The sequence below is a fragment of the Trachypithecus francoisi genome, unplaced genomic scaffold, assembly GCF_009764315.1.
Source record: "Trachypithecus francoisi isolate TF-2019V2 unplaced genomic scaffold, Tfra_2.0 Lachesis_group4, whole genome shotgun sequence".
NCBI lineage: Eukaryota > Metazoa > Chordata > Mammalia > Primates > Cercopithecidae > Trachypithecus > Trachypithecus francoisi.
Window position 1 is genome coordinate 8,652,578 of NW_022681469.1, and position 71,348 is coordinate 8,723,925.

General features: G+C 41.5%; 2 protein-coding genes, 1 long non-coding RNA gene and 2 pseudogenes across 4 annotated transcripts; 2 read left to right on the forward strand and 3 right to left on the reverse strand.

The window, feature by feature from the left end:
* Window positions 1-13,218: 13,218 nt before the first annotated feature.
* LOC117073168 lies at window positions 13,219-16,283 on the forward strand. Its single transcript, XR_004433142.1, has 3 exons — window positions 13,219-13,387; window positions 15,204-15,392; window positions 15,624-16,283. It is a non-coding gene; the product is annotated as an uncharacterized LOC117073168 (long non-coding RNA).
* Window positions 16,284-18,533: 2,250 nt separating this feature from the next.
* Window positions 18,534-21,658, reverse strand: LOC117073167 (annotated as a pseudogene).
* A 965-nt stretch (window positions 21,659-22,623) lies between these two features.
* LOC117073386 lies at window positions 22,624-24,269 on the forward strand (annotated as a pseudogene).
* Window positions 24,270-27,334: 3,065 nt separating this feature from the next.
* Window positions 27,335-34,056, reverse strand: LOC117073165 (GTPase IMAP family member 5). 2 transcript variants are annotated; one of them, XM_033193717.1, is made up of 4 exons: window positions 33,975-34,056; window positions 33,387-33,592; window positions 30,086-30,134; window positions 27,335-28,806 (listed from the first exon to the last, which is right to left on the reverse strand). In XM_033193717.1, the coding sequence occupies exons 2-4, from the start codon at window positions 33,426-33,428 to the stop codon at window positions 27,926-27,928; spliced, it is 972 nt and encodes a 323-aa protein (XP_033049608.1). In that variant the 5' UTR covers window positions 33,429-33,592; window positions 33,975-34,056; the 3' UTR covers window positions 27,335-27,925. The 2 variants fall into 2 exon arrangements, with proteins under 2 accessions (XP_033049608.1, XP_033049607.1); XM_033193716.1 differs by lacking the exon at window positions 33,975-34,056 and having other exon boundaries at window positions 33,387-33,744.
* Window positions 34,057-45,407: 11,351 nt separating this feature from the next.
* On the reverse strand, window positions 45,408-53,436 carry GIMAP1 (GTPase, IMAP family member 1). Its single transcript, XM_033193719.1, has 4 exons — window positions 53,294-53,436; window positions 50,919-50,967; window positions 49,064-49,964; window positions 45,408-48,752 (listed from the first exon to the last, which is right to left on the reverse strand). Exons 2-3 carry the CDS (start codon window positions 50,959-50,961, stop codon window positions 49,087-49,089), a joined length of 921 nt encoding a protein of 306 aa, XP_033049610.1. The 5' UTR covers window positions 50,962-50,967; window positions 53,294-53,436; the 3' UTR covers window positions 45,408-48,752; window positions 49,064-49,086.
* Between the last annotated feature and the right edge of the window lie 17,912 nt (window positions 53,437-71,348).

Genomic DNA, 71,348 nt, shown 5'->3' on the forward strand with positions numbered 1-71,348 from the left:
CAGCAATGCATTAAAGCGTCTTTTGCCTTTCTTCCCATCCTCACCACTAATTTTTATTTTATTTATTTATTTGAGATGGAGTTTCACTCTTGTTGCCTAGGCTGGAGTGCAATGGCACCATCTCGGCTCACCGCAACCTCCACCTCCCGAATTCAAGCGATTCTCCTGCCTCAGCCTCTGGAGTAGCTGGGATTACAGGCATCCACCACCAAGTCCGACATTTTGTATTTTTAGTAGAGACAGGGTTTCTCCATGTTGGTCAGGCTGATCTCGAACTCCAGACCTCAGCTCACCACTAATTTTTGTCAATAGTATATAACTTTTTACAATGCTTTCAAGTTGTTTTGATTTTCATTTCCTTGATTATGAAGTTGAACATTTTTTCACGCATATTGGCCATTGATTGTTCATCTGTGAACAGTCTAAGGATGTTGTGCATTTTTATTTTTGTGAGCTTTTTTGGTAACATATATTTTAAAACTTCATCTTGAATTTTTTTTTTCCCTTAGAGATGGGGTCTCACTCTGCTGCCCAAGCTGGATTTCAGTGGTGCAATCAGATCTCACTGCAGGCTACAACCCCTGGCCTCAAGAGAAATTTTTTTTTTAATCTTTAAATTTGCTTATGTCATCTTTGCCATATTAAATACTTTAAAGCCATCTTTTCTTTTATAACTTCTGGCTTCATATCTTGGGTAAGAAAGTACATCCAACTCTTGGCTTGTACATGTAATTTCCTGTATTTTATCTTAATATTTTCATGTTCTTATTTTTTTTACAGACACAAATTCAATCCTTCTTGGATTTTATTTTATTTTATTTTTTATTTTTTTTAGATGGAGTCTTGCTCTGTTGCCAAGCTGGAGTCCAGTGGCGCGATCTCGGCTCACTGCAACCTCCACCTCCCGGGTTCAAGCGATTCTCCTCACTCAGCCTCCTGAGTAACTGGGACTACAGGCGGGCACCACAACAGTCAGCTAATTTTTGTGTTTTTAGTAGAGATGGGGTTTCACCATGTTGGCCAGGATGGTCTCGATCTCTTGACCTCGTGATCTATCTGCCTCAGCCTCCCAAAGTGTTGGGATTACAGGTGTGAGCCACCATACCCGGCCTCTTGGATTTTTATGTAGTGTGAGGTAGCAGCCCAGCTTTACTTTCTTCTAATTGGAATGCTGTTTTGTTCTCACCACTTAACTAAATAACCCATTTTCCGCTGCTTTGTCATACGTTTATTCCCATTATCAACCAGGATTCATTATGTACTATGTATATTGTCCTACTGATTTATTTGTGTGTTTTATGCCAATGCTAGACTAAGTTATGTTCAGGTGTTTTTTTTTTATTTCCCCACAAGGAAGACTTAAGAAAGCATATCTAATTCCACACACAAAAAGAACAGATTTCAATTGGAATCTAATTATGTATATATCCATTTTGGAAGAATGTATATTTTCATAGTGGTAAGTATTTTCATACAAGAACGTGGTATGTTTTCCTGTTTGTTCAGATCTTGTTTCATGTTTTTCAATATGGTTGAGTTATATTTATAGTTACGTATATCATAAATATATATAAGAGTATATGTACAACATAAAGCTCAATAAAACCATACCCAGTTTAAGAAGTAGAGCGTTGCCCTTCGAAGCTTCTCATCTCACCTCCATGAGTTCCTCTCCCTCTCACCAGGGTATTATTACTATCCACTCCTTTGTGTTAATCATTCACTTTCTTTTTCTTTTTTTTGAGATAGGGTGTTGCTCCATTGCCTAGGCTAGCGTGCAGTGGTGCAATCATAGCTCACTGCAACCTTGACCTCCTGGGCTCAAGTGATCCTCCCACTTTGGACTCTTGAGTAGCAAGATCACCTTGTGCACCAACCCACCTGGCTATTTTTTTTTTTCTTTTTCTTTTTTTTGTAGAGACAGGGCCTCACTGTTTTGCCCAGGCAGGTCTCGAACTCCTGTCCTCAGGAATCCTCATACTCTGGCCTCTCAAAGGGTTGGAATTACAGGCGTGAGTCACCATGCCTAACCCTCCCTTGCTTTTCTTTATAGTTTCTTATCACCTATGTCTGTTGCTCTAAACAATATATAGTTTTAGTTTTTTTCCATGGCTAACCTTGTCAAAAATGGAATCAGATTCTGTATTCTTCTGGGAAAAGAACGGTTCTTCCTTGGTTAAACGTGCATATGATATTTATTCATGTTGATGCAGGTAATTATATTTTGTTCATTTTTCCTGCTGAATATCATTCCACTGTGTGGGTATTCTATAGTTTGCTTATTCAATGCACTATTGATGAATATTTGGGTTGTTTCTAGCTTTTTACTGTCATGAGTCTTCTTACAAAAATATCCTTATGCATTCGTGTAACGTTTTCTTTAAGGCAATGGTCTTCAAACATTTTTTACTTCTGTATTCACTAAAGGAATTTTTTAAAAATCTGGATCTTCTCTTGAGGATTTTAAGTTGAACTTGTAAAATTTTTTCCTCATGAATATTTGCAAAAGATGTAATTTCTAGCACATTGTAGATATTAACATTTTTACATGAAATTACTTCTTTTAAAATTATTTTAGATATAATACAAATAAGATAGCAATTAGACACCAATCTTCAGCTATTTAAAAAACACATGAGCAAGTCTTTTTCTAACAGTCAGAAATTTTACCTGTTGCTTTTTCTCCTTGGCTGTCCATTTACTTCCCCACAGAATTGTATCTTGTGATCGATTTTTATGCTTCAGAAATCTTGGTCACCCTAGCATCTTTTTCTATCACAAAAATAAATATGGAACTTGAAAAAAATTCTATGGCCACAGATATTTAATGTGAAAAATTTCTTTCATATTTAGTTATTATTAAAGCGGGGGGGTCAGTAAAAAATAAAATAAAATAAATTATCAGTACACAATTGATCAAAGTACGTAAATACATCACAACATTTGTAAAATAATTTATCACTACCTTTTTAATTTTGAAAATGCATCTCTCAATGGGATGGATGAGGCTTCTTTTCATTTATTTCATGCATGCACTATGACGTCACTCTTTGCCAGAATGAGACAATGTTTAGCATCAATTCTATTCCTATTTTTTGTTTTCATCAGTGCAAAAATTGAGAAGCCTTGTTCATATAAGTGAATCAATAGAAATGTAATCAATTTTGTTATGATAATGCCACTCAGTTCTTTGTACTCCTTCCAAAATAAATGCTGAAACCACATAGTGGTTCCTCATTAATTTTTAATTGTCTATTGATGGATATATCTGCCTTCCTTTTTGTTGAAAACAAAATAGGGGAAACTGCTTGACTTGCAAAAGGATTTAATGGCCAGTCATTAGAATCACTCAATTTCTCAATATCTGGGAAGAATACCAAAAAAGCTTTATCAAGACATATCGAATGACTATAAATTGTATGTCTTACTCTTTCACTGAAAGGTTGAAAAGTATCCCATTTAACACATTATATCTAAAATATTTGGAAAAATTGAAATATTATTAACTTTGATAAACCTTTGTCAATCTATTTAGAAAAACTTTTTAAGTGGAAAATTCTAAATACAAAGAAGTAGAAAAAATAGTGCACTGAACTCAACATATCCATCATTAGGCATCAACAGTTATACATGGGCAATCTTGTTTCTTCTAAACCCCTATCCTTTCTACTCCTAGTTTTTATTATTGTTTTTATTTTTCGAAATAGGGTCTCACTCTCTTACTCAGGTTATGATGCAGTGGCATGATCACAGCTCACTGCGCCTTGACCCCCGGGCTCAATGGATCCTCCTACCTCAGCCTCCTGAGTAGCTGGTGCTGCCATCACCTTCCGCTGGTTTTTAAAAAAATATTTTGTAGAGATAGGTCTGTGTTGCCCAGGCTGGTCTTAACTCCTGGGCTCAAGCCATCCTCCTGCCTTGGCCTCCCAAAATGTGGAGATTATAGGTGTGAGCCACCATACTCAGCCCCTTTTGAAGTTTTTGACAAACTTCCTAAGATTAATTTCTAAATTAAGCCTTTTTTTGTTGATCTTGAACTAACTTTGGGATTTTTGAGATGGACTCCTGGAAAATGTCAAAGAATTTATCTCTCACCTTGTAAAATAGGGACATTAAACTAACTAGCTTATTTGATATATTAAATTATGTGGGAAGCATTGTCAAGTAAAAGTGATGTTTAGCTTTCTTTATATTATATTTATATGGGCACATGTTACTAATAAGAGTGTTTCAGAAATTAGACAAAATTTGTTAAAATTTGTCAGTACCCTAGATATTCATGATATGTCTGATATAATGTTATCAATCAGAATTCTACATCTTATTTTACAATGTTGTATGTCACAGAAACACCAAATTTCCTTGTCAATTAGATTGTAAGAAACTCTCATTAGATATTTAAATGTGACAACTTAAAAATCTTTTATCATTTACATGTTATTTTACTTTGATGTTTTCTTAAAAGCTTTTGCAAGCAACTATGGTCAAAATTTGTCTTCAAAGAGATTCATGGAAAAGACTCCAACAAGTACAGATTTCTGATAACTTTAAGATCACACCATTGGCCTGGGTAAGAATTTCCAGAACTCTAATGAAGAAACTGATTGGCTTGTATAATTGTTAACCCGATGTAGGGCAAAACGAAAATTAATTGGATGGAACTAAATGAACTGATGAAGAAAAATGATGCTTTAAAAAATTACCTTTTTTCAAAACATTGCTCGTTCTTTAGTATTTTGTTTTCCAGTTCTGAGGAAATGTTTTCTCTTTTCTCCTAAGCTATCTATAGTTGACCACAATCTGGTAGATTATGCATTTGTAAACAGAAATAAAGCATTTCATTTTTTCCCTACCTAATCCCTCCAGAATTTGAAAATGATCAGTGAGTATTCTTATATTCATGACAATAGTTGTTTGTATAGGTCCAATAAGAGTCTATTCTGTTTGTATCAGGACACAGTGGAAAACATTGGTTATGCTACCAAAGCTTTGGAATGTCACTTTTAGGATGTTATAGAATCAGAAATGACCACACAGTTTTAAGAAACTAAGGTTGACTTTGTGGGGCCAATAATGCTCCTTAAAAAAACCCCAGCCTGATACCTTGTTCACAAAATCCCTAGCCCTACAATTGAGTCAAGAAGGTAACTTTCTCGCAGACCCAAGAGCCTTAAAAATATTTTGGAGACCTTGAGAAGAGAGGAACTCATCCAAGTCTAGAGGTGTTACAGGCGAAATCTAATGACAAGCTCTTGGCTTGGCTTCCTAGACTTGAGAGGCTTTTAGATTTCTTATTAACAGTTCCAGCAAAGCAGACTCAAAAACAGCCTATACGATCAATCACTATTCTTGCTGCATTATGTGAATAATCAAGACAAGTTTAAGTGACTAGATTTATTTTATAAAAAAAATTAGTCTTACTATGATTACGTTTGGTAAAAATGGGAGTGACTGTGGAGAGAAAAATTACATTAAAAAAACTATAGTATACCCGTTATTGGATTCTAGTACTGTTCATTGTCTTTGCGGTTTTGTTATCTATTTGTAGAATGGATTAGATATTAAACTCTAATTTCCTCCCATATCTGGCAACAAATCTTCAAGCTAATGTTTCATGTTTTTCTCCTACTCTCTTGACTTGACATCACTGAAAACTGAAGCTGCCCTTTTCCTGAAACTTTGCAAGCTGAAACTGGATGACTTGATATAAACTTCAGAGAAATCACTACCACAGCTCATGTATAAGCAACCTTTGTGCCCGTTGCTGTGTAGGCCATTCAGAAAGTCCACTGGAACACCCAACGACCTCACCAGAGACATTCAAACTGCAAATCAGGAAACTGATCAGAATTACCACTGCTTATCTTCACTGTCTATCTAAAGATGCTTTGAGCCCAATCAATAGTACCTTCACCAACTGATTGCCCTCTGGACTCAAAAGCCGGGCTTATAACTTGCTCTAAACATTAACCTTTATTTTTCTTTTGTTTCCATATAAATGCCTCTTATCGTTTACACGGTGAAGTCTCAACTTGGATGGGAGCCCATCTGCAACATGGCCTCCTAAAATGAGACGCAACTGTTCAACTGAACTGAACTATTTTCAGGACTAAAAGGCTGTGTCAATAAGATATGGGGAATATTTGTTCTTCTGTGTGTTCCAATCCGTGTTTTTCTTTCCCTTCACTGATATCTTGTTTTACAACTTCCAACCCAAATCTGCTCACAGCTACTAACTTGGCTTTTAACATATGAAACTTTCTAAAAGTAAAGTTTCAAATGGGAAATGAAGAGGCTCAGAATACACTACCCCAAAATACGTCACTCAGAACACATCATCCCCAAATATGCCACTTTGGCATCAGAATTATTTTAAACTAAAGGTACATAAAAACAGGAGGTGCAAGATCACTCTGACCTTCGCCGTTCTGTAAAAGCCAGAGATGAAATTCCTATGTGAAAGATGTCCTCCCTAAACCAAGAAGAAAGTGGCATTCTTATCACCAAGGATGGGAAGTTGAGGCTGATAGGAATCTGTACAAGCATCCCTTATCTTCCTAATTACTTATCTACCCAGTTATTTACCCTAGCACAAGCCCCTTTGCTTTGTTATATTTTCACACTTCAAGGCATAAATGTTTGACTCTAGCTGCTGCTTTGTGTCTTCACTTCCTTATGAAGGCTCTCTTGTCATAAAAGACTTGCATTAAGTAATTTATATGCTTTTCTTCTGTTGATTTGTCTTATGTCGATTTAATTCTCCAGGCACAGGCAAAAAACAAACAAAGAAAAAACAAAAACAAAACAAAAAACCCCCAACAACAACAACAAAACCCTAAGAGAGGAGGGGTAAATTTTTGCCTCCTCTTCTGCACTTTTCAAATGCTCTATCCTGTTTTCACTTCTTTACTTTCTGGCACTATAAGGTGTTCCAGGCTCATCCTGTATTTATTTTCCCTGTCCTAGCCCTGGAATCAGCCACTTCTACACTTCTTTAAGGAATCCTGGTTCCTTTCATTGGGGAATGGCATTTCGAAAGCAAGATCTGAGTGCCGGCTGTGCTCATTGCTACTGGTGTCACTGCTTGTAGTCTCCTCTCTCTCAGTGGGCGGAGCTAAGCAATCCATGTATGTATAACTGACCCATATGTGCACACATATTATATTTTTGCATCTACTAAAAATAAATCAACCATGAGTTCATGCTGATATTTCTAACTCCAGTCCAGCACCAAGAGTTATTCTAGCATTATCTCTGCTTATTTGTAACTTCTTTCTGACAATGAGAAAAGTGGATCCCATAGCTTACAATATTCTTAATTATTTCTGAGCCCAAGTATACCATAGGTTTAGGGTTGCTTGTGAAAAACGAATTTACCAAGGAGAGTATGTTGCTTCTGTACCATTCTTTTTGTCTTTGGCCTGACACTCTCCAGTCAAAACATTGCTTTACAAAGTCACTTAGGTCAGCTCCTTTCTTCCCCGCTAACTTCTGTATGGTTATTTTTTTTTTTATTTGCAATACAGTTAGATTCATTTTAGCAGTCTGCTTTTCATCCTGGATTTCCCCAAGATCTTGGTTGATTTTTTAAAAACTTGCATACAGCAAAGTTCACCCTTTGTGGTGTATAGGTTTATGGGATAGAGAAAGGCATAGAGTCACGTGTACAACAGTACAGTTTAACTCAGAACAATTGGATCCCCCAAAAGTTTCCTAATAAGGCCCTAAAGTGGGGCATCATTTCATATAACTCTCCCAACTCCAGGCAACCATGGATTTGTTTTCTATTTTGATAATTTTGCCTTTTCCAGAATCCCATATAAATAGAATCATTCAATATATAACATTTTGGATTTTCTCTCATTGAGCAAAAAGAATTTCAGGTTCATTCATGTGTTGTGGGTTGATACTTTTCATTGCTGAATAGTATTCCATTGTCTGGATATACACCAATTTACTTACCCTTTCATCTGTGAAAGACAGCTGAGATGTTTCTAGCTTTTGGTTATGAATAAAGCTGCTATAAACAGTCAGGGCCGGGCACGGTGGCTTACGCCTGTAATCCCAGTACTTTGGGAGGCTAAGGCAGGCGGATCACCTGAGGTCAGGTGTTCGAGACCAGCCTGGCCAACATGGCAAAATCCTTTCTTTACTAAACATACAAAAATTAGACAGGAGTGGTGGTGCATGCCCATAATCCCAGCTACTCAGGAGGCTGAGGCAGGAGAATCATTTGAGCCCAGGAGGCAGAGGTTGCAGTGAGCTGAAATTGTGCCACTGCACTCCAGCCTGTGAGACTCCATCTCAAAAAAAAAAAAAAAAGTCAGGTACAGATTTTTCTGTCGGTGTACGATTTCAGTTAGCTTAGGTCAATACCTTGGAGTGGGACTGTGGGGTCACATGATAAGTGCATGTTTATCTCTATAAGAAATTGCAAAACTAGTTTCCATTTATAAGAAACTGCTATACTATTTTCTGTTCCCACTGGTGATGAATGGGAATTCCATTTGCTTTCTCACCCTTGTCAACACTTTAGCCATTCTAACAGGCGAGTAGCAGCATTTCACTGTTTTAATTTGCACTCTCTAATGACTAGTGTGGTTGAGCATTTTTTTTTCAATTGTGGTAAAATAGATATACCTAACATTTACTATTTTAACTATTTTAAAGTATACAGTTCAGCGACAGTAAGTACTTTCACATTGTCGTATAACCATCACCACCTTCTGTCTTCAGAACTTTTTCATCTTCTCAAACTGAAGTTCTATATCCATTAAACACCAGCTCCTCATTTTCCCCTCCCTCCATCCTCTCTCAACCGCCATTCTAGTTTTTGTCTCCGTAAATGTAACTACATTAGAAACCTCAGATAAGTGCAGTCATGTAATATATACATTGTAAAATATATTATAATATATATAATATACTATATACTATATTATATATTAAATATATAATATATAAAATTATATATTATATAATATATATAAAATATATATTATATAATATATAGTCATGTAATATATATATATTTTTGTGACTGGCTTATTTTGCTTAACATAATGTCCTCAAGGTTCATCCATGTTGTATTAGGTTGGTGCAAAAGTAATCGGGGTTTTTCCCGTTAAAAGTGATAGCATGAGTCAGAATTTCCTCATTTTTAAAGGCTGAATAATATTCCATTGTATGAATATATCATGTTTGTTTATTCATTCATGTGTCAGTGGACACTTGGGTTGCTCCCGCCTTTTGGCTATTGTGAATAATGCCGCTAAGGACACAGTGCACAAATATGTGTTCGAGTCTCTGCTTTCACTTCCTTTTTTTTTTTTTTTTTGAGACGGAGTCTCACTCTTGTCGCCCAGGCTGGAGTGCAGTGGCGCGATCTCGGCTCACTGCAAACTCCGTCTCATGGGTTCACGCCATTCTCCTGCCTCAGCCTCCGGAGTAGCTGGGACTACAGGCGCCCGCCACCTCGCCCGGCTAGTTTTTTGTATTTTTTAATAGAGACGGGGTTTCACCGTGTTAGCCAGGATGGTCTCGATCTCCTGACCTCGTGATCCGCCCGCCTCGGCCTCCCAAAGTGCTGGGATTACAGGCTTGAGCCACCGCGCCCGGCCTTTTTTTTTTTTTTTTAACATGAGTATAGCTATTCCAGCTTTCTTTTGGATATTGTTTGATGGTATACATTTTTAACGTTCTTTTATTTATAACATATTTGTGCCTTTATTTTTAAAGTGAGTTTTTCTTAAGGCAGCATATACATAGGTCTTGATTTTTAATCATATCTGAAAATTTCTGTCTTTTAATTGGTATATTTTGATCATTCACCTTTAGTGTGGTTATTATATAACTGAATTAAAATCTACCATTTTCTTAGTATTTAATCCATCTGTCCTTTATTTTTTCCTGCCTTCTCTTGAGGTAATTGAGCACTTACTGGAATTATGATTCTATTTCATCTCCTTTATTGACTTATTATTTGTTCACCCCTTTAAAAAGTTTAATCCTTGGTACAGGAGTTATATGTTTTTAATTAATTAGAGTGTATCATTAAATAATATTGTATGTATTCACAGATAGTTTAAGGCCTCAAATTATCATAGTCCCACTTCTCTGCTATTACATATATTATACATATTACATATAATTATTAGCCTACATATCTCTATATTATTAGATACTATATATATATTCTATCTCTCTCTCTCTCTCTCTCTCTCTATCCGTCCATCTTGGGAATTCACTGAGAGATATAGATAAGCCAAAGGCAGGCTTAAAACAAAGCAAGGGCCGGGTAAGGTGGCTCATGTCTGCAATCCCAGCACTTTGGGAAGCTGAGGTGGGCAGATCACGAGGTCAGGAGATCGAGATCATCCGGGTCAACATGGTGAAATCCCGTCTCTACTAAAATTACAAAAATTAGCCAGGTGTGGTGGCACCTACCTGTAATCCCAGCTACTTGGGAGGCTGAGGCAGGAGAATCGCTTGAACCTGGGAGGCGGAGGTTGCAGTGAGCCGAGATCGTGCCACTGCACTCCAGCCTAGTGACAGAGCCAGATTCCGTCTCAAAAACAAATCAACAAACAAACAAGCAAACAAAAAGTAGCTAGATAAAGAAAACATTTTTAGGTGAATCATGAAAAATAAAAGCATTTATTATGAACTATAAAAGTCATACAGAGTAGCAGCATAAAAGATGATCTACATCTTATGTTAACATAAGGCTTTTATTTTTATATAAGACTCACTTCACACCTTCATATTATTCATATAATTTTAATCTAATGACAACTTAGTTATCTTGGCTGTCTCTCCAATGTATTGTATAATAAGTTCTTATAGGGTAGGGAGTTTACCGTATGCAAGTGACTCTTGTTCTTCTCTCCTACCCCTTTCCTCCCTGTTCTCCTCTTCCCCTCTTTCCCACTCTCTTCTCTTTTTATCGCTTCTCACCTCCTTTCTCCCTATCCTACATTCTCTCACTCCCTCTTTCCTCATCTTATCTTTTTAAATCTCCCCGTTTTTAAAATTATTAGGTTTTATTTTAAAGAGCAGTTTTAAGTTTACAGAAAAATGGGAATGATAAATACTGGGAGTTCCCCTATACTCCTCACCATCTGCCCCAACAATTCCCCCTATTAGTAACATCTTGCCTTAGTGTGGTACATTTGTTGTAATTGATGAGCCAATATTGATAAATTATTATTAATTAAAGTCCATAGTTTACATTAAAATTCAGCCTTGGTGTTGTATATTCTATGGGCTTTGATGAATGTGTAGTGACATGTATCCACCATTACAGTATCATACAGAAAAATTTCACTACCCTAAAAATTCCCTATATTCCACCTATCCATCTCTCCCTCCATCCCCTGGAACTGCCAGCAACCACTGATTGGTTTACTGTCTCCGTCATTTTGTCTCTTACAGAATGCCATATAGCTGGAATCATACAGTATATAGCCTTTTCAGATTGACTTAGTTCACTTAGCAATATGCATTTAAGTTTTCTTTATGCTTTCTCATGACTTGTTAGCTCAGTTGCTTTTTGATTGAATAAGATTCCATGGTCTAGATGTGCCACACTTTATCCATACACCTATTGAAAGACATCTTGGTTGTTTCTAAGTTTTCACAATTATGAATAAAGCTGCTATAAACCTTAGCGGGCAGATTTTTGTGTGGACATAAGTAATGCATTTTTAAATAATGGGATGAGAAAGGAGAGCTTTCTAAGAATGACAGTACCATAAAGAAAACATTTGTTTAAATTTCCAAACAGCAAGAAACTCACATTGCAAACAAGAGACAAACAGCAGGGGGTGGTATTTGCAAAATATGTGACCATAGTTGACAGTTCTATTTCACTCAGTACACTGTGAACTTAAAGGAGAGAAGATTCTCAAACTCTTTGACCATTTTATTATATTTTATTTTATTACCTGCATGTCTGTGGTAGGAGAGAGACATATCAGTGATTCTCTTTAGATTTGTCCAAAACATCTTATAAGAATTTAGACCTGTTAGGAATTACTAGATTTCTATTTACATCTCACTGTTAGGAAAACACATTTTGAAATGAAACCACCATAATTCTACAGACTTTTAGAGAGGAAAAGTTATAACTATTATTATATGAAAAGTTAACTTTACAATATTAATATGAGAGAATATTTTGGAAGTCAAATGCAGCTTTCATTGCAAAGTGCGAATTGTATATGTTATCTGCGTTAGAACCACCCTCCTCTCCAAACCAAATCAAAGAATCAAGAGTTACCCGTATCTCACACTCTCACTTATGATTTCTTTAAAAACTGAATCCATCTAAATGCAAATGTGCAAGTAACTGATCAAGCTCTGCTTCATTCACCTGAGAAAGTTCCCAGAGAGGAGCTCCATGCCCTCCTGCTCCCACCACCACAACACAGAAGCTCCCAGCATGACCAGGGCCACCCTCTTCCCTTCTCCCAAGCCCCTTGTTAAGTGCTTGTCACTTTGGCTAAATCACATCATGAATGGGGTTAGATGTCTTCCTGGTCCCTGTGGAAATGAAATCCTCCTGGGTGGGGAAATCTCCCAAGCCTGGCCCCCCGCGTCAGGTCAGAGCACAGGTAACATGAGGGCAGGGCATTTGGTGGAAGTAAGAGGGAGCCATAGAATGTTTCAGGCAAGATGCCTGCTCCTTGTGCAGTGGAACACGGGGAGTGCCCTTGGGTTCAGTCCTCACTGCCATCTAGAATTCAATATAGAAAACTCTCTTGGCCAGGCTCACGCCTGTAATTCCAGCACTTTGGGAGGCTGAAGCAGGTGTATCACTTGAGCTCAGGAGTTCAAGACTAGCTTGGGCAACATAGGGAGACCCCATTTCTTAAAAAAATAAACAAAAATAAGAAATTGTCTTTATGGCGCACTGCAGATGGTGACTGGGAGATGTGTATATGTTCAGCCTGGGCCAGTAACAGGCAACTGTTGGCCAGCCCTGGGATGCAGCCATACCCAGATGTTTAGTGGCTTTTCTGGGTATCAGTGCTCCTGCTAATTCTGGTAAAAAGTTTGTTTTGCATAAAAGCATCACAGAGGTGTGGTGGGAAAAGGAAGTAGAGCTGTTTTACGAACAGCTTCTTACCCTGGCTGTCTCTCAGGGCTTTGAGTCACCCACTGAGGGCGGCTTTGTACGGAAACCCACACACATTGTTATTTTCCTGTTCTCAGGGACATGATCCCTTTCTCTCTAGCAGACCAAATTTGTGGCCAGGTTTATCATGTCTCATTGCTCTTGTATTTTTATAAAGGGCCTGTAAGCCAATGAGAGAGACTGCCTAGGAGAGGGAGGGTTGCTCCGAGGCCATCTGTAGACCTTGTAAGAAATTCCAGGACCTGGAAGGTAACAAGACTTGTTTTGTTTTCTTTCATTTTCTCTTCTCTCCCCCACCCCCACCCTCAGTTCTACTAGTAACAGTCTGTGCCAGCCTGGACAAGACACTTGATCTTTCTAAACCTCAGTTTCTTCATTCCTGATTTAGGAGAAAAAATCATATACCCTAAAGTCCCAGATATGTGCCAACTGAAAATATGACTGATGCTATATTTTTAAGAACCTAAAATCTGGAATAGAATGAGCTCAGATGGTACCCTATGGTGACACTAATGAGCTTATTTCTTGTGTTTGTGAAAGAGCATTTTCATACATGCACATAGTGGCTGCTGCACCCCCTATGTGGATACACATATGGCTTCCCCACAAATTGCAGGACAAGGAAAGGTCACCTGAACATCCTTCCCCCACCCTGGTCTTCCCCAGAAGTTATGGGATAGTCTTTGAAGAACAGGCTGAAAATTCACCTTCTGATTTTAATCTTATTTTATTCCCATCGCCTTTTGTTGTTGATTATACCACTCAGCTTGATGGAAGTATTTTCCATTTTAAAGACTGGAGAAAGATTTCAGGAATAAGACTCAAGATGATCTGCAGTTATATATAGATATATAAAACTGTGTGTGTGTATATATATATACAGTTACATTTATGCATATATTTTTCAAAGCAGTTTCAGGTTTACAGAACAATAGGAACGAAAAACACTGAGAGTTCCCCTATACTCCTCACCATTTGCCCCAATAATTTCCCCTATTACTAACATCTTGCCTTAATGAGGTATTTTATATATATATATTATATATATATATATATATATATATGAAGAATTAGTTAAAACCCCTCTGTTAGCAAGAATGAAGTCATAGATGGCAAGAGCTTCATTACTAGGCAGTTACCCTGACTCATAACCCTCTAACTGGCAGATCCTCACAACTACACGTTATGTTTTTCTAATCAGCATGCCATTTATCTTTTGGAAACTCCAGTGAGGGAAATAGAGAGAATATTATTGCTACTTTTGGCAAATGAGAGTAGGATAATCTGTCCAAGGTCAACCACTAGTTTCAGAGCATTTCACCGGTTTTCCAGTGGGCATCTCCACCTTCCCCTTCTCCACCATGCCCCTTACAGTGGAGGGAACCATTCTTTACTCTCATTAGCTCAGAGATGATGCTCTTTCCCAGTCTGAGGCACGAGCTGTTTCTTTCTTTCCTTCTTTTCCTCCTCCCTCCCTCCCTCCCTTCTTTCCTTCCTTCCTTCCTTCCTTTCTTCCTTCCTTTCTTTTTCTTTCTTTCTTTTCGAGACAGGGTCTTGCTCTGTCACCCAGGCTGGAGTGCAGTGGTGCGAGCTCGGCTCACTGCAAACTCCACCTCCTGGGTTCACGCTGGGACTACAGGCGCCCGCCACAACGCCCAGCTAATTTTTTTTTTTTTTTGTATTTTTAGTAGAGACGGGGTTTCACCGTATTAGCCAAGATGGTCTCAATCTCCTGACCTCAAGCGATCAGCCTGCCTTGGCCTCCCAGGGCATTTTTGTTTTTGTTAAAAGAATAAAAGGTCTTATCCAAAATCAAGTATCATAACCATTAAGCACAGATGTATCTTTCTAACATTCCCTAAATTCTCAATGTTAATCACGTGATAGGGAAAAATGACCAAAAAAAAAATGCTCAATTTCTGCAATAATGTCACCTATATGGCTCACTGCAACCTTGGCCTCCTGGGCTCAAGTGATCCTCCTATGTCAGCCTCCTGAGTAGCTGAGACTATAGGCATGCACCACTGTGCCAGGTTAATTTTTGTTTTGTTTTATGCTTTGGTAGAGATGGGATTTTGCCATGTGGCCCAGGTGATCCTCCGGTCTCGGCCTCCTTCCCAAAGTGGTGGGATTACAGGCATTAGCCACCGTGCCTGAACAGGTTAAACTGGTAAAACCATATTCCATGGGTGAGGCATTTAATACCATTTTAAAATGAATTAATGGAAGGATTGATGGATATAAGATGAGTGAGGTGAGTTGATGTCCAACCCAGAATAGGCATTTTTTTTTTGGAGGGGGGCAATGATAGTGCCATCCAGAGGGCTGGTGTGGCACTTGGGTGGGGTTCTCTGTAGTGGTGGTTTGGGCTAGAGGGACAGCACTGTGACTGGAGAGGAAAAACTCCTCAATAAAATAATTGAGGAAAATGAGAACAATCCTGATGCTTCTGAGAAGCCCCCTTTTCACTTCTCTTTCTGTTCAGGCTGGATTCTGAGACAGCAGCAATTTCAAGTTCTCGTTCTTGGAGGAAATGGCCCGCCACCAACCTCTTGGCCAAACACAGCACATGAATAGCCCTGCTGCACACAGTCCTGGAGGGCTGACCCCTCTCAGCGCACAGGGGCAGCCGCAGGCACTACAGGCACTCAGTTTGCCTGCAGGCAAACGTGAAAAACCTGCCTCTCCCTTTGATATCCTTTCACCCCCTCAGTCTCGGGTGCAGACTTGGCCTCATGTCACTGCTGCTTTAGGAAATTCTGGAAATCTTAGTTTCCTGGTGGTTAAAAGGGGTAGATGGTATTACAAGATCGCCAGGTCCCTGGCCTCCCCAAGTGTAGGAATATCCGCTTCCAAGTCCACCCGCCCCTCTGCGGCTCTTTCAGCGTTGCCTTATCTTCCCCTCGCACACCTCGCCAGGCACCTACCTGGTACCACCGGTTTTCCTCTGATGCTCAGGAGCCCCTCCTTACCGGCCCTCTGTGGAGACCCACATTCAAGACCATCCAGAGAATCATCCAAGCACATGAGAAAACAGAGAGTCTTGAGTTCAAAACCGTCAGCATTGCAAACAAGATGGCTTAAAAAAATTGTTGGTTTTCCCATTTGCTATCCCCCTTATGCAATCACATCTTTTTTTTTTTGATAGTACCAATTTTATTAAATATTATTCATCAAAACTGAGAAGTTTTCTACCATTACTTTTCAAGATATTTTGTCCCTTCTCTTTGTCCTCCTCTTCTGGGATTCCTATTTGATATATGTTGGTACACTTGATGTTCTCCCACAGGTCTCTGAGATTCTATATATTTATTTTAATCCTTTTTTCCTTTTAAAAAATTTTCTTTTATTTATTTATTTTCTTTATAAGTGGTAGTTTATTTACAAGTTTTAAAAATACTTTATGTTCTAGGGTACATGTGCACAATATTTGTTACATATGTATACATGTGCCATGTTGGTGTGCTGAACCCACTAACTCGTCATTTACATCAGGCATATCTCTTAATGCTATGTCTCCCCCCTCCCCCCACCCCACAACAGGTGTGTGATGTTCTCCTTCCTGTGTCCAAGTGATCTCATTGTTCAATTCCCACCTATGAGTAAGAATATGTGGTGTTTGGTTTTCTGTTCTTGTGAAAGTTTGCTGAGAATGATGGTTTCCAGCTGCATCCATGTCCCTACAAAGGACACGAACTCATCCTTTTTTATAGCTGCATAGTATTCCATGGTGTATATGTGCCACATTTTCTTAATCCAGTCTGTCACTGATGGACATTTGGGTTGATTCCAAGTCTTTGCTATTGTGAATAGTGCCGCAATAAACATACGTGTGCACGTGTCTTTATAGCAGCATGATTTATAATCCTTTGGGTATATACCCAGTAATGGGATGGCTGGGTCAAATGGTATTTCTAGTTCTGGATCCTTGAGGAATTGCCACACTGTCTTCCACAATGGTTGAACTAGTTTACAGTCCCACCAACAGTGTAAAAGTGTTCCTATTTCTCCACATCCTCTCCAGCACCTGCTGCTACCTGGCTTTTTAATGATTGCCATTCTAACTGGTGTGAGATGGTATCTCATTGTAGTTTTGATTTGCATTCCTCTGATGACTAGTGCTGATGAGCATTTTTTCATGTGTCTGTTGTCTGCATAAATGTCTTCTTTTGAGAAGTGTCTGTTTATATCCTTTGCTCACTTTTTGATGGGGTTGTTTGTTTTTTTCATGTAAATTTGATTGAGTTCTTCGTAGGTTCTGGATATTAACCCTCTGTCAGATGAGTAGATTGCAAAAATTTTCTCCCATTCTGTAGGTTGCCTGTTGACTCTGATGGTAGTTTCTTTTGCTGTGCAGAAGCTCTTTAGTTTACTTAGATCCCATTTGTCAATTTTGGCTTTTGTTGCCATTGCTTTTGGTGTTTTAGACATGAAGTCCTTGCCCATGCCTATATCCTGAATGGTATTTCCTAGGTTTTCTTCTAGGGTTTTTATGGTTTTAGGTCTAACATTTAAGTCTCTAATCCATCTTGAATTAATTTTTGTATAAGTAGTAAGGATGGGATCCAGTTTCAGGTTTTTATTTATGGCTAGCCAGTTTTCCCAGCACCATTTATTAAATAGGGAATCCTTTCCCCATTTCTTGTTTTTGTCAAGTTTGTCAAAGATGAGATGGTTGTAGATGTGTGGTGTTATTTCTGAGGGCTCTTTTCTGTTCCATTGGTCTATATCTCTGTTTTGGTCCCAGTACCATGCTGTTGTGGTTACTGTAGCCTTGTAGTGTAGTTTGCAGTCAGGTAGCGTGATGCCTCCAGCTTCATTCTTTTGGCTTAGGATTGTCTTGGCAATGCGGGGTCTTTTTTGGTTCCATATGAACTTTAAAGTAGCTTTTCCAATTCTGTGAAGAAAGACATTGGTAGCTTAACAGGGATGATATTGAATCTATAAATTACCTTGGGCAGTATGGCCATTTTCACGATATTGATTTTCCTATCCATGAGCATGGAATGTTCTTCCATTTGTTTGTGTCCTCTTTTATTTCATTGAGTAGTGGTTTGTAGTTCTCCTTGAAGAGGCCCTCACATCCCTTGTAAGTTGCAAGCACATCTTTTGAAAAGGTCCACCCAAATATCATTCTTGAAAAGAAAATAATCTTCCTTGGAAAGATGAGGTTTTTGGTTTTTTTTTTTTTTTTGAGACAGAGTCTCACTCTGTCACCCAGTCTGGAGTGCAGTATTGCAATCTCGGCTCACTGCAACCTCCACTTCCTGGGTTCAAGCAATTCTCCCACCTCTGCCTCCTGAGTAGCTGGGATTATAGGCATGGACCACCACGCCTGGGTAATTTTTGTTATTTTTAGTAGAGAAAGCGTTTCACCATGTTGGCCAGGCTGGTCTTGAACTTGTGGTCTCAGGTGATCCATCTGCCTCAGCCTCTCAAAATGCTGGGATTACAGGGATGAGCCACCACGCCCAGCCAAAAAGATAGATTTATGTTCAGGTTTGCTCTTTCTCTGAGTATCAGTAGAAATAATCAGCTTTGGCTATCGGTCAGGTTTCTCCAGAGAAACAGAAACAACAGGATATATCTAGTAAGAGATTTATTTCTAGAAATTGGCTCATGTGATTTCGGCGGCTGGCATGTCCAAAATCTGTGGTACAGGTGGGTAGGCTGGACACTCAGCCAGGAGTAGACACTGCAGTCTTGAGGTGGAATTCCTTCTCTGGGAAATCGGTTATTGCCTTAAGACTTTCAACTGCCTGGGTGATTTCCCTCTATGTTACGGAAGGTAATCCTTACTTCGCATTAACCACATCTGCAAAATACTCTCATAGCAGCAACACCTGGATTAGTGTTTGGTTAGACCATTGGGTACTATGGCCTCGCCAAGTGACACATAAGAATGACCATACACTCAGTTTGAAGGGCCCTCTCACAGATTGCAGGATGACAGAAAGTGCTTTGGTTTCTATCCAAAACATCAGCACTTGCTTGGATGTAAAGGCAAGGCTTGAGTTGTGTCATCAGAGCTGTGCGTGGATAACTCTTATTTGAATTGTGTGTACCGTGGGATAGACTTTGCAACCAGATTAGATTAGCTTCCATGGGACCTGGCTAAAGAATAGAGAGATTCCAGGAGGCAGTACTGGTGTTAAAAATACCCTCAGGCTCAATCACAAAGAAATTACTAGGGAATTACCTCATAGAAAGTGAGTTTTGACATTTAGTACTTCCGTGAAAATGATTCCAAAATTATTTATTTATTAATTTATTTTCCCTGGTAAAGTAATCACTGGCCAATTTAACTGTGTCTGTGTTGGGGGGCAAGGAGCTAGATACCATCATATGTGGCATGATCCCAAGGAACATTAGAAAATCGATTTATTCCAAAAAGCGTTTTTTATTTATAAAAACATTCTATTTGAAAATTTATTTTTGGAACCTATAAACGGTTAAATTCCAAAATAGTAGTAATACAGAATTTTTAACAATATTTTAATATTTCTTTTTACTCGAGTCCACCTTTGTGTTTTTCTTTCCATAAGCAAATACACTGGATTAAAGCAACAGTACTCTTATCTTCAAGCTCAGTGCCTGAGTTTCTTGAATACTATTTCCACTTAGAGTTTAGTAATTACTTAACTTCACATTATTCTGTCACAAATGATAATCTATATATAATCCTACCTATATAGTAAAAATCATAAAACTATTATAAGCCAAGTCAACAGAATTTATAAAGTTAATATAAAACCATAACTATACGGATACACATGTGCATTGGTCCCTATTAGAACTATGCCAACATGACAAGCATTATTTAAAGAATGAGTTTTTTGGGCATAGAGAAGTGAGGGGTCACTATCATCAAAAATTATTAGGAAGATTATAGGTAAAAAGAAATCAGCCTATGATTTTAACTAACTAAAGGAGGAAAAGGGAGCACGTCATCACAGCTGATGCAGTTAGGAAAATTCAGTTACCATTCTATCACAAACTGGTTGACTACTTCTAGAGCTCACAGTCAGGCTCTTCAGGCATTCTGTTACTCTCTCACTAAAAGTTTCCTTACACGGGACATAAAGCTACTTTTATGATAACAGAATATTACAATGCTGTTTAATCTGACAGTTAGCAAGCAATAGAAAAACAACTTGGAAATTGGGGGAGCCACACAGTCTCATTACCCCTGAAGACAGGGGCCAAAATGAGTCATTAAGAGACGGTATTTGATCAACTCAAATGCTGATCAATGATAGATTGGAGAAAGAAAACGTGGTACGTATACACCATGGATTGCTATGCAGTCATAAAAAGGAATTAGATTATGTCCTTTGCAGGTATATGGATGAAGCTGGAAGCCATTATCCTCAGCAAACTAATGCAGGAACAGAAAACCAAACACCACATGTTCTCACTTACAAGTGGGAGCTGAATAATGAGAACACACAGACACAGGGAGGGAACTAACACACACTGGTGTCTGTCGGGGAGGGTGGGGTGGGAGGAGGAAGAGCATCAGGAAAAATAGCTAACGTATGCCAGGCTATTAGGTGGCATAGTGATGGGTTGATAGGTGAAGCAAACCACCATGGCACACATTTGCCCATGTAACAAACCTGCACATCCTGCACATGTAACCCAGAACTTAAAATAAAAAAAAAGAAAAAGAAAAAACAGATAATATTCAAAGAGCACTGTATTATCTAATGTGATTTATAAAACAAGAAATGTGCAGCAATTTTCAATGGAAAATGCCATAGTGTTTGAAAACTAGGAATGTTTTGGTGCTGATTTTCATCACAGAGGTACACCAAGTCATTAAATTGGAACAAATTCCAAATTCACAATTACTTGCATCACCTCAGTTTACTAATCCAATAAATGAAAAAAAAAAGACAAATAAATAAAACAGCATTGTAGAGCCCAGCAGCTTAGTTTTTGGCTCCCTATGGATAAAATCTCCAGTTTGCCCATAGTTTTACCTAGAAATCCAGTTGTAGAATCAAATTGTGAATCCATTTCAGCTAATAATTTATTTTGGGTTTTAACTTCATGGCCTATTTCAATGGAAAAATATTTTATAGCAGTTACTTTGCTTCTCAGACTTTCAGTGAGTCTCTCGTTTTTTTCTTCACAGGCACTATACCCACTATTAGCATACCCATTGTTCCCAGAGTTGCCAGGAGGTACTCCTTCACCCAGGCCTGCATGCTCCATTCTGCTAGAGGAGAGAGGGAAAAGGTGGGCGCAGGAGGGTTGGGTGAGTGGGAAAGAGTTAGGGGTGACCTGGACCACATCTTCAGTACCAGGGCCCTGTGGAACCCTAACTTCTTCCCCTAAAGCGCCATGACATCAGTCCAAAAAGTATTTTTTCAATTGACCAGGCATAGGCTCTGCAATTCTGCAATTAGGGACTCACTCTTTAGCATTAATGCCTTGAGCCTGTTACAAGGCAACGCACTGAAACTTTGCACACAGCAAGGTCCTCACGTTGCTTTGGAAAGGGTTGTATGGGTCATTCTTCTGTGGAGCCTGGGTGGATTTTCTACCTGAGCACTGGAAGTAGGAGGTAAGAGGTAGGAGGAAAGGTATGGTGGGAACAGTGCAAGGAGGTGAGGGAGCTTGATGAGAAGTGCCCCTGGAGTAGTGACTGGTCCAAGACTGAGGTAGGAATAGGGAAGCACCAATCCTCTGTAGCATAAGGCATTGATCTGAGCCCAATGAATCAGTTCTTCTCTCCAATTGCTGGATGTACATGTCCCTACTCCCCACCCCTAACCTGGACCCATGACAATCTCCTACTCTTTGGGTAAGCAACTCATTTTGGTGTGTCTGGGACTTTCCCAGTTCAGCACTGAAAGTCCTTCAATCAGGGAATCCTCTCAGACCTGGGCCAACCAGGATGGTTGGTCACCCTTTGCACCACCATCACCATGGAAACGTAGGGGATAATTTCTTTTGTGAGTTTATCAAAGGGGGATGCTTTGCCGGGCACACTTTAGTTTGGGTACCAGCCCTGAGACCCTAAAAGTGGACAAGAACACATGACAGCCAGATGTTCAGTTGGAAATGACTGCTGACTTTCTTGATCTGGGTGGACAGCATCCATCAGCCTTCCCTGCCTTCCATTCACCGCCTCCCATTAGCTGGTGCTGGGAAAAGCAGGCATGTGGTGCATTCTGGGGCTGCCTACATGTTAAATACAGGTGCTGGGAAACGCAGGCTTGTGGTGCATTTTAGGGCTGTCTGTATGTTCTTCAGCAGGAAGCCCAGGCTACTGCTGAGAATACCTGAAGTCAGCAGACCTGGGTGTAAGTCTCAGCTCATCCCCTAAATAATGTGTGACTTCAGCAGGGTTTTCTTTTCTTGCCTCAATTTCCTCATCTGTAAAATGTGATGCTTTGTGTTGGATATCACATCCGCCTCCAGTGTGAACAATCCATGTATGTTTTCCCCTCTAGGACAAAATAGAAGGGCTTCGAATGGGTGGAGCAGGTGCCTTCTGCACAGGCAAGGGAGCTGCACTTGGTAAGGCTCTTATAAAGGTCAAGGGTTGTAGACTCAGAACTGGGGGGCAAACTTCCCACCTGGCAGTGAAAGGCACAAGACTGTATTTACCAACAACAAAGAAAACACATTTACCCCCAGAAATACAGCATATTAAGCTCTGAATTGCCATCCTCTTTTCAGTGAGGACAAGATTTTCCAAATAAAACTCAGTGATCATGAAAAATAGAGATCAGCTAGGGATGGGAGAGGGAGAAAGCATGAGATGGACCATGCAGTGAACGAGAAAACGGCGCCTGCCGGCCCCAGCCCAGGCCCTCAGGGTGGGAAGTGCATCGAGGGAAGGCCAGAAAGGGGCAGAGCTCAGCAGTCCCAAAGGGGAAGAGCCCTGGAGCTCTGGCCAGCTGGGTAATACCACAAACACTGTGTGAGTCCCTCCATTCTCTGTATGTGGGCTCAGGGATGGGAGCGGAGCTGCGGAGTCCTCACTGACCCAGAGTGCCAGTGCCTCTGGATGCCTTTGCCTTCTGTCTTTTGGCGCCTCCTCCTCTGAATGCAGTTTTTACACGCTCACTCTTCACCCACTCTCACAGGCTGAGGACAAGACAGGTTGGCTCCAGGATCACTGCTGCTGCTGATCCTCCTGGTGGGCAAAACAGGCTGAGGGGAAAGTGCCACAGGGAACAGCATCCTCGGCCAGCTCGTGTTTGAGTCCAAGCTGGGGGCCCAATCAGTAACCAGGACGTGCCAGGTGGAGACAGGAACATGGAACAGGAGGAAAGTCCTGGTGGTCGACATGCTCTCCATCTTTGAGTCAAAGGTCCAGACTCAAGAGCTATACAAGAACATTGGGGACTGCTACCTGCTCTCTGCCCCGGGGCCCCATGTGCTGCTTCTGGTGATCCAGCTGGGGCATTTCACTGCTTAGGACATGGTGGCCGTCAGGAGGGTGAAGGAGGTTTTTGGGGCAGGGGCCATGAGACATGTGGCCATCCTCTTCACCCACAAAGAGGTCTTAGGGGCCAGGCCCTAGATGACTATGTAGCAAACATGGACAACCGCAGCCTGAAGGACCTGGTGCAGGGGTGTGTGAGGAGGTACTACACCTTCCACAACCGGGCCGCCGTGGAGGAGCAGAGGCAGCAGCGGGCAGAGCTCCTGGCTGCGATCAAGAGGCTGGGGAGGGAGCGAGAGGGCTCCTTCCACAGCAACGACCTCTTCCTGGATGCCCAGCTGCTCCAGAGAGGCAGGCTGCAGCCTGCCAAGAAGACTACAGGCAGTACCTAGCCAGTGTGGAATGGCAGGTGGAGAAGCAGAGGTGAGAGCTGAGGGAGGATGAGAGTAACCGGCCATGCAAAGTGCTCCCCAGAGTTAAACAGCAGATGCTTTCTTAGGTTGTCATGTCTGCCTTTTTATTACATGTGGTTTGATTGTTCTTGCCATTTTAATGAACTTGTGTGTCACTTGTGGACACTGAGCATTTTAGGTGATTTCTACAGCATGCCTTTTTTCTTTCCCAGAGTTGTCATCTCTGTTTATGTGTCTACAGCCCTTTGCTTGCTTTTTACAGAATTTCACTCCCAATTTCTCTTCCTTGCAACAGAAATATCATCAATTTTCCATCCAGTGCTTTTAGATAAATAAAATATTGGCTGGGTGTGGTGGCTCACGCCTGCAATCCTAGCACTTTGGGAGGCCAAGGCGGGCAGATCACTTGAGGTCAGGAGTTCGATACCAACCTGGCCAACATGGTGAAACCCTGTCTCTACTAAAAATACAAAAATTAGCCGGAAAATCACTTGAACCATGAGGTGGAGGTTGTAGTGAGCCGAGATTGAGCCACTGCACTCCAGCCTGGACAACAGAGTGAGACTCTGTCTCAGAAAAAAAAAAAAGAAAGAAAGAAAAAGAAAAACTAGTTTTTTTTGTTTTGTTTTGTTTTTAACTTCTGAGTGTAAATCATAAACTGGCTGGGTATGGCCATGGAATATTTGGTGGCTTGCAGGAAGAAAGGTGCTTGGCTACGAGGCTCTGAGAATGTCTCACCCTGGGCCCTGCTTTCTGCATTCCTGATGTCCAGAGGAGAAATGTGCTATGAGACAAGCTGCTGGCAGAATTCCTTACTTTATTCATAGATATGCTCAGATTTATTCGCAGGCTGAAAAGATGATGCCCTGCCCCCACCTCAGAAAGCAAGGATGGCGAGGTCAATCTGCTGAACCAAGCAGGGGACCCTGGAGGTGTGGAGGAGGTTGGAGGACAAGGGGCTGGACTTGAGGGAAAGAGAGCAAGGGGTTGCAGTGGCTGGATGGGGCCTGCCTTGGGGAAAGCAAGGAGAGCAGCTGGGAAACGTAGGACCTGGGAGGTCCTGGAGCAGGAGTTTTAAGGGCCAGAGAGCAGAAAACCTGGGCTCAGCAGACTATATGGTAGATGTTCCAGCTACTTATCTCAACTATGCTGCATAGAAAAAGGCCACTATGGATGAGACTGTACGTGATGTGCAAGGCTTTGATCCCTAGAACTTCATGAGCACTGAACTCTGAATTTCATGCAGTTTTCATGTGTGAAGATGAAATGTTATTTTTCTTCTGATTTCTTCAACCATTTGGAAATGTAAACACCCCTCTTAGCTCATAGCTGTACAAAACAGGTGATGGGCCAGATTTAGGCTGAGGGCTGTCATCTGTTTCACTGATTTCCCATTGTTGGCCGGGCTGCACTGCAATGCCACATCTCTAACCCCAAACTCAGTACCATCCAGGACAGTGACGTGTGATGTCCGTGGGAATTTGAGGAAAGGGTAGTGGTCCCCATCTCAATGGCAGTAAAGAGAAGAAGGCAGACATGGGGCTCAAGTATGGGCAGGTCGGGAATTCAGTGGAAACAGGTAATCAGATGAAGAGGAAGCCCCTGGGTCTCTCCACCACACCTTCTTCTTTGTGTTCGGTAAGGGAGACCTGCAGCCATCCTGGACAGGCCATGGCTGGATGGGCAAGTGACTACTCTGGGGTGCTCGGCTGTGATGCCCCTTAGCAGCATCCTTCAGCTCTGCTGCTGGCAATGAAGCTCCATGTCTGGTTCCATGGCATTGACTCCTGCATCCTCTAGCACAGAACTGATTCCAAACATGTGCAGGGAGTGTGTTGTGTGCCAGCTCCCTAAACCCTGGGAACCCTGAGTTCTCAGACTAAGGACCACCTCCTCAATGCAGTGTTCCCAAACTGCTCCAATGAGCTTGATTTAATTCAGTCCAGCTTCACAGACATTTATGATGTTAGACTGAGGGTCAGGGTCAATGCCTGGCACCAGGAGTGTAAGATAAAAAATAACAGGATTCTGCTCCCCAGGGGACTGTGGGGTGGAGGGACGAAAGCACATAAAAGTGGGGCTATAGGAGAAGGTTTCTTTTGGAAGCAATATCAGCAAGAAGGAGACCACGGCAGGCTCTGCAGAGGCTTCCTAGATGGAGAGATGCTAAGCTGATGGAACATCCTTGCCTCTTGGGGGAAGTCACTGGACGCTGAGGGGCATGTGATTAAGGAATGGGATGGGAGTCAGCACACGGGAGGAGGGGTGCATGGGGGGCTGGGGCTGGGCTGGGTGGGGATGGGGGGTCTGGGCCTCCTTCTCAGGATTCGAGAGTGCCTCCTGGAATCCTGGCCAGAGGCTTCTAAGCAGGTTGGTGTATCTTGGGAAGATCAGGTGGCAGCAAGTGGCAGCTGGGTTGTATGAGTATAAGCCTGGAGACAGGGATAACATTCAGAGGAAATCAGCACCTGCACTCCAGCAGTAGCAGTGGTGATGGACAGGACAGATTCGGGAGAGCTAAGGAGGTGCCCCGCGGTGTGGTCACTGATGACAACATCGGGAGGGAACTCACCTCTGTCCTGGGTGACTTTGAAATGTGGCTCCCTTCACTGTAGCAGCCCCGCAGAGGAGGAGTGGGCTGAGCTGAGGGAGGCAAAGACTGCACATAAGTGGTGACCTTGAAGCCTCCGGAAACTGGTCCAGTAGATGTTGTCTGGGCTCTCCTTCCCTCCAGGGAGGCACTCTTGATGGACATAGCCATGATCTTAAGAAAGCATTACAGAGCGGCGCTGCCAGAGTAGCCTCCTTCCAGTGTGGGGATGGCCCATTCCCGGGTCACCCGGTCCACACTCCCTCTACTAACAAGGAATCACTTTCATGGTGAACAGGATTGCCTGGTACCCAGCCAACAGCCTGCCCACCACCCCAACCCTGTGGACATCAACTTCCAAAGAAATAGAGCTGGAGAGCTGATCCAAGGACATTTTACAGTGGAGAAGGAGAAAGGGTTTGGTTAACCTTTCTCATGTGTGAACGTTTGCCAAAGTGATTCCTTGCAGAGCACTGAAATGTGAGCTGTGTTTCTCTTGGGCCCCTGGCCAAACTGAGAAGAAAGCACAGAGAAAGCCCTGCATAGAGGGCACCCCATTTCCTTGACCCTTTCCTACTCCCATTCGTCAATGCAATCCAGCTGAAAGTGTTTTGCTTTACTCAGAGTTCAGGGAATGTCCACTATGTGGCAGGCACTTCAGTAGGAGCAGGAGGTTCTTCCTAATTTTAGGAACAAGAAAAGCCAACCCTGTTCCTTTATTCTGGATGCCACTTGCTCAAAGGAAGCAAGTGGACTGGGAAGTTCCAACAGATTGAAAGGACAAAAGGGAATGTGGAGAAATTTTCATTACTTTGAATGTTTTAAAATGCAGGTAAAAGAGACCCGGAGCTCAAATAGCTTAAATAAGTAGGAAATTTATTGGCTAACACAACTGGAAATGTGGAGATGGGGCAGGCTGCAGGGCTGGTGGCTCAGGGCTGAGGTGGCCCCAACTCTCTTTGCTGCTCTGAGGCACTGCCTGCAAACCTCAGGTTGGCAGCACAAAGCTGCTGACAGTCCCAGCGTCACACCCAGATCCCACAATGCCAGGGACAAAGATAGGTTCTATCTAAGGAGAGATCTTCCATCCCCACCTCTGCAGACTTTTACTCACTTATCATGGACCTGCATGGGATCTCAGGCCCGTTCCTGAAGCAGTCATTGGCAGAGACAGTGCGACAGTGTTTACAGCAGCCAGGCAGGCAGCCTTGGAGTGGAGGCACACAGCTCCAAGTCTATAAGGTAGAAGGGGAAATGGGAGCTGCACAGACAGCAAGCAGCGTGCTCCACAGACCATGAGGATCCGAGTCTGAATTGGTGATTATTAGAACAACGACTCCATGGGGTGATACGTTAGAAGTGCTCCAGGGTCCAGCGATTTAAATATAATGAAAGATGAACAGAAAAATAATTACAAAAAGTATGCTGCACCAAAAAAGAAAAACAAAAATCTCATAATGCAAAAGCATCAAGTGTTTGACTCTGAGGAGCGCCTTGTATGCCCAGTTACTCTCATTCTCCCTCAGCTCTTGCCTCTGCTTCTCCACCTGCCATTCCACCTTGGCCAGGTACTGCCTGTCGTCTTCCTGGCAGGTCCCGGCTCCAGCTCTTTGGAGCAGCTGGGCATCCAGGAAGAGGTCGTTGCTGTGGAAGGAGCCCTCTCGCTCTCTTCCCAGCCTCTCGATCACAGCCAGGAGCTCTGCCCGCTGCTGCCTCTGCTCTTTCCCAGAACCCCGGTTGTTGAAGGCACAGTACCTCCTCTCGCACTCCTGCACCAGGCCCTTCAGGCTGCGGTTGTCCGTGTTTGCTACATAGTCATCCAGGGCCTGGCCCCCTAAGTCCTCTTTGTGGGTGAAGAGGATGACCACATGTCTCATGGCCCCTGCCCCAAAGACTTCCTTCACCTTCCTGATGGCCACTGTGTCCTGAGCAGTGAAACGCCCCAGCTGGATCACCAGAAGCAGCACGTGGGGCCCCGGGGCAGAGAGCAGGTAGCAGTCCCCAATGTTCTTGTACAACTCTTGGGTATCAGCCTTTGACTCAAAAATGGAGGGCGTGTCAACCACCAAGACTTTCCTCCCGTTCCATGTTCCTGTTTCTGCCTGGCATGTCCTGGTCACTGACTGGGCCCCCAGCTTGGACTCAAACATGCGCTGGCCAAGGATGCTGTTCCCTGTGGCGCTTTTCCCGCAGCCTGTTTTGCCCACTAGGATAATCCTCAATGCCGCTGGTGTTGCAAACAAGTTATCTTCTGATCTACCTGTAGAAAAAGAAGTTTTGTGTCTTACTAAGTTAATGATCCTTAAGAATGTTAGGTCATTGTTCATGGTTATCTCATGAAAGCTATGAATCTCCTCCCCAGAATGACAGACATGTTTATGTGTGCATAAAAGTGTGCATACAACTGTAGGCGAATCTTGCATGTAAAAAGCCTCACTGGAAGCCCATGCTTGGATCCACAGTCAGGAGTCAGAACTGCTGCATTAAGGGGATGCATTAAGCACTTCATCTGGATTGTGGCAAATAGAGCTTTCCTGAAAGAAAATGGTCCTTGTGTTTTCCCCTGCGTGGTGTTTAGGCCAACTCCATGGAGAATTATTAGAAGGAGGGAGGGGATGAGTAGTTACAAGTGAGAAAATACAATTACTTCTCTTTCACCCACACATTTCCAGGCACACTTGTATAGACACACTCCACACATTCATTCAAGCCTTGAGGGTCAAGCAGGTCTCCACTGACAGATCTATAATGACCCACTGCCAGGGGTCAGCTGGCTGTTCCTGGGTCTGTGCTCCCCGGGTAGGGAGTGAAATGCTTGAAATTGAGATGACGTAAGTTGTAGTTAATGTTAGGGCAACGTCTGGGAGATGACCCTAAGGTGGATGGCTCAAAAAGATAGAACATAAGCTCAATAGAAGCATGTGTGTTGAAAAGCTAATCTATGTGGCTGATGGAAGCACATGAAATTATAGCAGAAGTGGTGTTGGAGATGGTGACACTGTGGCAGGAGCTAAAATCTTCAAGGCACAAAGAGGGGAGAACCTGCGGATTTCTGGAGCCCAAATGAATTCAAAGTGCACTTTAGGCTCTTAAAAATCTATTATTTTATTCCTCCCACTCTGTGTTGGTTCTTCCTTTTCTTAAGTTTTTCGGAGGTGTTTTGTAGCAAGCACAATGACTAAATCCCTATGGGGACCTTTTTTGTTGTTTTGTTTTGAGCTGTCAGCAGACAAAGAAAGAGAAAACATATTCACCCATTTGCTTCCAGACCCTTCAACTGATGACTTGGTTTCCTTTCCACATTTCCCACACACCTGGTGCAGGGAGAGCATCACACTATGGGGTGTGTGTGTGTGTGCGTGTGTGATTGTTTGATTAGGCACAAGAGGTATGGCGAGGTAAAAATTGATGGTTGCCTTTATCTTCTTCATTTAAAATGAATGGGTTTCTGCCACTGTGTTTTAGGGGGAGGTAAGTGGGGAGATAATTGTGATTCTCCCAAGCATCTGGGGCTCTTGAGAACTTCAAGACTTTCTTACCTTCAGCCATAGCTCCATATTTGCCCTTCTGAAATCCTTCCATTCTCTCCTGGAATAAAAACAGGAAAAGGATAAAAAGCAAATGTCCATATGGGAGCTGGTAGAGCCTGAGAGCACCTCAATTCAGATATCTAAAAATAATTATCCTCAGATGAGCCATTTCCATCACTAATTTTCTAACTCATATTTTACTTTGAAACATCTGTAAATAACTTTAAGCAAACCAGGTGATGTTAGGTTGTGCTAAAATAGTGCACAATTGCTTCCCTCCCTCAACTTAACAGAAAATCAGGAAATATTTGGGAGCAAATCAGTTGATTATCTCCCCCAACCAGAAAGGCATGAAATGAAGAAAACATTCTTCTATGAAACAAAGAGTGGGTGTTAAAAAAAATGGAAATTACACTAGGCAAACTTACCAGAATAGAGAAAAAAAATTGCCTTGCTGTAAATAAGATTGGTTTATTTGAAGTAGTGGAAACTTCCAGTCCTAGAAAGTCTTTGTGTCAAGTGGGCATTCCAGTGGCAGAGAGGAAATTACAAGGTACTTTCCAATGGGAGGGTGGAAGTGGGGATCAGGGACACAAAGAACTGACGTGAGAGGAAATGGTGCAGGGGGACTGGTATGACCGCCTTCCCATCCTGACGGTTGGTGGAGAGGAGGTAGTGAGGTGATTGAAGAGAAAGAATCAACTTCAGGCCAAATTCAAGAACAATTCATTCCTGCTCTGGGTTTCCAGCACTGTGTCACAGCATTGGGGATGTATATCTTCCACCTGACTGGATATTGCCAAATATGACTCCCAGGGAGTCGTGCTAACTCCTATTTGCACCACCCATTTATAAGAAGTCCCCAAATCTCGACAGGCACTTGGTAATATTACACTTTTAATTTCCTGTCATTCTTATGGGCATAAATAAGGATGTCTTAATTGACTTAAACTTATATTTTACTGATTATCATTAAATTAAAAACAGTTTTCATGATTTGCTATTTTGGTTATCTATAAACTTCCATTTTTAATAACTTCTGTGATTTCTATCTTTTCTACATTTTTCTATTCATTCAGTGGATTTTCTTGGCCTTCTTTAGGTCAATCAATCTATTTTTGCATTATCAGAATGTATTAAGACAGCTTCCTGCCTCCCTTCCTTTCTCTTCTTTCTCTTCTTCCTCCTTTCCTCTTCCCCCTCCCCTCCCTCCTTTCTTCCTTTTTCTTAAGCCCAGAGAAGAGTATTCTCTCTCCCATACCCTGTTCTTGTCTCTGGTAAATTATGCTTCTGGCTTTTGCTAAAACAGCACCAGTTCCCTGACATCCTCTCTACTTTAGATGACGTTTTCTGAGGTTTGGAATCAACAAAATGATGTGGTAAGGGTCAAGAGGACAGTGGTAATGATGTTGATTATGAACATCATAATTGTAATAAACCTCTGTGCAGACGTTTATAATTTTCAAATTTATTTCATCCTTCTTATTTTAATTGCTCTCTCAAATTCCCCGTGATGTGATCAAGACTGGTCTTAAAATTCCTATTAAAATGCAAGGAAACTGGGCATTAAATGATCTGCCAAAGGTCACATATTTACAATGGAGCTAGCGTCAGGAAATGGCTCCTTTTGTCTATGTATTGTCCTTGACTCCATAGGCGGAAAAAGAGACTATTCCAAAAAAGTCAACAAACCTCTTGGAACATGTGTACAATGCTGCCACTCCCTGGTCAGGAGACAAATTAATTGGACAGCTAGAAGCCTACCCCAAAACCAACACACAGAATTTTATTGCAAAATCTTGAGTGCATTTCTTATAAAAGGTTATTCAAAAATAAAATTGTCGGTGGCAGGAATTTCTCTCAATTGGGGTCTTTCCTTTTAAAACAGCCAATTGCCTGTCACAAAAGCCAGTCAAACTCTGTTATGTTAGGCAACGAGCAGCAACAGTAGCTCTCCCAATCCAATGTCTCTGAGTGGATCAGGCTGCATTGAGGAATGTATTTTTTGGCAGATATTAACAAATAACAAAGTGTTCACAGGTGAGTCAGAAAGGATACTGATGGCAATGCTAAAATGAGTCATGGAGAAGATTATAAAATAACTGAATAAAGCGTGGTGGACACATCGTAGGCGTAGGCTTGAAGGAAAGTGATACATGTTGGTCTACAGGGCAGACAAAAGTGGGGGAATTAAAAACGAAGGCAGATGTCTTCTCCAAAGGAAACATGTTACCAATAGTCCCACAAATGAGACCAAAGGTCATGAGAGATTGGAAGGCAGTGTGCAAGCAAGAAAGTAGCAGCCTCTGGCAAGCCGGTGGGAGGGTCTGGCTCAGGGAAAAGGGTGAAGCAAATGAACAAAATGCATGTTCTGATTTGAAAATTGCATGAACCTGATTTTACCACGAGAAGAGCTTATTTTAGCAAATCACAAGAAAGCAGCCTCTTCCGTACTATTTTAGAAAAGATCAAACCACTTCTTGTCTTCTTTGTTCATAAGTATTTCCTTCACCCGTCTGCCCCAGCCCATATATTTCCAGGTATTGGAATGATGTGTTTTGCGGTTTGGTCACTGTGGTTCCATGGCATGTCTCTCACATAAAGTTTGGCTGACAAAGGGATTGTTCACAGGTGCCCCAAACATGAGCCTGTTTCCCTACAGTGCATCCTGCAGGGTGTCATAGGAAAAATGTGGGAAATCTAGGGGAGCATGGGGTAGTTTTCAGAAGTTGAAAGTCACAAGAAAAGGTCCACTCAGGGGTCTTGTTTGGAACATGAGGCTCCTGGGGTGGGAAAATATCCTACACTTGCCCTGGGGAGCCCTAAGAATCCATCCTCAGCTCCCAGGCTTGTCTGAGACATAGTGCGTGTCTGGCTGGTCTGGGACAGGAGAAATTAGGAGGGTAAAATTGAGAAGAATGCCCCAGCATGCTAGGGGAGATGGGGAAAGCCTATTACCCTCTGGGAGCTTCCGTTTTCCCATCTGTTCCACTGGTGAGAGGATCAGTTCAGACTTACTCCCTGAGAGTTTCATGGAGATCGACTTGGCTAAGTAATGGGCAATGGGGCAGCAAAGCCCGCTGCCCAGGACTGGGCTGTGAGTGGAGGCGCAGATTCTTTAGGCTGTGCTCCACCAGCTGTGCACCTACTAATGCCCACAACCCTCACCACCATTGCCCCGTTTTACTGACCAGGGAACCCAGAAGTGAGGGGATCTGTGCAAGGTCACATCAGAAATGAACAGCTGTGACCAAACTGCGATCCTTCCAATTCCCCAAGTCTCTGTGAGCGTAAACCCAGTTCTCCTTACCAGAAATGGCTGTTGTGCCCTGTCCTCCAGGGTGGCGGTCATTTAGGCTCTGGCCGGCTGGTCCTCTCTCAGGAAGGTGAAGTGACAGCAGAGAGAGCCCTGCTCTGTGATCTGTGTGTGAGGAGGCTATTCACAGGGCTGAGGGAGGCTGAGTAGATACAGTTAAGGAGGAGCCACGTGCAGGGGCTGAAAGCTCCATGACTCAGCTGCAAAAAAAGAAAAGTAGAGATTATGGAGTGTGCCCCCCACACCCCTGCAGACTAGGACACCCTGGCATTGGCTGGAAACTGATTGGGAACAAGCCCCTGAAAACCAGCTGAATGCAGTGATGTGCTGCCTCCTTAACGGGCCACTTCCTGTCATGAGCCTGCCCGGGGACAGTGTGCCCCGTCCTATTTCCTTTTTACTTTTGACTGTTTCAAGCAAGCAGTATTTGGAAGAAGGAGATATGAAGGGAATTACAGACTCTCCCACTTCCAAGTTCAGAAAAGGCCCCTGGTGACTGGAAAGTTCTGGGCAGCAGCTGCTGCCCTCAGCACCCATCACTGGGGCACCTGCTCCTCCCAGCACTCTTGGGCCCCTTCTCACAGGCTCTGCTTCTGGAAAGCTTCTGCTAACCAGGATCAGAAAGGCACTCTGGTCCACAGAGGACCAGAACAAGCCCTCGCAGGGTTTGACTTTTGGCTTGTGACTTACCCTGGCAAGCTGTCTGCCACGTGATGGAGCCCTCCCTGTGGGGACATTGTGGAGTCCATGTGTCAGTTTATCTGGTAAGGGTTGAAAGCAGGGTGATAGAACGTCTATTTTTCAACTGATTGGGAGAGCAGTGGACATAAAGCTGATTGCCATTTAAGGTTAGCGCAGTGGACATAAAGCAATTATGAGATGGAGAACACAATGGGACTTAGGCGGAGGACCATCAGGGCCAAGAGAATCCCCACATCCCTCGCTATTGACATTTGAAGTGGAGCTTACAGTCATATCATAACAATTGTCTAAGACTTGATGGGTAAAACAATTTTAAACAATCCCCTGCCAGCCCAGAAAACCTCTCCACAGAGGTGGAAGAGAAAGAAAACAATTTTATTGAACGTGCATTGAACCAGAATGTGATCTGGATCCCAGACAATCCAGGAAGATTGCAAAGACGGAGAGGGATGTCACCTGGTCATATAGCCAGGTAGGTGCCACCCATTACACACGTGTTCTCAAGCTAAACCGTAGCTAGTACTCAAGTAAGAGGACTTGACAGTACCCCTTGTCATACATAGTTCATCCTAAACTCACTCAGTAATCATCTGTGTTAGTACAAATAGTACATAGTACAAAATGTGATGAATCATTGCTGAAAGCAGGTCTCTATCCATCCCCAGCCACCTCTGCTATCCCTGTTCTCGCTCTGCGATTTTCCCTGGTGCACAGAACTGGGCACGCTGAGCTGCAACTCATGTGCTCTAGTTATGTGATGAAGTTTCTGGAGTTCTGAGCGCAGTAGCCATCTCAGGGTAGCTACCTGTAGGCTGCCCTGAGAATCAGCTTTATTAAGTTGAGGAGATGCCAAAGCTCCATCTCAGAGACATTTTGGGCAGCCACCTTCCCTATCAACTTGGAGTGATTCAAGGACCTCAGGGTTCACGCCTTGGACCTTCTGTTGAAATGGAAGATAGACAATTATTGCCTTCTGATGAAGGAGGAAGGAAGAATAAGGGAAAAAGGAGGTGTGACATTTACCACTTTCTCCTGAGCCACTGGGCTGAGGTCCTAGGTGACCAACCGGCCAACTTGCTCTAAATTTGACTGGATTTAGTACTACAAGGCCCACATCCTGGGAAACCCCTTAGTCCCAGTCAAACTGAGCCTGTTGGTCACCACATGGTCTCCTAACACTTAGTCATGCTTGCTCTCTTTCACCATCTGGCCTCTGTCTCTTCATCCATCATCTCACCCGATTCTACGGAAGTCTCCCATGAACATGACTAGTGGGAAATGTGGAAATGAAACCCCAAATGAGAGTTGGGAGGGGCTGAAGCCAAATGCTGAAGTGCGATTTCTCTTCCTTGTCTGTAGTCACTCTAAAAAAAGTTCTTTCTTGGAACTTTTTTAGAACATTGTGTTCTTATGAAAATCAAAGAGCAGGTAAAAGTTGCTGGAAAAAAGTATTAAAATGCAGGCATTTCTGTATTAGCAACATTATCATTTCCTTTGTTTCTGGACAAGGTCATGGCTACTCTTTTCAGAGCTGAGAGGGGCCAGGTCAAGGGCACCTAATTGGAGGTGAGAAAAGGAGCCTCCTGGATCAGGGTGTTCTACAGAGACCACACCTGCTGAAGAGGCTTCATGGGGGTGGGGGGCAGGGGGCAGAAATCATCTAGGGGTGAGTCCAGGAGGTAGAGCTGAGGATTCAGAAACATCCAGGTCAATAAAAGCGGCAGCTCTCTGAGCCCACAGTTGACACACAACATGGAGGAAGGATTAATGATGCCACGAAGTACACTCTAAGTATCTAAATATTGCATCTTTAAAGCAAATTTACCCTATTCTCCTGAGTCTTTGCACACTAGACCTAATGGGTGGTAAGTCCAGACAGCACCCATAGGAAGCAGACAAAAAGCCACCCTCTTAAGGAATCTGAAATCTTATTACAGAGACAAGACTTACGCAAATGAAAGACAATGAGTAAGGGTCCTAAATGAATGTTTTGGACAAATGTATTTCATACACCCCATTATAGAGCATTAAAAAATTAAATAGAGCAGAATAGAAACTATCAAAATTAATCACACAAAATATAAGTGTATGTAAGTTCTGGGAAGCAGTAAAAAATTGAGGGTCATGGTAAAAAATACATGAAAGCATAGTTTTAGACAACGTATTAAGCAGGATTTTGGGAAGAAAAGAGGTCAAAATGGACCAACTCGAAAGAGAAAGGCCTGAAGTGTGGAGTAGAACTTGGACATGTGATCAAGGTTGACAGGAGGTGAGGAAGGTGCTCTTTGAAGTGGTTATTTTAAAGGAAGCAGAGAGTATGTAGGTGTCAGGGCAGGACAGCGCCCAGAGCAGGTGTAAGAGCTTTTTATCATGACCTCTGGAGTTGTCTGGGTAGCTGATGTCTGGTTGTCTAATTCTTTAGCATTGCATTTAGAGTAGAGCCTTCACCCATTTAGTTAGCCCAAAAGGCCAAGAGGGAGCAGCAGGGACTGAATGCATGCCCTGATGCTCTCCTCTAGTTGTTTATTGGATGGGTTAGATGAGGTCCAGATGGGATGACAAGGTCCCTGGAGATTTCCTGGCGGGCACCTTGGAGGACTGCTCCTGTTGCATCTGGAGTGGGGTGGACCTTCCTGAAAGCCTAATGAGACCCTCCCCTACCCTGACATTATCACTTGCAACTGAATGTCTCCTGGTGAGCGTCTTGGGATCCACAAGCTGATATCTTCCTATCACGAATGTTTCTGAGCTTGCTGAGGTATACCCTCACCGGGCTGATTTCCTTTTGAGTCATTACATCGGATATTCTTGGCTCTTGAGTTGTCAATCAATTATAGGTTTGTTGAGATATTTTCCCCCTCACCCCTCAGAGGAGAGACAAAGAGCCCCTCAAAACCCCAAGGTGGCTCAAGGTCTGAGATCAGTTGCCTCTGAGGTTGAGGGCAGCCTCTTCTGTTTACACACTATGCTGTAACAAATGTTACCATGTGGATATCAACATGAAAAAGTTGGGAAGCTCTACTTTTGATGAAAAAAGTATAATATACCAAGTCGTGCTGTCTGGGTCTTGTTTTCCTTCTGTCTGAAATTACTATTGACATTTGACATCATGAGGTATCAGAGTTACCAACAGGCACATCTGTAGGACTGACCCAGGCTTCTTGGGGTGCACATTGTCTTTTAATATATCCCACCCCAAGATCTCTGGTTCCTCCCCTCCTGAAGCTATCAGACCTTACACACAGTCAGGAGATTCTGTCAGATTCTGCCCCAGGCAGTATTCTCAAGCTGCTCCATGGTCTCTATCAAGGCCAGGTTCTCCTAGACCCAGGACATGAGGTTCGTGGCCTGGGGATGCTTCTGTGTCCTGGGAACCTGAGCAAGGACCACAGTGACTGCATATTTGCTTTTTCAGAGAAGGAAAATCACAGCAAGAGCAATGATAAAAAGTGGAGGCAAAGGTAATTCCTCTGCTGAACATGTGAAGGGAGTTGGTTTGCACAAGAAGTGTTAGAATTGGTTCAGTGACAACATAAGAAGTCATACCTCCTATGGCTTTTCTGTGAAAACTATATCCTGTGCTGCCATAAGCTTCTTGGAGACCTACATGCACACATTTGCCACTTGAGTTTAACCCAGTGAATACCTGAGTCGTGTGGAAAGGAAGGGGAAAAGGCATAGCCACAGAAGGTGAGAGCTAGAAGAATCTTGGGGATCATCTAAACTAGTCCTTTCCTCCCCCTTATTACAGATAAGGAGACTGCAGTCCAGAGAAATGGTTTTCAGAAGATCATAATAGTTAATTTTAGTATATAGTGTGAGATATAAATCAAGATTTTTTTTTGTAAATGTATGTCCAATTTTTTATTCCATCAACTTATCTTGCAGGGAGCATCCTTTTTTATTAAATTACTTTGGTGCTCTTTCAAAAATTAATTGATCATATACATATAGGTCTATTTCTGAACTGTATTATGTTACATTGATCTTTATGTCTGATCTTCACCAATACCTCACTGTTATGATGATGGCAGCTATATATAAATCTTGTAATCAGGAAGTGGAAATTCTCTTTTTTCTTTTTCAAAATGGTTTTGGTTTTTAAATATAAATTCTAGAATCAGCTTGAAAAATATATAAGAAAATACTTCCAGATTTTGATTGTGATTGCATGACCCTACAGATTCATTTGGAAATAATGATATCTGAATAATATTGAATCTTCTGATTCATAGACATGGTATAATATTGTTCCAGTTATTTAGGTCTTGTTTGATTTTTCTCATCAATGTTTTGCAGTTTTCAGTGTAAAAACCTTAGATTAATCCCAATATTTTATAATTTTAGTGCTATTATAAATGGTATTGATGATTTAATTTCAGTTTCCTGTCATTCATTACAAGTCTGCAAGAATATAATTGATTTTTGTATGTTGACCTTGTATTTTCTGACCTTGTTAATTTATTAGTTCTAGAATTTTTTTTGATACTTTGAGATTTCCTTCATAGAAAATTATGTCATCTGCAAATAAAAACAGTTTTTATTATGTTCTTTCCAATCAGTGTGCTTTTAATTTCTTTTCTTTGCCTCCTTTCACTGGCAGGATCTCTATCAAAACATTAAATTGGAGTGGCAATGAGGGACATTCTGGCCTTTTCCTGAACTTAAGGGAATATATCCACTCTTGCACCTTCCGTAGTCTTATGGATTTTCTGTCTGCATGTTTTATTGATTACTGAGAAATAAGGTTTAAAGTATCCAAGTATAATTTTGGATTTGTCTATGTATCTTTTTGGTTTCTTTAGTTTTGCTTCATGTATTTTGAAGCTCTGTTTTTAGGTGCAAATATTGTAAGGATTGTTATATTTTTCTGATACATTAACACATTTATCATTATGTAATGTCCATCTTTATCCTTGACAATATTCCTTGCTCTGTAGACTACAGATCTATGTTATATTAATGTAGGTACTCCAGCTTTCTTTTGATGAGTGTTTTCATGATGTTTATTTCCTCATTCTTTTACTTTTAAGCCATCTCTATGATTGTGATAGGCGGAATTCTAAGGTGGGCTCCAAGATTTCTATAAACTAGTATACATGCCCTGGATAATCTCTTCCCCTTTAGTGTGGAAAGACCTGTGAATAGAGTGAATGTCATTTCTATGATTGGTTTACATGGTAGAAGTGAAGGGATTTTGCAAATTTAATTAAGGTCTCTAATCAGCTAGTTTTACATTAGTTAAAGGGGAGATTATTCTGGGTAGGTCTCACCTAATTAAAAGAAACCTTAAAAGCAAGAGATACTTCCAGATTTTAAGAAAGCAAACATTCATGCTTTAAACTGCCTATAAATATATGGAGAGGGGCAGCCTCTAGGATCTGCCCACAACCACAGTCTTTCAACCACAAACAACTGAATTCTGCCAATAACCCGAATGAAGTTGGAAAAGGACCCTGAGCTCCAAATGGCAGAATGGATGATACTTCAATTCAGCTTCACAAAACCCTGAGTAGAGGATCCACCTAAGCCATGTCTTGACTCCTGTGCCAGGCTGTTTTTACATTGCTATAGAGAAATATATGAGACTGAGTGACTTATAAATAAGAGACATTTATTTTGGCTTACAGTTTGCAGGCAGTGCAGGAAGCACAGTGCTGGCATCTGCTTCTCGTGAGTGCCTCAGGAGGCTTCCAATCATGGTGGAAGACAAAGGGGATCCTGCTTGTCATACGATGAGAGTAACAGCAAGGTGTGGGGGAGGTGCTGCACACTTCCAGATAACCAGATCTCACTCACTGCTGTGAGGACAACACCAACCCTTCTACGAAGTATCCACTCCCATGACCCAAACACCTCCCACCAGGTCCTGCCTCTAACATTAGAGATTACATTTCAACATGAGAAACGAGGGGCCAAACATTCCAAAAATATCAACTCTTGATCCACAGAAACTGTGAGATGATAACTGTATGTTGTTTTAAGTTTTCACATTTGTGGTAATTTGTTATACAGCAATAGAAACCAATTCAGTCATTACATTTAAAGTGCACGTTTTAGTAGATAGCATATGGTTGAATCTTGTGGTTTTCTTGTGGATTTAACCAGTCTAAATGGATTTTAGACCATTTATCACAATCTATCTAAAAAATTTCAGACCACTTCACATATGTTTTAAGAAAGTTACAATAGTGTACTTGCAATTCATCTTTCCCATTTTTGTGTAGTTATCATTGTAAACTTTTACATGTTTTATAACTTCCCTAATACACTATTACTATTTTTGTTAGAGCTATAAAATTAAAAGAAATTTCTTTTACATTTGTATTTTTTTTTCCATTTCTAGGGCTTTTCATTTCTTTGTATAGATTCAAATTTCTGTCTGGTGTCATATTCATTCCTTCTGCCTGAAAAACTTCTTTTAGCCTTTCTTATAGTGAAGATAAGTTGATAATTAATTGTTCCAGCTTTGTTAGTTAGATTCTTTATTTCACCATCATATTAGAAAGATTTCTGCTGACTAAATATTCTGGGTAGTTTTTTGTATTTCAGTATAATAAAGATGCTATTCAATTGTGTTCTGAATTGTAGTTTCTGACAAAGAATCAGCTGTAATTCTAATATTTATTCCTCTAATATAATGTCTTTTCCCCCTAGTTATATTTAAAACTTCCTCTTTATCATTGGTTCTCAACAGTTTAAATATAAAATATCTAGATTTTCTGTTTTGCTTTGTTATGTGTTTACCCTGCTTGGAGCTCTCTGTTTCTTGGATCTGTAGTTTAGTGTCCTTCAATACTTTTAGAAAAGTCTTAACCACTACCTTTTCAAAGATTTCTTCTGTCCGTTCTCTCTTTCTGACATGTACGTTAAACTGCTTGATATAATTTCATAACTCCTATATATTGTTTTCTCTCATTTGTTTTTCTCCTTTTGCTCAGTTTGAACCATTTCTATTAACTGATTTTCAAATTCACTGATTCCTTCCTCAACTGTGTCAAGTCTACTGATGTAACCCCTAAGGAATACTTCATGTCTCATAAAATGTTTTTAATTTCTAGCATTTACATTTGACTTTTATAGTTTCCATCTCTCTGTTGAAATGTCTAATCTTTTATTACATGTTGTCTGCATTTTTCATTTCATCCTTTAGCATAGTAATCGTAATTATTTTAAAGTCCCCGTCCCACTTCTGGATTATTTCTGAGTCTGGTTCTGTGGATTGCTTTGTCCTTTCATTATGGATTATTATACTTTTGCTTTTCTGAATATATTATAATTTTCTTAAATTGTAAATATGCATACTAGGAAAGTAGATTGGGATAAACAGTATTTATACGTGGAATGGTTATGCCTCTTCCTCTGTCAGACTGTTAGTGTTCAGGTGAGTCAATCTAATTAAGAGTTGAACTGGGTTGGGGTTGTTGCTATGGTTACCTTCAGTGCATCTTAGGTTTTTAATATGTTTAGTGTTGCCTTGCGCTGAGGTGGGGACTGAAATGCCATAGGGCTTTACCTGGTGTTCCTGTTCCATTCAGCCTCAGATTTCAGTCATCTCTGCATAACTCCACTTCACAGAGGGTTGTTCCAGGCTTTGACCCTTCCCTATAGTAGACTGGATTGCTTGTTAATCACCCAGTATTTTTTAGATATATGGCAAGGGCAGGGAAGTGTTCTTTGTTGTTCCTACATAGCTTCAGTCTTAGGCATGGTCTATGTGCCTGGGCCTTGGGCGCTGGGCTTTCTCTGTGATCCTGACCTTCTTCCTAATGGCAGCTGTATTCGTGAGGGTTCTCCAAAAATAGAGAACCTGCGTGTGTGTGTGTGTGTGTGTGTGTGTGTGTGTAGAATTGGTCTGCATGATTATGGAGGCTGAGAAGCCCCATAATATGCTGTCTGTGAGCTGGAGAACTAGGAAAACTGATGGTGTAATCCAATAGGAGTTTGAAGGCCTGAGAACCAGGGAAGCTGATGATGTAACTCTCCCAGTTTGATGCCAAAGTTCCAAGAACAAGGTGTGTGGGGGGGAGGTTGTTGGTATAAGTCCAAGAGTTCAAAGACTTGAGAACCAGGAGCTCCAATGTTTGAAGGCCAGAGAAGATGGATGTCCCAGCTCAAGAAGAGAGAATGAATTTGCCCTTTACTGCCTTTTTGTTCTATTTGGAACTTCAACTGACTAGACGATTTCTGCCCATATTGGTGATGGCAGAACTTCTTTACTCGTTTGAATCTACGGATTCAAATGCTAATATCTTCTGGAAACACCTTCACATACACACACAGAATAATATCTTACTAGCTATCTGGGCATAGTTGAACTTGATTAGTTCAATCAAGCTGACACATAAAATTAACTATCACAGAATCCAGGGTGTTCTTTGTATATGTGTAATAGAAGTCTTGTACAGAACAGAGGTGTTTTTTGCCTCTTTTTAGAAGTCAGTTGTCAGTCCAGTTTTTACTCCTTTATAATATCTCTTTTTTTCTGCTTTAAGTTTATTGGTTTAATTGAATTAGTGGATTCATATATTTTATCTGTTCTGGAAATTTCTCATGTTTTCAGATACTGTCTTAACTCCTGTGTTTCTATTCTTTTTTTCTTTTTGCCTTATCTCTGTGAACCTGTGTTTTTCTATTCTTTCAGAATAATGATTAATATGTTAAAACTTCTCACTCTTTTCTCTATATTTCTTACCCTCTCTCCACATTGCCTATCTCTGGGCTGCATTCCGGATTTTCTTCTACCGTGATTCTCTCTTCAGCACTGTCTAATCCGTTAAATCTGTCCACTGAGTTGTTAATTTCAGTTGTATATAAGTTCAGATTTGTGAAGGAGGAAACACCAAAATTGGATTAGATGTACAAAAAATTTAATGGAGGCAGAAGCAGGTAGAGGGAAGGATAGCCTTCAGACCATAACGATTTGACACCTGTGAAGAGAGAGTGGGAAGAAAGAAGGTTTGGTTAGGAAGAGTCGTGAGCAGTGCAGTTCCAGGAAAGATTCAGTAGCCAAGGGGGAGTCTTTGAGCCAAGCTGCCAGTTAGAGGAAGCTCATGTCTTTCCAGGAGGAGCCTGAGTACCCTCACCATTCCAATGTGCTAGCTCACTGGCTGGGAGCAGTCTGCAGGTGGCATGCCTTTGGCACAAACATGGTGGTGGGTCCAGAGGGGCAGCAGCAGGGCCATTTACCAATCATACTCGCCAGAGCTGGTGATGTGGGTGGCATGTTTTATGGCTGCCACATTCCGTTTGTCGATTCTAATAGTTTTATTTGGTAGGTTTGCAAATGTATCATGTCAGTTTTATATTTTCCTATTTTCAGAAGACATTTTCAAGATTGCTTAAAAACTGTCTTAGATATTGTAAGTGTACTTGTTTTATACCCATATCTGATCATTACAGTATCTCAAGTTTTTGCTTATTTGTTTCTGTTACTTTTTGTTTGGTTTTCTCATTGCATCATGTTTCTTTTGGTGTTTGGTTTTCTCCAAGTGCTACACATTACATTTAAAAAAAGTGTTCAAGGGAAAATTTAAGGCCCAAAATATTAGTATCATCCTCCAGGTAGAATTTCTTTTTAATGCCAAATCTTCAGACACTATTGGAGAAAGACCACTTTAATCAAGTCTAAGGACACTCACACTGCAAGTCTACAGGAAGGATGATTTACATCTGAGAATTTATCACTTTGGGATCCTTTTTTTTTTCTTTTTTCTCTTTTTGAGATGGAGTCTCACTCTGTCACCCAGGCTGGAGTGCAGTGTCACGATCTCAGCTCACTGCAACCTCCGCCACTCATGTTCAAGCAACTCTTCTGCCACAGCCTCCCGAGTAGCCAGGATTACAGACATGCACCACCACGCCTGGCTAATTTTTTGTATTTTTAGTAGAGACGTAGTCTCACCAAGTTGGCCAGCCTGGTCTCAAACTCCTGACTTCAGGTGATCCACCTGCCTCCCAAAGTGCTGGGATTACAGGCGGGATCCTTTCTAAAAGTAAGGTGAGGATGACATTCTTCACTTTGGATGGATTGTGAGTTTTACTTTTATCCTGATTATCCTATAAAATTACCAAATCCCAAATTGTGGCTCCATCTTTAAGCTGTTTCTACTTGATCTGAATATAGTGGCTTCTTACCAGGCTTAGGTTTCTGGGTTTTCACTTTTCTTAGGTTTGTTCTAGAAATTCCTCACTCTCTTGTTATGTCTTTGAAGCTTACTATTTAGTTTATTTTATCCAGAGTTTTAACATTATTCTCTATGGGAGTACTGTCCTAATTATCTACCCACCATTACCATAAGATGTATGTTCCACTAATTTTTTTTTTTGAGATGGAGTCTTGTTTTGTCACCCAGGCTGGAGTGCAGTGGTACAATCTCGGCTCACTGCAACTTTCGCCTCCTGGGTTCAAGTGATTCTCCTGCCTCAGCCTCCTGAGTAGCTGGGACTATAGGTGTGTGCCACCACACCCGGCTCATTTTTTTTGGAATTTTTAGTAGAGATGGGGTTTTACCATGTTGGCCAGGATGGTCTCGATCTCCTGACCTCATGATCCACCTGCCTCGACCTCCCAACATGCTGGGATTACAGGCGTGAGCCACCGCGTCTGGCCTCCATTGATCTTATTGATTCTGAGTAACCCTAATTCTTTGAGCATCAGAGACAATCCTAATCTACGTCTTCATGTACAAGCTGTTACAGAGGGACCTACAGAGAATATTAGTTATCTCCTTTAGCACAAGAAAGAATTGTTCTTCCCAGGAAAGAATTCTTGTTTCCAGGAAGAAGGTCTTCTTTGCCTACTGGAGACAAATTCTGGGAATTCAGGCTTAAAACTTGGAGTTGATCCTTCTGCAGAACTGGAAGTCAGAAAATCTTTCTTTCATTTTTGTTTCTTGGGATTGAGATGTCTATCCTCGGGGTGTGTGTGTGTGTGTGTGTGTGTGTGTTTGCATGCATGCAAGGGTGTGTGTTTAATTTTTGAGCAGTGGTATGCAGTTCTCTTCAGTGTTCACCATGATACATCCTGCTAGCTTGTAGTAGAAAAGATAGTCTAGGCGTCTTCAGATGTATGAAATCAAGAGGATATGCACAATAAAACACCATTTTGAAATTAAAAAAATGTCCAAGTGCCTAAACTTAGTAGTATGTAAAGAGAATTATGAGGGAAAGAAAATATAAAAATATGAGAAGAATTAGGCAAAGAATGTGATTGAAAGTATAAAAATAAGACTCAAATCAATAATTATAACAAAACATTCAGTATATGGAGTGATAACTGCTTAAAGAATTAAAGAGGAGGGGACAAATTTAGACGCATCTCAATAAAATATTTTATTGGTAGAATAAGCAAGAACCAAATCTAGTTGCCAAAGAACAGGCCAACAGTGCCACTGTTAGATTAAGAATCACGGGGGAAAAATGAGTGTTGAGCCATAGTCTAGCTATAGCTTCCCCAAGAATTTACAGGAATTCTCTTCTGGTGTACTGAATCCATAGTTGAATCTCTGGAAGGAGCACTGGTATCTGTTAGGGCTACTGTGCGGGCTGGAACTGAATATTCACTGTGTAAGAATATGTAAGAATGTACTCATTGCCTGAAATCTTTTGCTCTAAAAGTTAATCATGGCCAACACTAGCTTTCAGAAATAAGCCAGATACAAGTCTTTTTTTGTAGAACAAAAGCTGATCCAGGTATCAGGGCATAGAAATATGAACAGAAACATCATCAGCACACGACCCATACATTTTTATCCTTGAAGAGATAAAAGGAGAGGAGAGGAAGGGGGACACAATTGAAATGGATATATATTCATATAATTTTTGAGATATTGGACAATATTTTTACCCTATGTCTGGTCAAAATTAGCAAGCAAGTTTTTCTACAGGAGGCAGTGCTGTTTTATGCTGTAATTTAAATATAAAATTGATTTGTGCTATCAAATCACCTAAATTACATAACTGAGGTTACAAGGCCTAACCTTGCGCTATGGGGGGAAAAGCATCCTTTAAGCCACAGACAAAAAAAGACTTTACTGAAGGGAATGGTGAATGCCAACTGTTCTGTAGTAGGAGAAAAGGATAAAATAAGCTGAAAGGGGGTGGAAATACAGTAATTTGGGGGACCCTGTGCTTGAAGGGAAGTAAATTTCCTTAGGGCAGGAGAGTATCATTAATACATAGCAAGCTTGCATGAAATAATTTTCTGTTATCTAGGGTAGAAAATTTAGAAAATGGTCAAAAGCATGGTAGTTGGAAACCTAATATTAAAAAGGTACAGGAAAGTCAACTTTACAATTCATTTTCCAAACATTTGTTGATCCCACTTTATATGCCAGGCACTGGGTTGTATAATGGGGATACAAAGATGAAAAAAAAAAAAGATTATAATCAAAGTATCTGAAAAAGAAAACCACTAAAGAAATGTTATTGAATGTAAAGGAAAACTGTAACTTCTTTAATAATATATTATTCAGATTCAAAGATGATAGCACACTTTGAGATTCAGATTGATAATGTATCTTTGATTACACTTTGCAAACGTATTTGACAATTAACCATATACTACTACTTTTTATTACTGGGAGGAGGCAGGACTCGACTCCGGAGGTGGGGATTGGGCTCCAGACCACACTGAAGACGAGCTGAAAGGGAAGAGGTTTTATGGAGTCTCTCCATAAAACACACTCACCAGTGCTATGTCAGGTTACCATTGCTAAGGCAACACCTGGAAGTTATGGCTCCTTTCCACGGCAACAATCCTATGACCTGGAAGTTATTGCCTTTTTTCTAGAAATTTTGGCATAATCCACCCCTTAATTTGCATATCATTGAAACTGGGCATAAATATGATTGCAGAACTGCTTCTGAGCTGCTACTCTGGGCACACTGCCTATGGGGCAGCCCTGCTCCACAAAGAGCAATACTTTTGTTGCTGCTGTTGTTCTCCACCACTTTGATAAAAGTTGTTCTCTACCACCACCAGCAGCACTGGCTCGTGCGCAAGTGGCTACCACACTGTACCTTCCCTGCTGCCCCCTCTGATCATCAAAGGAATCCCTCCCTGGCTCGAGGCCCCTGCAAGGGCCCAGGATGGCTGCTGAGGAAGCGAAAGGCAGGAATTAAACATGGGTTTTACTTGAGCCATGCTGCAGAAATTCCAACTCCCTGCAACGTCACCAAGGCCCTCAGGACCCCTGACCATAGCCTGCCCGAAGCCCGCAGCCCACGTGGAACCTCCTGCAGTCCTTAGCTTGACCTGGCATTTGTGCGCATGCCTGCAGACCCCTCCTTTCCAATGTGTGCTGGGGAAGACCCTAGGGCGCCTGCGCATACTCCCTTCCTCCTCCTCTTCCCCTTGATTGGGGTTAATGTGAATACCTGCTTCCTGTGTCTCCATGACCTCACTAGAGGTTGGCTGATTTAAAGACAATGAGTTCCCTTAAAGGGTTCTCATTATGCTCAGAAGTAGAAATAAGGAAATCCTGTTGTTTGATTCGCACAACCAGTCAGCGTCACATTTTCTAATCACCGGGCATTCAAGAATCTTCCTGGACAGGCTCAACCCGAAAAACACCGGATGCTTTTGCCTCACAGTAATAGGATGGTCAGGTGTCTGCAGTCTCAGCCTATGCACCTGGCGCTCTGCCTCTTCTCCATAACCAGAGTGGAGCTGGAGATACAGACTCTGTGTGTGTGTGTGACAAAAATATGAATAACCATATAGGAGATATTACACGTTATTTTCCCAGTATCCTACTTTTGTTCTTTCTTTCTTTTCCCTCCCCTCCCCTCCCCTTCCCTTCCCTTCTTTCAACAGATTCTTGCTCTGTCATCCAAGCTGGAGTGCAGTGGCACGATCTCGGCTCACTGCATCAAGCGATTCTCCCGCCTCAGCCTCCCGAGTGGCTGAGATTACAGGCGAGTGCTACCACGTCTGGCTAATTTTTGTATTTTTAGTAGAGATGAGGTTTCGCCATGTTGGTCACGCTGGTCTCGAACTCCTGACCTCAGGTGATCTACCCGCCTAGGCCTCCCAAAGTGTTGGGATTACAGGCGTGAGCCACTTCACCCGGCCCCTACTTCATTTTGGAATGCCACGAACCATAATATGTTCTAGAAAAGTGGAAACTGTTATTTTCTGCTTTGTAACAGTACAGTTACATTCATCTTTTTGGTAGTAAATCATTGTACTAATAAACTGATGGCTCAGAAGTAACATTAACATGTGTAATGCCCACATTTCTTTTATTGATGCTAACAGTCTACAAGAATCACAAAAGAACATATCTACTCATGTATATGAACTAGAAAATTATCAAGGCGGGGGCAGTCTAAATTTTTTAAAAAGTTAAAAAATAAAGGCACTTCTTTCCCCTGTGCCACGCATTTGTCCCCACCAGAAGCTACTTGACATTAGTCTACCAAAACTACCAAAGGAAGTTATTGTTAGAGAAATTTAAAACTCTGCATACACATCATTTAAAATGAGTTAAAAACTTAAAAAGTGGACTCTGACTCTTGGCAAAGTTGCAAAGATGATGCAGCATTCAAAGTTTTCTGTGTCATTAAAACTGTGCCTGAAACTACAGGATTCCTTCCGTTGGAATAAAGTTGTCCCTTCAGCTCCAAGAATTCAGCCTCTCTTGACCAAGTTGCCTTCAGTTTTTTTTTTTTTTTTTTTTTTGAGACAGAGTCTCGCTCTGTCGCCCAGGCTGGAGTACAGTGGCCGGACCTCAGTTCACTGCAAGCTCCGCCTCCCGGGTTTACGCCATTCTCCTGCCTCAGCCTCCCGAGTAGCTGGGACTACAGGCGCCCGCCACCTCGCCCGGCTAGTTTTTTGTATTTTTAGTAGAGACAGGGTTTCACTGTGTTAGCCAGGATGGTCTCGATACCCTGACCTCGTGATCCGCCCGTCTCGGCCTCCCAAAGTGCTGGGATTACAGGCTTGAGCCACCGCGCCCGGCCGCCTTCAGTTTTAGGACCTGCAGTGTCAGTCAGGTCTGACCTCCGCAAAGACCGCCGACCAGCGCCTGTGGAGCAGCACGCAGAAGAGGAGCGCGCCACCCAGCAGCAGGGCCAGGCCCAGCCTCCAGCTCCAGGGCGGCTTCGGCCACGCCCACATCCCGGCCGACAGCCAGGCGCCCCAAGGCCTCCTCCGCATGCGGGCGGCCACGCCCTCCGACACCCTCCGGAGCCGCTCCTCCTGGCCTGCCCAGCGCAGGAAATGCGCCATCTCGTACACCTCGTTGGAGTAGTGGGCGCCTTTGTGCTCCCGCACCAGGCCCTCCACCAGCCCCAGCAGCTGCTCCGCCTGGGCTTCCTGCTCCTGGCCGGTGGCCCGGTTGTCAAAGGCACAGACCCGGCCCCCGCACTCGGTCACCAGCTCGCGCAAGGCCCGGTTCTCTGTGCTGCGCACGTAATCTTGCAGGGAGCACCCCGCCAGGTCCTCCTTCCTGGTGAAGACGATGACCGTCCATTTCAGGACGTCCTCCCCGAACATGTCCCTCGCCTTCCTCACCGCTTGCTGGTCCTGGGCGGTGAACCGGCCCAGCTGGGTCACCAGCAGCAGCGCGTGGGGCCCCGGGGCCGAGAGCAGGTAGCAGCGACCTCTCTCGTCACAGCCGGTGTCTGTCTTAGACACTTCGGAGCTGAAAATGTCTGGAGTGTCCACGACTTCCACGTGGTACTTGTTCCACCAGCGGCTGGCCGTGGTGCAGGCGCTGGTCACAGACGTGGCCCCCAGCCTGGAGAGGAACCGTTTCTGGCCCAGGATGCTGTTTCCAGTGGCGCTCTTTCCGGCCCCTGTTCTCCCAACAAGGATGAGCCTCAGCGTGGGCTCCTGCCGGGACCAAGTGTTCTCTTCTAAACCTGTGAGACCAAGTGTTATAATCTTACTTAGGTTTAACCAACTTTCCCTTGGGAACTGGAATCTTCTTGCCTTTAGCATAAGTGGTTAAGAATAGAGATTTGAGCCCGTAGGCGTTCATTTCCACCTTTTCCTTTTGTATTTGGGTTGTCTGCCTGCACCTGTAGATGCTCCAACTACAGCTGCTTATCATAGAAATGTTCCTTTATCAATCCAGCCCAATAGTTCTGACATTTCTGGTCAGCCACACACATGCAGACATATTTATTTAATATTTGAAAATTTCATTGCACTCTGAAATATTCTCCCAGAGACCATCCCCAGAGAAAGGCCGTGGGGGCAGTACTGCCTGGTAGGGAAGAGCTGTGTGGAGTTCCAGATACCTTGGTTTGAATCACAGCCGCACCATGTGCTAGTTGTGTAACCTTGGGGAAGTTGCATAATCTAAGTATTAAGCCTCTTCGGCAAAAGTGGGAGTGGTAATAGAGGCCTGTTTCTCAGAGGCCTGTTGAGGGGGTGAGATAAGCCCTCTTTCCTTCTTCCCTCCTTCTCTTCCTCTTTCTCTCCTTCCTCTCTTCTTTCTCTCTTAAACTGGCTGCCTAAAAAGAATATCTGTTTTAACCCTCTATCCTTGTTCTGTAAACATGCTACCTCGCAAGTCTTATGTTCACTGTAGTGCATGATTTGATCCCCTCTGCACTTCTTCTGTGGTGATCAGAGTAAGCTTATTATCCTTATTTTATACTGTGGAACCAAGGGAGCCGGCTAGTCAAAGAACTTAACTTCTCACAGCAGAGATCCAGCTAAAATGCAAATCTCAGGGCTGGTGCTGTCATCCCAGGGTTGAGACATCTCTGGAACTTATCTCTGTTCAGTCTTGAGGAAGCCCCATTCTCCTTATTATCCTAAGCTGAAGCCTAGCGGGGCAAGTATGAGGTGTAGAGATATGGTCTTACCATAGATATTTTCTTCATCTCTCGCCATCTTCCTTCCTCCCATGCTTACCTGGAAGAGTACCAAACACAATTTGTTAATTCATTTATTTATTCCTCAAATGGGCATAACCATCTACAGTGTGTCAGGCAAAGTCTGAAGAGCTGGTGACAGCACAGTGGAAAGACATGGTTTTTGCCTGCAAGGATCTAAAAATCTAGGTGTATGTCTTGGCAGAAAGACAGGTAAATTTCATCAAATATAATACATTGTGCTAATCCTTCTTTAAGTACGGATTATATCGGAACTTGAGAGAATGGCCTTGGAAGGGCCAACACCCTGCCCTTGAATTGGTATGATGCTGTGAGAACATTGGGTGAGGCTGGATTTGTCTTTTCAGGAACTCCAAAAGCAAAAAGCAGAGGGTAAGTTATAATATTTACTCAATGCCAATGGGCTTTAGGTATTACTTTTTCCCCGGGTGATTCTATATCACTGACATAAGCTAGAGACATCAGGGGATTCAGCAGCTGGGGGAAGATTAGGTAAACCCTCAGAACCAGAAAATTTGCCCAGTGACTTAGGCACCCACCTTCAAGTGGCTGGCCTGGGAAAAAAGAAGAAAATTGGGGTTTTTCTTTTGGAAATTGAACAGATCTCCCAAGTAGATCTGGAGGGCCCCAACTCTGTTTTCTTAAAATCAAATAGTTTTGTTTGTCTAGAGATGTCTAAATACGATGTCTGTGCCGGAGAGACTTGAACACTCCCCTTCAACTCCTGAATTTATCTTCCCCTCCAAATCTGATTATGCTGAAATCTAACATTATGTAATATAGCTAAACACTCTGTGATCCAGTTTGCCTAATCACACAAGCTCCTGAACACAAATTCACTTCTCCCTGCATCTATGTCTCCAGCCTCATTCCCAGACAATCCCCCACTCGGTCAGCTACTTCACAATCAGCAGATTTCAGGGCCTTGTCAACCCACTCTGCTTCCCCTCCTAGGACTATTGATCCTCCCCGACCATCTGTCTGTGTCTCACCCTCCATGTCAAACTCTTTGTGTCTTGCACCCTGGTCGCTCAGGTACCTGTGTTCTCTCCCATTGGCACCACACATGAAGGAAGGGCAGAGAGAGAGGCTGGCTAAGTAACTTGTCTTTGATCGAAGGACTTGGAGAACAGGTTTGCCTCATCCTCTATTAAATCTAGAGCTGTTTCTGTTTCTGCAGGAACTCTCCTGGCCCTCCCCAAAACCTTCAATAAGATTCACTCCATGGGCCTTATGTGATTAATTATTTTGCGTGTAGAAATGAACAGACGATCATCAATGACATCAGAGCAGAAATGAAGAAACAGCTGCAAGATTCGGAGAAAATAATTTAGATGAAGCAAAATGTCCTTGTCAACTAAGAAAATGAGAATGTGTGCTGCAGGGAGTCCACAGAACTCTGGATAGTCCATTGGAATTTTCCATAGTTTGGAACAGGGGTTGAAATGATTTTAAGTAGTTTTTCTTGTTTTGAGGAAAGTAAGACCCAGCTGAACTCTGAGGTGACAAAGGGCCCTTAATCATTGAGGAATGTACACGTGTAGAATCCTATATTCCTGATACTTTAAGAGACCTCAAAGTTTATTGAGTTCTTTGCCACTCAAATGTGCTGTTTCTCAGAATTACGTGAATGTTCTGTAAAAATGTACGTCTCTTGGATCCATCCTCAGAGATTCTGATTCATGAATTAAATGTTTCTGATGTCCACAGCTCAGAACTTGGACATCAGTCATTTTTGCAACCCCCTTTATTATACAGGTGGGAATTGAAGGTGTCCCGGTGACTGGAACAGGAGAAGCTTGAATTAAGGGAGCAGATGTTAAAGGGACCATGCAGGGAAAGGGGATGAAGACCAAGATATTAATCTCAGATGTCTCCTCAGGGGCCCCTTCTGTGGACAGTGAGGAGGAGAGTTCAGATGTACCCAGTCTTGTCACGTTGTGACTCACTCCGAGGTTAGATGGCTTACGGGGCCATGGAAGTATCTTTTGCCTTTGCTCAATAGGGAGCCTGAGGAATGTTGAATGCCTTTCAAACTGTGTTTTATTCCTGGAGGTGGTTCCAGCACACTCTTCTCTTACTTTATTAAGGGAAGTGGGAGGAGACAGGTTTCACTCTCCACCAAGAACGTGTGTGCTCCAGAGCTGGAGAAGATGATCCTAAAATTTCCTCTAAACTTTGCCTACTTAAAAACCTGGAAGCATGTCTTTGATTGTTCCAGAAATTGCTCGCCTGCATGATGCTTTGTAGCATGCAAGTGCTCAGGCAGTAAACACTCTAGGAATCATGTTCTTTCTGGTTCTCAGAGCACCCCCAGCCCCCGCCACTCCCAGGCTCAGGCTCACCTTTCCTGGTGACAGGCTCTGAAGTTGGCCACAAGAAGCCCCAACCTGCTGCTTTCCCTTCGGCTGTGAGTGCAGAAGGCTCTTTCCTCTCGGCACACAGAGGAAATCACTCAGACTTCAGAAATCAGGAAGCTCAGGGTGGGCCCCATGGTTACAATTTAAAGAGACAGAAACATTTCCCATTGAGTTGTGGGTTGGCAATACTTCTCCTACCGACTCTACTTTCTGCTGTGACTAAGGTTCTATGTCTCCAGCAGGACCTCATGATATCAAATATCTTGCCATGCCCTAAGAAGGGAGGGATGTTTAGTCCCTGAGGCCTGACTGTACTTCTAAAATTGATTACTAAACTAACCTTCAGTTGCCTTTTGCCCTTTAGGGACATTTCCCCATATAAAATAGGCCCAGAGAGTCTCCTGCCCCAGAACAAATAACATGATAGCTGTTCTCATCATCTGTCCATTAATTAGACATCCATGTGGTCAGTGCCAGCCCCAGATCCAGTCTGCCAGAAAAATCTGGAGGCAAAGTCTTATCATTCTCTGAGAGAGGAGGGCTTTCCCAGCTACTGAAGGACTTGAGGGTGAACTGGTATGTTGAGGATGAACACCTTTGCACTATCTTCAAATTAGCCTTATTAGGAGGCTTAGTCTAGTCATCTATGTTGGTATCACCAGTTCTAGTTATTCTATATTCTCTCAAGAGCATCATGAGGTCAGCAAAAAAGCGAATCATTGGGTGGTGAGAAGGTTACAGAAGAACGGGTTGCATATCTGATTAGGTCATTAGCCAGCTATAGGACCTCACCTAACTCAAACTTTCTGGAGTTGGCTTTCTGGAGGTCACTATATGGGGAAGACAATAACCCAAGTCTTACCCTACTGGATAGAATCTGCTTTTTAACCTTTTTCATGCCAGTCCACTTTTTTTCTGGTGGGGAAGAGACCCAACTTTTACTGTTTCCCATCTTTTTGGGTGCACAGCGTCTCCTGGATGTCTGACATGCCCACTGTTTCCATTCATCCTTGCTGAAACAGGGAGCCTGTCATTCTCCCACTAGACCAGCAGGGCTGGGGCTATTGTGAGGCAGGTGGGGCATCTAGGGCACACGGCTTAAGGAGGCACTCACTCTCTGGTCACCCAAGTGCAGATCCTGTAGGTGGGTGACCCTGGGAGTGAATGTTTTCTTAAGAGTGAGGTGCCTAGGGCTTCTCACTAGCCTCATCCTAGCCCAAGCCATGTAGATCAGCTTTGAATAAGTTTTTGATACATGACGTGTACCTTTCATAAAGATGCTTTCAGAACCTCTTCGACAGCTCCTTGCCACTTATTGTTTCCATGCATGTGTATGATGTCTTACTTCAACCACTCATAACTCCCTGTCAGAGGGTTTATCTGACTACAAAAGTATGTATAGGTCGTGCATGCAGCAGCCTGAAGTTGTCAGAGCTGATAACCTAGGAGCATATTTCAATCACTGTCAGTTAGGACTTATGGATAAACACCACAGCTTCCTTACTTATCAAGCTGTCCACCAGTGAGACAATTCTGTGATGTACTGCATACAAATTGCTGAGTCCACAGCAGGACTAAGACCCAGTTGTTTACAGTGGGAAAATCCTTATCACTGTATACAGTGGTAATGTGCTCATTAATGCAACCTGCGTTGACTACTATCCCTTCCTGTCTCACATTTCCACTTTCCTATTAGTGCTTTCTGAGACCTTCTTCCTATTGAAAAGTAACCGTTTCTGTCTTTATTTTCCTCTGCATTTCTGTTAGCTCTTGATTATGTCTTACTTTCTCTGGGCTTTGTTGCCTATTATTCATTGATATTTACTATCAGTTGTGGAAACCCAGGTGAAGCTCAAGACCGTGACTACACTTGAGTCTCAGAATTATATCTAGAACTCCTGCTTCCTTTTCTACCCTGTATTAACACTCCTTCGTCTCTTTCCAGTCTTTGCATGTTCATTGTTTTCTTCCCTATCCTTATAAATGCGGTAAAGAAGATGTATTAGTCCATCCTCACGCTGCTTTAAAGAAATATTAGAGATTGGGTAATTCATAAAGAAAAGAGGTTTAATTGGCTCACGGTTCCACAGGCTGTACAGGAAGCATGATGCTGGCATCTGCTTGGCTTCTGGGGAGGCCTCAGGAAACTTACAATCATGGCAGAAGGCAGAGGGGAGGCATACACATCACATGGCTGGAGTAGGACCAAGAGAAAGCTGTGGAAGGAGCTGCATACTTAAACATTTTATTTAATATACTTTAAGTTCTGGGATACATGTACAGAACGTGCAGGTTTGTTACATAGGCATACATGTGCCATGGTGGTCTGCTGCACCCATCAACCTGTCATCCAGGTTTTAAGTCCCACATATATTAGGTATTTGTCCTAATGCTCTCCCTCCACTTGCCTCCCCACCCCTTGACAGGCCCCCATGTGTGAAGTTCCCCTCCCTGTGTCCATGTGTTCTCATTGTTCAGCTCCCACTTGTGAGTGAGAACATGCGGTGTTTGGTTTTCTGTTCCTGTGTTAGTTTGCTGAGAATGATGGTTTCCAGCTTCATCCATGTCCCTACACAAGACATGAACTCATCCTTTTTATGACTGCATAGTATTCCATGGTGTATATGGGCCACACTTTCTTTATCCAGTCTATCACTGATGGGCATTTGGGTTAGTTCCAAGTCTTTGCTATTGTGAACAGTGCCACAATAAACATATATGTGCATGTGTCTTTATAGCACAATAATTTGTAATCCTATGGGTATATATCCAGTAACGGGATTGCTGGGTCAAATGGTATTTCTGGTTGTAGATCCTTGAGACATCACCACACTGTCTTCCACAATGGTTGAACTACTTTACGCTCCCACCAACAGTGTAAAAGTGTTCCTATTTCTCCACATCCTCTCCAGCATCTGTCGTTTCCTGACTTTTTAATGATCGGCACTCTAACTGGTGTGAGATGATATCTCATTGTGGTTTTGATTTGCATTTCTCTAATGACCAGTGATGATGAGTTTTTTTTTTCATATGCTTGTCACATAAATATCTTCTTTTGAAAAGTGTCTGTTCATATCCTTCACAAAATTTTTGATGGCTTTTTTTTCTTGTAAATTTGTTTAAGTTCCTTATAGATTCTGGATATTAGACTTTGTCAGATGGATAGACTGCAAAAATTTTCTCCCATTCTGTAGGTTGTCTGTTCACTCTGATAATAGTTTCTTTTGCTGTGCAGAAGTTCTTTAGTTTAATTAGATCCCATTAGTCAATTTTGGCTTTTGTTGCAATTGCTTTTGGTGTTTCAGTCATGAAGTCTTTATCCAGGCCTATGTCCTGAATGGTATTGCCTAGAGTTTCTTCTAGGGTTTTTATGGTTTTAGGTTTGACATTTAAGTCTTTAATCCATCTTGAGTTATTTTTTCTTTTTTCTTTTCTTTTTTTTTTTTTTGAGATGGAGTCCCGCTCTGTCGCCCAGGCTGGAGTGCGGTGGCCGGATCTCGGCTCACTGCAAGCTCCACCTCCCGGGTTCACGCCATTCTCCTGCCTCAGCCTCCCGAGTAGCTGGGACTACAGGCGCCCGCCACCTCGCCCGGCTAGTTTTTTTTTTTTTTTTTTTTTGTATTTTTTAGTAGAGATGGGGTTTCACCGTGTTAGCCAGGATGGTCTCGATCTCCTGACTTCGTGATCCGCCCGCCTCGGCCTCCCAAAGTGCTGGGATTACAGGCTTGAGCCACCACGCCCAGCCCGTGAGTTATTTTTTGTATAAGGTGTAAGGAAGGGGTCCAGTTTCAGTTTTCTGCATATGGCTAGCCAGTTTTCCCAGCATCACTTGTTAAATAGGGAATCCTTTACCCCTTGCTTGTTTTGGTCAGGTTTGTTGAAGATCAGATAGTTGTATATGTATGGTGCTATTTCTGAGGCCTCTGTTTTGTTCCATTGGTTTATATATCTGTTTTGGTACCAGTACCTTGCTGTTTTGGTTACTATAGCCTTGTAGTATAGTTTGAAGTCAGTTGGCATGATGTCACCAGCTTTGATCTTGATCTTTTTGCTTAGGATTGTCTTGGCTATACAGACTCTTTTTTGGTTCTACATGAAATTTAAAGTACTTTTTTCTTGTTCTGTGAAGAAAGTCAATGGTAGCTTGATGGGAGTAGCACTGAATCTCTGAATTACTTTGTGCAGTATGGCCATTTTCATGATATTGATTTTTCTTATCCATAAGCATGGAATGTTTTTCCATTTGTTTATATCCTCTCTTATTTCCTTGACCAGTGGTTTGTCTTTCTTCTTGAAGAGGTTGCTCACATCCTTTGTTAAGTTGTGTTCCTAGGTATTTAATATTCTTTGTAGCAATTGTGAATGAGCGTTCACTCATGATTTGGCTCTCTATTATTGGTGTATAGGAATGCTTGTGATTTCTGCACATTGATTTTGTATCCTGAGACTTTGCTCAAGTTACTTATGAGCTTAAGGAGTTTTGGGGCTGAGATAATGGGGTTTTCTAAATATATAATCATGTCATCTGCAAACAGAGACAATCTGACTTCTTCGCTTCCTATTTGAATACCCTTTATTTCTTTCTCTTGCCTGATTGCCCTGGCCAGAACTTCCAGTACTATGTTGAATAGGAGTGGAGAGAGAGGGCATCCCTGTCTTATGCCAGTTTTCAAAGGGAGTGCTTCCAGCTTTTGCACAGTCAGTGTGATCTTGGCTATGGGTTTGTCATAAATAACTCTTATTATTTTGAGATACATTCCATCAATACCTAGTTTATTGAGTGTTTTCAGCATGAAGGCATGTTGGATTATATTGAAGGCCTTTTCTGCATCTATTGAGATAATTATGTGTTTTTTTTTTCATTGGTTCTGTTTATGTGATTGATTACATCTATTGATTTGCATATGTTGAACCAGACTTGCATCCCAGGGATGAAGCCAACTTGATTGTGGTGGATGAGCTTTTTGATTTGCTACTGGATTCAGTTTGCCAGTATTTTATTGAGGATTTTTGCATCGATGTTCATCAGGGATATTTGCCTGAAATTTTCTTTTTGTGTGTGCCAGGTTTTGCTATCAGGATGATGCTGGCCTCATAAAATGAGTTAGGGAGGAGTCCCTCTTTTTCTATTGTTTGGAATAGTTTGAGAAGTAATGGTACCAGCTCCTCTTTGAACCTCTGGTAGAATTCAGCTGTGAATCTATCTAGTCCTGGGCTTTTCTTTTCTTTCTTTCTTTTTTTTTTTGGTAGGCTATTAATTACTGCCTCAATTTCAGAACCTGTTATTGGTCTATTCAGGGATTTGACTTCTTCCTGGTTTAGTCTTGGGAGGGTGTAGGTATCCAGGAATTTATCCATTTCTTCTAGATTTTCTAGTTTATGTATGTAGAGATATTTATAGTGTTCTCTGATGTTAGTTTGTATTTCTGTGGGATCTGTGGTGATGTCCCCTTTATCATTTTTTTAAATGTGTCTTTTGAGTCTTCTCTCTTTTCTTCTTTATTAGTTTGGCTAGCAGTCTATGTATTTTGTTGATCTTTAAAAAAAACCAGCTCCTGGATCCATTGATTTTTTTGAAGGGTTTTTTTGTGTCTCTGTCTCCTTCAGTTCTGCTCTGATCTTAGTTATTTTTGTCTTCTGCTAGCTTTTACATTTGTTTGCTCTTGTTTCTCTAGTTCTGTTCACTGTGATGTTAGGGTGTGAATTCTAGATCTTTCCCACTTTCTGATGTGGGCATTTAGTACTATAAATTTCCCCCTTAACACTGGTTTAGCTGTGTCCCAGAGATTCTGGTTCGTTGTGTCCTTGTTCTCATTGGTTTCAAAGAACTTCATTATTTCTGCCTTAATTTCATTATTTATCCAGTAGTCATTCAGGAGCAGGTTGTTCAGTTTCTATGTATTTGTGCAGTTTTGAGTGAGTTTCTTAATCCTGAGGTCTAATTTGATTGCACTGTGGTCTGAGAGACTACTTGTTATGATTTCTGTTCTTTTGCATTTGCTGAGGTGTGTTTTACGTCCAATTATGTGGTCAATTTTAGAATAAGTGCTATATGATGCTGAGAAGAATGTATACTATGTTGATTTGAGGTGAAGAGTTCTGCAGAGATCTATTAGGTCTGCTTGGTCCAGAGCTCAGTTCAAGTCCTGAATATCCTTGTTAATGTTCTGTCTGATTGATCTGTGTAATATTGACAGTGGGGTTTTAAAGTCTCCCATTATTATTGTGTCAGAGTCTAAGTGTTTTTGTACGTCTCTAAGAACTTGCTTTATGAATCTGGGTGCTCCTGTATTGGGTGCATATATATTTAGGATAATTAGCTCTTTTTGTTGCATTGACCCCTTTACCATTATGTAATAACCTCCTTTGTCTTTTCTGATTTTTGTTTTTTTTAAGTCTGTTGTATCAGAGACCAGGATTGCAACCTCTGCTTTTTTTGCTTTTCATTTGGTAAATATTTTTCCATCCTTTTGTTTTGAGCCTATGTGTGTCTTTCCATGTGAGATGGGTCTCCTGAATACAGCGCACATATGGGTGTTGACTCTTTATCCAATTTGGCAGTCTGTGTGTTTTAATTGGGGGCATTTATCACAACTACATCTAAAGTTAATATTGTTATGTGTGAATTTCATCCTGTCATCATGATGCTAGCTGTTGATTTTGCACAATAATTGATACAGTTTCTTAATAGTATCTTTGGTCTTTATATTTTGATGTGTTTTTGCAGTGGCTGGTACTGGTTTTTCCTTTCCATATGTAGTACATCCTTCAGGAGGTCTTGTAAGGCAGTCTTGGTGGTGACAAAATTCCTCAGCATTTGTTTGTCTGTAAAAGATTTTATTTCTCCTTTGCTTATGAAGCTTAGTTTGTCTGGATATGAAATTCTGGGTTGAAAATTCTTTTCTTTAAGAATGTTGAATATTGGCCCCTGCTCTCTTCTGGTTTGTAAGGTTTCTGCAGAGAGATCCACTGTTAGTCTGATGGGCTTCCCTTTGTAGGTAACCCGACCTTTCTCTCTGGCTGCCCTTAACATTTTTTCTTTCATTTCAAGCTCGGAGAATTTGACAATTATGTATCTTGGGGATGCTCTTCTTGAGGAGTATCTTATGGGTGTTTTCTGTATTTCCTGAATTTGAATTTGCTCATGTTGCCCTGTCTTGCTAGATTGGGGAAGTTCTCCTGGATAATATCCTGAAGTGTGTTTTCCAACTTGGTTCCATTCTCCCTGTTACTTTCAAGAACACCAGTCAATTGTAGGTTTGGTCTTTTCATATAGTCCCACATTTCTTGGAGGCTTTGTTCATTTCTTTTCATTCTTTTTTCTCTAATCTTGTATTCACACTTTATTTCATTAAATTGATCTTCAATCTCTGATATCCTTTCTTCTGCTTGATCTGTTTGGCTATTGATACTTGTATATGCTTCAGGAAGTTCTCGTGCTGTGTTTTTTAGCTCCATTGGGTCATTTATGTTCTTCTGTAAACTGGTTATTCAAGTTAGCTGTTCCCGTAACATTTTATCAAGGTTCTTACCTTCCTTGCATTGGGTTAGAACAATCTCCTTTAGCTCAGAGGAGTTTGTTATTACCCACCTTCTGAAGCCTGCTTCTGTCAGTTTGTCAAACTCATTCTCTGTCCAGTTTTGTGCCCTTGCTGGAGAGGAGTTGCGATCATTTGGAGAAGAGGCATTCTGGTTTTTGGAATTTTCAGCATTTTTGTGCTAGTTTTTCCTCATCTTCATGTATTTATCGACCTTTGATCTTTGATGCTGATGGCCTTTTGATGGGGTTTTTGTGTGGGTGTCCTGTTTGTTGATGTTGATGTTACTGCTTTCTGTTTGTTAGCTTTCCTTGTAACATTCACCCCCCTCTTCTGCAGGTCTGCTGCAGTTTGCTGGAGGTCCACTCCAGACCCTGTTTGCTGGGGTATCACCAGCAGAGTCCGCAGAACCGTGAAGATTGCTGCCTGCTCCTTCCTCTAGAAGCTTTGTCCCAGAGGGGCACTTGCCTGATGCCAGCCAGAGCTCTCCTGTATGAGGTGTCTGTCAAGCTCTGCTGGCAGGTGTCTGCCAGTCAGGGGGCATGGCGGTCAGGGACACACTTGAGTTGGCAGTCTCCCTTAGCAGAGCTTGAGCACTGTGCTGGGCAATCTGCTGCCCTCTACAGAGCTGGCAGGCAGGAACATTTAAGTCTGCTGAAGCTGCACCCAGAGCTGCCCCTTACCCCAGGTGTTCTGCCCCAGGGACATGGGAGTTTTATCCATAAGCCCTTGACTGAGACTGCTGCCTTTCTTTCAGAGATGCCCTGCCCAGTGGGAAGGAGTCTGGAGAGGCAGTCTGGCCCCAGCCACTTTGCTGCACTGTGATGATTTTCACACAGTTTGAACTTCCTGGTTTCCTTAACATTGTCAGGGGAAAACTGGCTACTCAAGCCTCAGTACTGGTGGACGCCCCTCCCTCCTTTGAGCTGGATTGTACCAGGTCGACTTCAGACTGCTGTGCTGGCAGTGAGAATTTCAGGCCAGTGGTTCATAGCTTGCTAGGCTCTGTGGGAGTGGGACCCACTGAGCGAGACTACTTGGCTCTCTGGCTTCAGCCCCCTTTCCTGGGGACCGAACAGTTCTGTCTCACTGGGGTGTCAGTTGTCACTGGGGCATGGAAAAAAAGTCCTGCAGCTAGCTGGGTGTCTGCTCAAACAGCTGCCAAGTTTGGTGCTTGAAACCTGGGGCCCTGGTGGTGTAGACACACGAGGGAATCTCCTGGTCTGCAGGTTGCAAAAACCGTGGGAAAAGCATAGTATCTGGGCTAGATAGCACAGTCCCTCATGGCTTTCCTTGGCTAGAGGAGGTAGTTCCCCAGCCCTTTGCACTTCCTGGGTGAGGTGGCACTCCACCCTTCTTCTGCTTTCCCTCTGTGGGTTGCACCCACTATCTAACTAGTCCCAGTGAGATGAATTGGGTACCTCAGTTGGAAATGCAGAAATCACCTGCCTTCTGCATTGGTCTTGCTGGGAGCTGCAGGCCGGAGCTGTTCCTATTTGGCCATTTTGCCCAGTACTGCACACTTTTAACCACATCTCGTAAGAACTTGCTTACTCTTGTGAGGACGGTACCAAGGGAAAGGGTGCTAAACCATTCATGAGAAATCTACCCCTGTAGTCTAATTACCCCTCCAACACTGGGTATTACAATTTGATATGAGATTTGGTGGGACACAAATCCAAACCATAATCAGAAGATATGGGAAACATTGAATTCATGAATATTAAGGAAAACATCCTTCTTGAATAGACCTTCAGTAATAAGAAGTTCAAACCTTTTGAGGTCATCCTTCAGCCCTGGTGTCTTCCCTGTCTTTGCTTGATATGCCCAGAGCTCAACCAGAAGAATCCCCAAGGCCACAAAGGAATAAGGGACTTCATACATAGTCCAAATAGCATTTCAGAAGATAAGGCTATTGGGAAATGACTTCAATCAAATATTGATTATCTGAAAGACACTAGCACCACTGGGCCCCAACTTATAGAAGCACTATTTCAGTGTCCGTGTAGATCCTGCTTTCTTTTTGGAAGGGTAGGGGAAGAGATTGTGGCAATCAAGGTTTACCTGTTATAAGTACCAACCAAGTAGATAGAATTCAGGATTCAGTTTCCCAGGAGAGAAACCAGAGTTGACAGCATGAGATAAAGGATATGCGGCCAGGCGCAGTGGCTCATACCTATAATCCCAGCACTTTGGGAGGCTGAAACAGTCGGATTGCTTGAGGTCAGGAGTTCAAGACCAGCCTGGCCAACATGGTGAAACCCCATCTCTACTAAAAATACAAAAATTAGCTGGATGTGATGGTGCACACCTGTAGTCTCAGCTCTCAGGAAGCTGAGCTGGGAGAATCGCTTGAGCCTGGGAGGTGGAGGTTGCAGTTAGTTGAGATCATGCCATTGTACTCCAGCCTGGGTAACAGATCAAGATTCCATCTAAAATAAAAGAGGCTATGGACATTTGTAAACCGATTCAGAAGTTAAATGCTGTGTATTCTATCTTCAAATACCAGGTCCAATGGGACACTGAAGTCAACGGTGTAAAAAAAGTTCAGAATGAGAGAGACACAAGCATAACAGTAAACCTACACTTGCTCAATAATCTAAGATGAGTTTCAATTAATAAAGGACCAAGAGAAAGGACTCAGCTGGAAGTGTATTTAAAGAACATCAGAATGCCATGAAAAAGACAAGTGAATGAGGAAAATCACTCAGATGAAACATGTACAATTTTGAAAAAAAGACCGGAAAGCAGAACCCCAAAGACCCTTATAAGCCTGGAGCCATTAATGGGAGAGTGGTGCAAATGTTAGAGGATGATAACTGAAAAGGAGGATGATAGCTGAAGAGTATGTTATTAAAAACAAGGCTAAAGCAAGTTGGAAAACAAAAAGGGAAAAATCAGTTAAATTGGTTTTTCTTCTGGTTAAGTTAGAGAAAGATGCAAAAGCCTGTACCTTCCACACTGACGAAGAAATAGAAAGAATCAAAACACATTTATGGGTGGTCAAGAGTGGTGAAGCATTGAGATGCCGAATTTCAGAGGGAAGAGAGCTCAATGTAGGTGATCAGAGGGCTGAGGTGCTTTCTGTATCTACCCTGGATATAAATAAATGGAGGCACTGGCCTGCTACAGACAGACTTTGCAGAGAGGAGAAATTAGATAAGCCTTTGATAAAAATGTGTGTTATTAAAATAGATTGGAATCTACATGATCCTCCCTCCCCCATTACAATTTTTTCCCTGAAAGCAGCAATGAAGGATCAAAAAATCAGACAGAAGTTATTCCTTTTCATATATTATCAATAGATCTTACTAGTGAAGTAAAGCCATTTTTAAAATTGAAGTCCTTTACCCTCCTAGTTCAAATGTTGACTACATAGAAAAACAGACAGTAGTTGCATAGGAGGTTGTTGTGGGTTGCATGAATCAGAAATGAGCTAAATCTATATAAAATGATGGCTTAGTCAAACTTCATCTCAAATTTAGGAGCAAATGGTGTGGTCACTCTAACCACTAGGCAGATAAATGAACTTGCATTCTCCAGGAAAAACTGAAGCAGACTAAACATGTACTTTAGATTTCAGCTTTATTGTGTGGAATACAATGAAAATTTACATGGCATATGAAGAATCAGGAAAATGTGACTCACAATCAAAAGATTAAACAGTTAGTAGAAACAGAACCACAGATGACCCATTCATTGTAATCACCATATAAGGACTTTATAATAAATGTGATAAAGAATTTAAAGAAAAATAAATATAATGGGTTAAGAGATGAAGAATTTCAGGACAGAAATATAAACTCTGAAAAGAACTAATGCTGGAGCTAGAAAATAAAATATCTGAAATGAACAAACTTAAGTGGATGGATCTAATAGCATATTGGACATTGTTGAAATGATACATGAATTTGAAGGAAGTTCAGGAGAAATTATTTGGACTGAAGTATAAAATGAAAAAAATTTGAAAAAAAATGAACATGGCATTAATGATCAGTGGGATAATATCAAGCAATCTAATATAAATAAAATATAAGAAAGAGAAAAAAGAATGAACTGGCTAGAAAAAAATATTTGAGGAGATAATAGACAAAATGTTTAAAATTTCTTGAAAAACTTAAACTCATGAATCCAAAAATCTTAATGAACCTTAAGTAGGAAATACAAAGAAAAACAAACACAGATATTTTATAGGCAAATTGCTGAAAACCAAAGAAAAAGATAAAAGTGTTAAATAAAGGAGAGGAGGATAAAAAGACACATTACACACAGGGCAATGACATAAGAATAATGGCTGCTTTTTTAAAAAACAAAAGAAACAATTTAAGTGAGAAAACACTGGCATATGTTCATACTTTGCTGAAGAAAAGTAACATATCAACTTAGATATTTATATTCAGCAAAACTACCCTTAGATAATTGAAAATTTTAAAAAGACAATTGAAAATTTTAAAAAGACAAATGAAAACAAGAGATAAATTATCTTGTTTCACAAGGCCTGTATTACAATAAATTAAAGAAATTGTCCAGGTTGAAGAATAATGATACCAGACAGAAACTTAGATCAACAAGAAAGAATAAAGATTGCTCGAAATTTAAAATATGTGGGAAATAGGAAAAAATTATTATTTTGATTATTATTTAATTTCTTTAAAATTAAATTGACTAAAACAAAATAATAACATATTGTGACTTTTAAACATACGAATGAGTGAAAAATAACTACACTATCATTAAGGAAGGGTAGCAGTTAACTAGAGCTACACCACTTTCAGGTTCTTACATTTTATTTGAAGTGGAACACCATTAACTCAAGGTAGAGAATAATAAGTTAAGGATAAATACCTTAGTCCCTAGACCAACCACTAAAACAATGAAAGCCCCAAGAGGTGATAAAATGGAATAATTTTAAAAACCAATTAATAGAAAAGAATGAGAAAAAAAGGAACAAAGAAATGATGGGGTAAACAGAAAGCATGAACAAGATGGTAGACTGAAATCCAACCATAGCTCTACTTGCATTAAATGTAATTGATTTTTGACAAAGGAACAGAAGTAATTCAATGGAGAAAGGATGGTCTTTTTAACAAATGACTCTGGAACAACTGTACATTTACTAACTCAAAATAAATCATAGATGTAAATGTAAAGTGCGCAGAACTACAGAACTCCTAGAAGATAACACTGGGGAAAATCTAGGTGACCTTGAGTTTAGAGATAACATTTTATACAAAATACCAAAAGCCAAATTCATGAAAGAAAAAAATTGATAAGTTGGACTTCAATGAAATAAAAAACTTCTGTTCTTCAAGAGACACTTTTAAAAATATAATAAAACAGAACACAGAAAATACAATAGAGAAAACAAAGCTAGATTTTTATAAAGTTTAAAATAATAGATAAACTTCTAGTTAGGTTGATCAAGAAGAAAAGAGATTAAGTCTGAGTTTTTTTTTTTTGATGAAAACATTTATTTTAAAAAATCTAACATATATTTGAGGGCCAGACATTGGATGCTTTTCTTTCTTTCTTTCTTTTTTAAATTATACTTTAAGTTCTAGGGTACATGTGCACAACCTGCAGGTTTGTTACATATGTATACATGTGCCATGTTGGTATGCTGCACCCATTAACTCGTCATTTACATTAGGTATATCTCCTAATGCTATCCCTCCCCCCCCACCTCCTCACAATAGGCCCCAGTGTGTGATGTTCCCCTTCCTGTGTCCAAGTGATCTCATTGTTCAATTTCCACCTACAAGTGAGAATATGCAGTGTTTGGTTTTCTGTTCTTGCGATAGTTTCCTGAGAATGATGGTTTCCAGCTGCAGCCATGTCCCTACAAAGGACACGAACTCATCCTTTTTTATGCTGCATAGTATTCCATGGTGTATGTGTACCACATTTTCTTAATCCAGTCTGTCACTGTTGGACACTGGGTTCATTCCAAGTCTTTGATATTGTGAATAGTGCTGCAATAAACATACGTGTGCATGTGTCTTTATAGCAGCATGATTTATAATCCTTTGGGTATATACCCAGTAATGGGATGGCTGGGTCAAATGGTATTTCTAGTTCTAGATCCTTGCGGAATCGCCACACTGTCTTCCACAGTGGTTGAACTAATTTACACTCCTACCATCAGTGTAAAAGTGTTCCTATTTCTCCACATCCTCTCCAGCACCTGTTGTTTCCTGACTTTTTAATGATTGCCATTCTAACTGGTGTGAGGTAGTATCTCATTGTGGTTTTGATTTGCATTTCTCTGATGTTGAGTGAAGATGAGCATTTTTTCATGTGTCTGTTGGCTGTATGTATGTCTTCTTTTGAGAAGTGTCTGTTCATATCCTTTCCCCACTTTTTGATGAGTTTGTTTATTTTTTTCTTGTAAATTTGTTTGAGTTCGTTTTAGGTTCTGGATATTAGCCCTTTGTCAGATGAGTAGATTGCAAAGATTTTCTCCCATTCTGTCAGTTGCGTGTTGACTCTGATGGTAGTTTCTTTTGCTGTGCAGAAGCTCTTTAGTTTAATTAGATCCCGTTTGTCAATTTTGGCTTTTGTTGCCATTGCTTTTGGTGTTTTAGACATGAAGTCCTTGCCCATGCCTATATCCTGAATGGTATTTCCTAGGTTTTCTTCTAGGGTTTTTATGGTTTTAGGTCTAACATTTCAGTCTCTGATCCATCTTGAATTAATTTTCGTATAAGGAGTAAGGAAAGGATCCAGTTTCAGCTTTCTACTTATGGCTAGCCAATTTTCCCAGCACCATTTATTAACTAGGGAATCCTTTCCCCATTTCTTGTTTTTGTCAAGTTTGTCAAAGATCAGATGGCTGTAGATGTGTGGTATTATTTCTGTGGGTTCTGTTCTGTTCCATTGACCTATATCTCTGTTTTGGTACCAGTACCATGCTGTTTTGGTTACTGTAGCCTTGTAGTATAGTTTGAAGTCAGGTAGCATGATGCCTCCAGCTTTGTTCTTTTGACTTAGGATTGTCTTGGCAATGCGGGGTCTTTTTTGGTGCATATGAACTTCAGAGCAGTTTTTCCAATTCTGTGAAGAAAGTCATTTGTACCTTAATGGGGATGGCATTGAATCTATAAATTACCTTGGGCAGTATGGCCATTTTCACAATATTGATTCTTCCTATCCATGAGCATGGTACATTCTTCCATTTGTTTGTGTCCTCTTTTATTTCAGTGAGCAGTGGTTTGTAGTTCTCCTTAAAGAGGTCCTTTACATCCTTTGTAAGTTGGATTCCTAGGTATTTTATTCTCTTTGAAGCAATTGTGAATGGAAGTTCACTCATGATTTGGCTCTCTGTTTGTCTGTTACTGGTGTATAAGAATGCTTGTGATTTTTGCACATTGATTTTGTATCCTGAGACTTTGCTGAAGGTGCTTATCAGCTTAAGGAGACTTTGGGCTGAGACAGTGGGGTTTTCTAAATATACAATCATGTCATCTGCAAACAGGGACAATTTGACTTCTTTTTTTCCTAACTGAATACCGTTTATTTCTTTCTCTTGCTTGATTTTCCTAGCCAGAACTTCCAACACTATGTTGAATAGGAGTGGTGAGAGAGGGCATCCCTGTCTTGTGCCAGTTTTCAAAGGGAATGTTTCCAGTTTTTGCCCATTCAGCATGATACTGGCTGTGGGTTTGTCATAAACAGCTCTTATTATTTTGAGATACATTCCATCAATACCAAATTTATTGAGAGTTTTTAGCATGAAGGGCTGTTGAATTTTGTCAAAGGCCTTTTCTGCATCTATTGAGATAATCATGTGGTTCTTGTCTTTGGTTCTGTTTATATGCTGGATTACGTTTATTGATTTGCGTATGTTGTACCAGCCTTTCATCCCAGGGATGAAGCTGACTTGATCATGGTGGATAAACTTTTTGATGTGCTGCTGGGTTCGGTTTGCCAGTATTTTATTGAGGATTTTTGCATCGATGTTCATCAGGGATATTGGTCTCAAATTCTCTTTTTTTTGTTGTGTTTCTGCCAGGCTTTGGTATCAGGAAGATGTTGGCCTCATAAAATGAGTTAGGGAGGATTCCTTCTTTTTCTGTTGATTGGAATAGTTTCAGAAGGAATGGTACCAGCTCCTCCTTGTAACTCTGGTAGAATTCAGCTGTGAATTCATCTGGTCCTGGACTGTTTTTGGTTGGTAGGCTGTTAATTATTGACTCAGTTTCAAGCCTGCTATTGGTCTATTCAGGGATTCAACTTCTTCTTAGTTTAGTGTTGGGAGAGTGTAAGTGTCCAGGAAATGATCCATTTCTTCTAGGTTTTCTAGTTTATTTGCATAGAGGTGTTTATAGTATGCTCTGATGGTAGTTTGTATTTCTGTGGGGTTGGTGGTGATATCTCCTTTATCACTTTTTATTGTGTCTATTTGATGCTTCTCTCTTTTCTTCTTTATTAGTCTTGCTAGCGGTCTATCAATTTTGTTGATCTTTTCAAAAAACCAGCTTCTGTATTCATTGACTTTTTGGAGGGATTTTTGTGTCTCTATCTCCTTCAGTTCTGCTCTGATCTTAGTTATTTTTGCCTTCTGCTAGCTTTTGAATGTGTTTGCTCTTGCTTCTCTAGTTCTTTTAATTGTGATGTTGGGGTGTCAATTTTAGATCTTTCCTGCTTTCTCTTGTGGGCATTTAGTGCTATACATTTCCCTCTACACACAGCTTTAAATGTGTCCCAGAGATTGTGGTATGTTGTATCTTTGTTCTCATTGGTTTCAAAGAACATCTTTATTTCTGCCTTCATTTCGTTGTGTACCCAGTAGTCATTCAGGAGCTGGTTGTTCAGTTTGCATGTAGTTGAGCGGTTTTGATTGAGTTTCTTAGTCCTGAGTTCTAGTTTGATTGCACTGTGGTCTGAGAGACAGTTTGTTATAGTATCTGTTCTTTTACATTTGCTGAGGAGTGCTTTACTTCCAACTATGTGGTCGATTTTGGAATAAGTGCAATGTGGTGCTGAGAAGAATGTATATTCTGTTGATTTGGAGTGGAGAGTTCTGTAGATGTCTATTAGGTCCGCTTGCTGCAGAGTTGAGTTCAATTCCTGGATATGCTTTTTAACTTTCTGTTTCATTGATCTATCTAATGTTGACAGTGGGGTGTTAAAGTCTCCCATTATTACTGTATGGGAGTCTAAGTCTCTTTGTAAGTCTCTAAGGACTTGCTTTATGAATCTGGGTGCTCCTGTATTGGGTGCATATATATTTAGGATAGTTAACTCTTTCTGATGAATTGATCCCTTTACCATTATGTAATGGCCTTCTTTGTCTCTTTTGATCTTTGATGGTTTAAAGTCTGTTTTGTCAGAGAATAGGATTGCAACCCCTGCTTTTTTTTTGTTTTCCATTTGCTTGGTAGATCTTCCTCCATCCCTTTATTTTGAGCCTATGTGTGTCTCTGCGTGTGAGATAGGTCTCCTGTATACAGCAAACTGATGGGTCTTGACCCTTTAACCAATTTGCCAGTCTGTGTCTTTTAATTAGACCATTTAGTCCATGTATATTTAAGCTTAATATTGTTATGTGTGAACTTGATCTTGTCATTGTGATATTAGCTGTTAATTTTGCTCATTAGTTGATGTAGTTTCTTCCTAGCATCGATGGTCTTATCATTTTGGCATGTTTTTGCAATGGCTGGTACCGGTTGTTCCTTTCTATGTTTAGTGCTTCCTTCAGGATCTCTTGTAGGGCAGGCCAGGTGGTGACAAAATCTCTAAGCATTTGCTTGTCTCTAAAGGATTTTATTTCTCCTTCACTTATGAAACTTAGTTTGGTTGGATATGAAATTCTGGGTTGAAAATTCTTTTCTTTAAGAATGTTGAATATTGGCCCCCACTCTCTTCTGGTTTGTAGAGTTTCTGCCGAGAGATCTGCCATTAGTCTGATGGCTTCCCTTTGTGGGTAACCCGACCTTTCTCTCTGGCTGCCCTTAACATTTTTTTCCTTCAAGTCAGCTTTGGTGAATCTGACAATTATGTGTCTTGGAGTTGCTCTTCTTGAGGAGTATCTTTGTGGCGTTCTCTGTATTTCCTGAATGTGAATGTTGGCCTGCCTTACTAGGTTGGGGAAGTTCTCCTGGATGATATCCTGCAGAGTGTTTTCCAACTTGGTTCCGTTTTCCCCGTCACTTTCAGGCACACCAATCAGACATAGATTTGGTCTTTTCACATAATCCCATATTTCTTGGAGGCTTTGTTCATTTCTTTTTACTCTGTTTTCTCTACACTTCTCACTTCATTTCATTCATTTGATCTTCAATCACTGATACTCTTTCTTCTAGTTGATCGAGTTGGTTACTGAAGCTTGTGCATTTGTCATGTAGTTCTCGTGTCATGATTTTCATCTCTATCAGTTCATTATGGTCTTCTCTGCATTGATTATTCTAGTTATCCATTCTTCCATTCTTCTTTCAAGGTTTTAGTTTCTTTGTGCTGGGTACGTAGTTCCTTCTTTAGCTCTGAGAAGTTTGATCGACTGA

Coding starts and splice junctions, on each gene's coding strand:
- LOC117073165 (XM_033193717.1), bottom strand. CDS start 33,428: ATGACCGCCACCCTGGAGGACAGGGCACAACAGCCATTTCTG. Junction 30,135..33,386: donor GGGCACAACAGCCATTTCTG/GTAAGGAGAACT, acceptor TTTTTATTCCAG/GAGAGAATGGAAGGATTTCA. Junction 28,807..30,085: donor ATATGGAGCTATGGCTGAAG/GTAAGAAAGTCT, acceptor CTTTTTCTACAG/GTAGATCAGAAGATAACTTG.
- GIMAP1 (XM_033193719.1), bottom strand. CDS start 50,961: ATGGGAGGAAGGAAGATGGCGAGAGATGAAGAAAATATCTATG. Junction 49,965..50,918: donor AGATGAAGAAAATATCTATG/GTAAGACCATAT, acceptor TTGGTCTCACAG/GTTTAGAAGAGAACACTTGG.